This window comes from Ranitomeya imitator, chromosome 2 (assembly GCF_032444005.1).
Source record: "Ranitomeya imitator isolate aRanImi1 chromosome 2, aRanImi1.pri, whole genome shotgun sequence".
Classification (NCBI taxonomy): Eukaryota; Metazoa; Chordata; class Amphibia; order Anura; family Dendrobatidae; genus Ranitomeya; species Ranitomeya imitator.
The window spans coordinates 810,334,981-810,391,989 of record NC_091283.1 but is presented as its reverse complement, the minus strand read 5'-3'; the positions used below and the strand labels follow the sequence as shown (position 1 = coordinate 810,391,989).

At 40.4% G+C, this 57,009-nt stretch overlaps 1 protein-coding gene across 2 annotated transcripts; it reads left to right on the top strand.

Annotated features, from left to right (window-relative positions):
• Positions 1-9,511: 9,511 nt before the first annotated feature.
• On the top strand, positions 9,512-56,638 carry LOC138665901 (alpha-2-macroglobulin-like protein 1). 2 transcript variants are annotated; one of them, XM_069753854.1, is made up of 36 exons: positions 9,512-9,679; positions 12,371-12,554; positions 15,749-15,911; positions 16,149-16,201; positions 16,530-16,550; positions 17,866-18,031; positions 21,400-21,484; positions 21,618-21,717; positions 24,556-24,670; positions 24,966-25,075; positions 25,403-25,564; positions 25,948-26,172; positions 27,617-27,680; positions 28,398-28,543; positions 34,744-34,893; positions 35,014-35,148; positions 35,952-36,042; positions 37,879-38,035; positions 40,135-40,360; positions 40,451-40,577; positions 42,013-42,134; positions 42,714-42,765; positions 43,580-43,654; positions 45,138-45,314; positions 46,641-46,722; positions 47,209-47,365; positions 47,492-47,566; positions 49,359-49,521; positions 49,606-49,820; positions 50,454-50,669; positions 50,954-51,078; positions 51,623-51,710; positions 52,692-52,760; positions 52,949-53,051; positions 55,289-55,330; positions 56,135-56,638. In XM_069753854.1, exons 1-35 carry the CDS (start codon positions 9,600-9,602, stop codon positions 55,327-55,329), a joined length of 4,320 nt encoding a protein of 1,439 aa, XP_069609955.1. In that variant the 5' UTR covers positions 9,512-9,599; the 3' UTR covers position 55,330; positions 56,135-56,638. The 2 variants fall into 2 exon arrangements, with proteins under 2 accessions (XP_069609955.1, XP_069609954.1); XM_069753853.1 differs by lacking the exon at positions 55,289-55,330.
• The last annotated feature ends 371 nt before the right edge of the window (positions 56,639-57,009 follow it).

Genomic DNA, 57,009 nt, shown 5'->3' with positions numbered 1-57,009 from the left:
GACGTGAGACTTCCTCATACAATGTAGATAACATACAATGTCAAATACAACAATGGAAACACGTGTACTGGATTAGAGCAGCACGTGACTGGATACCGGTGGCAAAAAGTAGCTGAAATCTTTCTTGACCTCTTTTTCGAAGGCATACTGGATCCATCAGCACCCAGTATGCCATCCCCTCAGGGGGATGAAGAGACATAGGGCTTGTTCCACTTAAACATCCAGTTTTTTTGCAACAGAAATTGACTTGCTGCAGATGACATGTAATCTTCAGGGCTCTCCATGGTTTGACCCCACCAACATGGAATTGCCACCTCTCAAGCAGATAAGCAGATGGATGATAAATGCTTCTGGCCAGAATGCCCCTTTAACGTGAAGCTTTCATCAGAAAATGAAGCTTTCTTCCATATCACAACTTGTACTAACTCCTTTCCGACTGGGTCATTTTCCTTTTTTTTGTTCTATCATTTTTTCCTCCCCTTCTTGCAAGATATAAAACTTTTTTATTTTTCCATCAACGTCATATAAAGGTTTGTTGTTTTTTTTCTGGGACATTTTTGTAGTTTTGAATGACACCATTCATTTTACCAATGTTTTGGAAAATAGGAAAAAAATTCAAAGTGCGGTGTAATTTTGAAAAAAAGCAATTTCGCAATAGTTTTTTTGGGGTTTTCTTTTTACAGCATTCCTTGTGCTGCAGTACGATTTTCCAAGTCATTACTATTACATTTAAAGCAAACTACTAAAGTTGTTTTTAATATTTTAAGTGCTGTAAAAAAATAAAATGTGTAAAAAAAATAAAATTTGGATTGTGTCTCCTTTTTCCAAGACCTGTAACATTTTTATTTTAATGTTGACGAAGCAGTATGATGGCTAGCTTTTCCAAGGAGAGCTGACATTTTTTTATTGAGACTCTTTAGTGTTATGAAATCAGAAGTTTACACTATATAAAAAGATATATGCATGTTTTTCTCAATATGTGACATGAAATCAGAATAAACCTTTACTGTTTTAGGTCTATTTGGATTGCCCTAATTATTAATATTTGCCAAATACCAGAATAATGAGAGAGAGAGAATGTTTTAAGGCATTTTTATTGCTTACTACAAAGTCAAAAGATTACATACACTAAGGTTACTATGCCCTTAAATAATTCCGGACTGCCCATATGATGATGTCTTGTGTTTGGAAGCTTCTTTTTGGCAACATCTGAGTTAGAGACACACCTGTGGATGTTTTTTTAATGCCCACCTGAAACACACTGCTTCTTTGTGTGGCAACATGGAAAAGTCTAAAGAAATCAGCCAAGATATCAGGAAGAGAATTGCGGACCTGCACAAGTCTGGCTCATCCTTGGGTACAATTTCAAGATTAATGTAAATTGAAAAAGTATGCGGCACCCACCAGAAGCGTTTTTGAGAAAAAGTCCTTTATTCCATCAGACAATCACAGGACATTAGAAGTGGATGGCTAGGTGTGGAGGCATGTGGGGAGAGAGTGTAGTGGACGATGGCCGTTTCGCATGTATACGCTTCAACAGGTCCAATGTTACACAGCGCATTGGTCTTTATTTTGGTAAAATGCAGAGAGCAAGGATAATCAGATTTCTTGATTTGTCTAATTTTCGTTTGTCTAATTTTCCTTTTTTTTGCCTTGTAATGCCAGCAATAATGGACATGAATGACTTTCCTACAGCTTTGGTTTTTCTCAAAGCTGTGATTTACTCTAAAACTCATTGCCAAACCTTCTGTTTATTGAATGTAAGTGAGAACAATACTGGAAACCTCTTAGACAGGAACTTAATGCCAATGTAAATCTCAAGACTGCAAAGAATAGAAAATGAATGGAACTTGACCTGAGATCAACACCCTGGAGGCATCTTTAACCTAGTTTTTAGCAGTCATTCCGCAATCGGTATATTTACAGCTTCCAAAGGTGCCAAATAATTAGTTTTTTTGCAAGTTTATATGATATGTTTAAAGGTATATTCCAGTTAGGGCATTTGATATAATTATGTTGACGCACAGTAGGTCTTCTCACTGGTCATTGGGTGTGATCAAAGGGACACCCACTGATCACAAGAATGAAAGGACCAAGATTGCCACTTTTTCGGAAAGGTGTCATCTCTGTCTGGCCATTGTGCAGAAAACAGTATCTCATAGCTATACATAGTATTCATAGCCACAATCTGGCCGTGGCAGAAAAAAGTCCCTTAAGGCTGGGTATACCTGGCAACATTGGCAGTGATACCAATTGCATGACCATAATTCACTTAGTGTCCTTTCAGTATCAGAACGCAATCCCTAGGGTACTGCAACCGTAACAAGCAAGTTGCAAGAGATCCAACCACGTTGTATGTTTTGCAACTTGCTTGATGAAATCATGGTACTCTCTGGGTCACAATGCTATCCTATTCACTTGTATTGCCCTGTAATGTAGACGTGACATCTAGAGAACTTTTGTAGAGTGACAGATGTCACACCAACAGTCACCATGTGCCACGAGCCTTATTCTAGTTTTCATTATTACATTAGTCTTGGTGCCCATGCTGAAGGCTAAAGAAAGTAGTGTGCCACAAGGCTACTCAATAACAGTCAGCCATTTTTGCACAAATGGTCTTTATGTGCTTTACCTGTATTTGGGTAGCACACTACTACCCTGCCTATACTACTATTTAACCCAGTTTCACACATCTGCCACTAGGTCTCCCAACCTGAGTTAACTGCTTGATAGCAAATAGATTAATGGCTGCACTCAAAATTAATCTGTGCTAGAACAAGGAAATGTGCGATACATGAAATGGGAATAGCATAATGGCTTGTGAAATATATGAAAAAACACATGTGATTCTTAGCACAAGATTTGGCCAAAAATTGTGAGCCCATCCACTAATCGTCAAGGTAATCTCAGAACGGATGGGTATCTGAGCTGACTGCCTAGTGTGAACACTTACCTATGGCTAATAACGTGGTTAAGCCTGCTTATATAGGAAGCTCAGAACCAACTGTGTTAGGATGTAATTAAAATTAACTGCTTGATAGGCACATGTGAAGCAGTTAGCTAATGTCAGAAGAGCTAGCAGTCTAGCCCAGTCTTTCGATGATAGAACGATCCATGGTTCAAGGATATGTGAAACCAGCTTAAACGATATTCCACCATATGCTCTGACTTTGGCTTTCAAAAGGAATCTTGCAGCAACATCATACTTTTTAACAACACTGACCGGTCCCACAATCCTAATGAATTATGTTATTGCCAAGACAGATTTGCCGGGTAGCCTTCCCACAGCTTTTTCTCCTCTCCCTCACTATTAAGCCTCATTCAGATGTCCATTTTTCTCATGTGCAAGAAAAGCACACCAATTATTCTGATCAGACTTGGTCATTAGTTTTTCTCAAACATGGAGATAAAAAAAAAGTTTCTCTTCCTTCTCCGCTCTGAAAGTCCATGAAAATCATAGGTTATCCTAGTGTAAAGTGCAGAAGAGCGGTAGTCGTGACCGAGCTGCTGTCCGGTTTCGCTCTGGCAGTTTACAGACAAGGGATGTCCCCAAGCCCACTCATTCTCTCAGTCTCAGAGATTTCTCATCCACCACTGCAGGGGATCGGCAATAACCTTACATCTTTGTGCGTTCCTTAGGCTCTGGACAAGACAGGAGCGACAGCTTTGGATCTCAGTATTGCATCCTATTGACTGGAACAAGCGACACATGCTGCACCCAGGAACCCCCAGAACCTGAACTTGGCCTCCACTATGCACTTCACTAACTCTCTCTGAAGTCACTCTATCAGGAAGTGCCCCTTTTTATTAACACTAGTTCCCACCCACTGGGCTAGTTCTAGCATTACCTATTTCCTTATCTCATATGCTGTTACAAAACCACTTATTGTAATAGCCGTACTTATGCTGTCCTATACTATACATTACTCACATTATGCATTAACAGTTCACATGCTGTTAATTACCTTAATATATTACATAAGATGCATATCACTTTTACATATAAAAGTGCACCACAGTATTCACATGATGCATCTGTTGTCTTCAGGGGCAGGAACAGGTAAGACAGTCCACATCCCAACATTCCTCCCCTCTTTAAACATGGTCACCCGTGACCATTCTGGAACCTGGAAGACAACAGGCAGCATATAACATTCACATAAAACACCTAAAACCATTAGTCTCCTGTCTTATGGGGTATAAAGTGTCCATTGTCGGTCCTTAGGTCCACACATTAAAAGTAGCTTGAGAGTCCATGGCATAGTTCAGCTCCATCATGGGTCCGCATGGCCCATGTATTACCAGGTTGGAGACCCCGACACAGCATATCCAAGTTCCTTGTACTCACAGGCCTGACTGCCAACATAGCAAAAGCTCCAGCAGTCCAGGAGCACAGTCCATACTGTCATGACCTGGCTTGAATCTTTGGATCCTCCATTTCCCTCCTTCCTTTTTGTGAACATCAATCCCTTCAAGTTACACAGTTCACATTGGCAATAAGGGTTTGAACAGTCCCAGTCCTTTAATCGAGCAGGGAGGTATACAACTGAGAGGGAGGGGACATAAACTTTTGCACATCCTGGCCAGCATCCAGGGATTCCCGGTTAATTCTGGGCCTCCTGCCATCTGAAGCGCTGAACAGTTCCTTTTAGCAGTTCCTTTCCAGTGTAACAGGTATAACTGAATCTGTATGGTCACCTTTTCCTCACAGCCGCCATTTTGGATTCCGCGGTTGTCTTACACCAAAGTCTCACTCTCTCCAGCCTGCCCTACAGGTGGTTGAGTGAGGGCCCTAAAAAACAATTAGAATGACCAAGGCGATGGCCACCTGGTACTAGCGGTGGAGGACATGCTGCAGGTTGTAGATTCCCTGTTGTTCTTATGAGTCCGCTTGATGGTGCTGGAAAGTGTGGGACTGGGAGGCATTGTAGTCTGGGTTGTGGACTCTACCGGTCTCAGCTGAGCGGCCAACTGGGGGTTCACTCTTTCTGACCGCATTGCTCGAGGATCTCCCTCTTCTGGAGGGATCATGGTCACCGCGACTGAGTACCACCCTCACGGTCCGTCACAACATGTGGGGCCCATGTGGCAAGGACTCAGTGTTCACATACACCTTGTTCCCAGTGACCGCCTCCTAAATAAATCCATAGCCTTTCGCAGAATCGTAGTGCCGCACGGCCCCCTGTGTCATCTGGTGGCTAACTTTGTCACCTCCGATGCACCCCATTTCGTCTTCCCTTAGATGACCTGAGACACTTATTGGCCCTTCTCGAGGTCTGAGGTTTCCTCCACGTACATCCGTGGAAGAGAAGTGAGAGTTGCCTTCAGTACCAGTTCCTCATTAGGGGGGTTGAGGTGTATTTATGGCCGTTGCCACCACCAGGACCTTCAGCTGTGCTGTTTGGCCACAGAGCTTTGGCCATACTGACACAACCGCTTCTTCCTGGAGGTCAGGCTTGGTCAGGCTTGGGCTCAAGGACTGGCCAGGAAGCTTCAGCATTGAGGTCAGGTTCCAGATGGTGAAGTTTCACAGAAACCTCGACCAGATACAGCAGAGTCCACAGTCGTCCTGGCCGTATCTTCTGCTTCAGCTCAAGCATATTCTGCTGCAATTCAGGTTGTCTAGACACACTGCAAAGTGCTGCATTATAAAACCTCTCCATAATGACTCATCTGTCTCCACTACCTCTCATCAATAAAATCATGCATCTACAGAGACAGAAACTAAATCTCCAAGCACATCCAAATACTCGGAAACCACCCGAGCATGCTCGGGGAAACCTGATTAACAGTTGACATACTGTACATTACTATAATATAGTAAGACTCACATCACTTTTACATATAAAACCACACAACAGTATTCACATGACTCGTCTCATCTGTTGTCTTCAGGGGCTGGAACAAGGTAAGACAATCCACATCCCTACACGAGTGCGGTCCACTTTTCTCATAGATTCATGCACTGACCTGCATGGTCGATTTTGAACAGACCTTTCCAACAAAATCAGACATGTCTCCGATATTTGACTTTGAACAAGTAAATGGCCCCATAAACAATCACAGGTATGAGTGATATCTGTGAAAAATGGAAAACTGAATGAGCCCTTAAATTGATATTAAAACAAGCAGCATCTATTTCATGTATCTACATGAAATTTTCTTGCTTTTATTTATTTTTCAGTTTATATGATGTTGGGAAAAAAATCTATTTTATTTTCTATAATAGATCTTATAATACCATATTTAACATGATTTAAGAAAAATACAAATATCCAATAACCTCTTAACACTCTATGCTGCAAATTCACATCATGGAAATTGTAAAATGCAATTTACGGCATTTTAGCTTCTAAGTGCCAGTTATATTATACAGCCGTTGACTTGTATGAACCCAGTCATTTTAAAGAAGTTCTCCCATCAAAATTTTTATCCTCTTAATATATTATGGTCATCATACTATACAGCACTGTGTATTTACAATTGCTCATGTTGCCTTTCTACCCAGCTAATTATTCTCTTTTCCATTAGGTCTATGACATCACGTGATTAAAAATGACTAGCTTAATCCTTCTAAGCTCTATGTAGAAACAGGAGGTCAATTTTCCCTGCATGAGTCATCGCTGCAAAAGTCCCTGACAGGGGGAAGGAAGGAAGGAGCAGCTAGGTCAGAAGGTGAAGAGGGGAATAATAAATGCAGGGACAAGAGACTTCCTGTTTCTACATAGAGCAAAGAAAAGAGAAGAATTACAGTAACTGTGTAGAAAGGCAAAGTGAGATATTGTAAGTACATAGTGCTATATAATATGATGACTGCAATATATTAAGAGGATACAAATTTTAATGGAAGTGCTTCATTAATCCCTTAGATCCACAAGCAACAACAGCATCTAGGTGATTTGACAAAGGTGGATGGCTCTCTGTAACCAAAAAGGCAATACTTAACACCAATGTTACTATATAATGAGGTAATGTTTCACTGTCAACACAAGCAGGTATTTAACAGCCTGACAGCAAATATTATAATATATACTGCATTTTCAGACTATAAGATGCACTGGACTATCAGATGCACCTAGGATTTAAAGGTGGAAATTAGAAAAAAAATTGAAGCAAAAAATGTGGTGAATTCTGTACCTAATATTTCCTACCCTGGTATATATGCCCCTCTCATCCCTATCCTGGTATACATGGTCTCCTCATCCCTATCCTGGTGTGCATGGCCCCTCTCATCCTCATCCTGGTGTGCGTAGCCCCCTCTTTCCTTTCCTGGCAAGCATGGCCCCCTATCCTGGTAAGTATGACCCTGTCATCCCCATCCTGGTGTGCATTGCCCCCTCATCCCTATCTTGTTACGCATGGTCTCCTCATCTCCATCCTGGTATGGATGCCCCACTCATCCCTAGCCTGGTAGACATGGATTCCTCATCCCTATCCTGGTAGAACTGGTCCTCCTCATCTCTATCCTGGTATGCAGGGCCCATGTCTCCATCCTGTATGCATGGCCCCAACCTTATCCTGGTATGATTGGCCCCATCTCCATCCTGGTATGCAGGGCCCCTTTCTCTATCCTGCTATGATTGGCCACATCCCCGTCCTGGTATACATGGCCTGATCCTTATTCTGGTATGACTGGCCCCTTTCTCAGTCCCGGTATGCATGGCTCTATCCTTATCCTGGTATGATTGGCCCCATCCCATTCTGGTATACATGGCCGGATACTTATTATGGTATGATTGGCCCCCATCCTGGCATGAATGCCCCCTCATCTCTAGCCTGGTAGGCATGACTCGCTTATCCCTAGCCTGGTAGACATGGCCCACTCATCCCTATCCTGGTAGAAATGATCTGGTATCCTGGTATGCAGGGCCCATATCTCTGTCCTGGCATGCATGATCCCATCCTTATACTGGTATGATTGGCCCCCATCCCCATCCTGGTATGCAGGGCCCCCATCTCTATCCTGGTGTGCAGGGCCTCATCCTTATCCTGGTATGCAGGGCCCCGTCCTTATCCTGGTATGATTGGCCCCATCCCCATCCTGGTATGCATAGCCCCATCCTTATCTTGGTATGATTGGCCCTATTCCCGTTTTGGCATGCATGGCTCCATCCTTATTCTGGTATGATTGGCCGCCATCCCCATCCTGGTATGCAGGGCCCACATCTCTATCCTGGCGTGCAGGGCCTCATCCTTATCCTGGTATGCATGGCCCCATCCTTATCTTGGTATGATTGGCCCCATCCTCGTTCTGGCATGCATGGCTCCATCCTTATCCTGGTATGATTGGCCCCACCCCATCCTGGTTTGCATGGCTCAATCCTTATTCTGGTATGATTGGCCGCCATCCCCATCCTGGTATGCAGGGTCCCCATCTCTATCCTGGTGTGTAGGGCCTCATCCTTATCCTGGTTTTGCAGGGCCCCATCCTTATCCTGGTATGATTGGCCCCATCCCCGTCCTGGCATGCATGGCTCCATCCTTATCCTGGTATGATTGGCCTCATCCTGGTTTGCATGGCCCCATCCTTATCATGGTATGATAGGCCCCCATCCCGGTCCTGGCATGCATGGCCTCATCCTTATCCTGGTATGCAGGGCCAATCATACAAGGATAAGGATGGGGCCGTGCATACCAGGACGGGGATGGGACCAATGATAACAGGATAGGGATGTGGCCATGTATACCAGGAAGCTATTAAAGAGAAATTAATATTCACAGCCCTCCGCGCCCATGGCCGTGGAAAGCAGTCAATATTAATTTCTCTTTAGGAGTGGGCACAGGAGTTAGCCGCAGCCGCCGACTCCTGCCTCCTGTGACCCGCTGCTCAACCACCTCCCCACCACAGCCAGAACAGGTACATCCGGACTATAAGACACACTCCTTTTCTTCCACATTTTTGGAGGAAAAACGTGCATCTTATAGTCCGAAAAATATGGTAATATATGTAATTAGCATTTTTAGATGCTCCACTTTTTGGCTGCACGGTGTTCACATGATATTGTTTTGGGGGACAAAGGGCTCCGAGCGGAGGCGTGGTACCATTGAGGAGGTAATTATACGCTTTTTTCTTATTTTATGCACCTCTTTGGTGGGCAAACCTTTAAAGCTAAATGCAAAGGGTCTCAATAATCGTCAACATACCTGTATAACAAAAAGGGATTGTCTAAAGAAAACTATTCCTTTAGAAGAAATTCATAACAGTATGTATAAAATAAATAATCTATGATTACTTTGTTATTGCCATTGTATCCATTAATGGTGAAGAGCCAGATATTGATTCTGGTCCACCATTGTTACTAAATGTGGGTTAATTGGTTATAGTTCCATTGTGCTATGGCATCATACAATGTGTCGCTGTCCTGGCTGCCATGTAAAAGTATCCTCAGGGGATTTTGGAATGGCTTGAGGAAAGAGGGAAGTATGTTTGTGAATAATTCTAGTTTCCTCCTAACAGAGTATAAAGATCAGGTTGAGCAGACAGCGAGCAGATTCCTGCGGCTAAGAGGCGACTACTAGCACTACCAGCACTACTATCACACCGCACAAGAAGGACCTGAGCACATAGCGGTCAGAGCGGAGGATCTACTGGGATAGGAATGGAGGATCCCATCATCATGAGTAGACTAATGATGATTATCCTGGCTCTTCCTCTGGTATCGGGACAGAGCAGTAATCTGTAAGATATTTCTGTATTTGTTCCATATATTATTGGGTTATGTGACATTTTTAGAATGTGATATTGTTGTCTCTTTCTTGTGCGGTATTACATTAATTTGCTCATCCGTCATAATGTTTTGCATATTTTTTTTCCAAATGCTAATCTAAATTAATGTACTTATGTAAAGGGAATCTCTAATCAAGTGTTTGCTGCCCCATCTGAGAACCGCATCATGTAGAGGAAGAAACCCTAATTCCAGGGATGTATCACTTATTGAGCTGCTTGCTGCAGTTTTGATTAAATCCCTGTTTTATTTGCTAGCAGTTCTCTGAATGCTGAGGCCTGTATAAACCCGCCCACACCACAGATTGGCAGCTTTCTGTGTACACTGTGCATAGGCAGAAAGCTGCCAAACAGTGATGGGGAGTAAGGTGATACAGAGCTCAATAATATGGAGGACTACATGGCAGCAGGTTTACTAATCCTGTAGTGATTTTATCTGAAGAAACCAGAACACATATACAATATATTAATGGAAGCTGAAATGCTGGAACATGCATCCATATTTTTGTATCAAGCATCTTATTTGTGGCAAAAAAAATGCTCTAGAATACAAAAAAAACACTAATTAATAAGTTCTCTAAAATACCTAGCGATGTAAGTGCTATAGGTAGCCATGTGACATATGGAGACATTCTAAATATTACATAGCATATGAAATTATACCTGAATATTCCACATAAAAGAACGGGAAAAATAAAAGATGAGGCTAAAAAGTTAAAATGAAATGTTGTTAATGCTTGCTGATTTTTTTTCATTATATTATTATTACTGTTGTTATTTTTATTCAATATTTAATATTCTTATTACATTGGTCTATTACTACTATTAAATATATATATATATATATATATATATATATACAGTGGGGCAAAAAAGTATTTAGTCAGTCAGCAATAGTGCAAGTTCCACCACTTAAAAAGATGAGAGGCGTCTGTAATTTACATCATAGGTAGACCTCAACTATGGGAGACAAACTGAGAAAAAAAAATCCAGAAAATCACATTGTCTGTTTTTTTATCATTTTTTTTTGCATATTATGGTGGAAAATAAGTATTTGGTCAGAAACAAACAATCAAGATTTCTGGCTCTCACAGACCTGTAACTTCTTCTTTAAGAGTCTCCTCTTTCCTCCACTCATTACCTGTAGTAATGGCACCTGTTTAAACTTGTTATCAGTATAAAAAGACACCTGTGCACACCCTCAAACAGTCTGACTCCAAACTCCACTATGGTGAAGACCAAAGAGCTGTCAAAGGACACCAGAAACAAAATTGTAGCCCTGCACCAGGCTGGGAAGACTGAATCTGCAATAGCCAACCAGCTTGGAGTGAAGAAATCAACAGTGGGAGCAATAATTAGAAAATGGAAGACATACAAGACCACTGATAATCTCCCTCGATCTGGGGCTCCACGCAAAATCCCACCCCGTGGGGTCAGAATGATCACAAGAACGGTGAGCAAAAATCCCAGAACCACGCGGGGGGACCTAGTGAATGAACTGCAGAGAGCTGGGACCAATGTAACAAGGCCTACCATAAGTAACACACTATGCCACCATGGACTCAGATCCTGCAGTGCCAGACGTGTCCCACTGCTTAAGCCAGTACATGTCCGGGCCCGTCTGAAGTTTGCTAGAGAGCATTTGGATGATCCAGAGGAGTTTTGGGAGAATGTCCTATGGTCTGATGAAACCAAACTGGAACTGTTTGGTAGAAACACAACTTGTCGTGTTTGGAGGAAAAAGAATACTGAGTTGCATCCATCAAACACCATACCTACTGTAAAGCATGGTGGTGGAAACATCATGCTTTGGGGCTGTTTCTCTGCAAAGGGGCCAGGACGACTGATCCGGGTACATGAAAGAATGAATGGGGCCATGTATCGTGAGATTTTGAGTGCAAACCTCCTTCCATCAGCAAGGGCATTGAAGATGAAACGTGGATGGGTCTTTCAACATGACAATGATCCAAAGCACACCGCCAGGGCAACGAAGGAGTGGCTTCGTAAGAAGCATTTCAAGGTCCTGGACTGGCCTAGCCAGTCTCCAGATCTCAACCCTATAGAAAACCTTTGGAGGGAGTTGAAAGTCCGTGTTGCCAAGCGAAAAGCCAAAAACATCACTGCTCTAGAGGAGATCTGCATGGAGGAATGGGCCAACATACCAACAACAGTGTGTGGCAACCTTGTGAAGACTTACAGAAAACGTTTGACCTCTGTCATTGCCAACAAAGGATATATTACAAAGTATTGAGATGAAATTTTATTTCTGACCAAATACTTATTTTCCACCATAATATGCAAATAAATTGTTAAAAAAACAGACAATGTGATTTTCTGGATTTTTTTTTCTCAGTTTGTCTCCCATAGTTGAGGTCTACCTATGATGTAAATTACAGACACCTCTCATCTTTTTAAGTGGTGGAACTTGCACTATTGCTGACTGACTAAATACTTTTTTGCCCCACTGTATATATATATATATATATATATATATATATATATATATGTACATGTATATATTTCCTTCTGAAAATTCTGAATGCGTGATGTGAACTATAATAATAGCAAAAAAAAATCAGAAACTGTTGTAAATGTTGTTAAAAGTTTGTGGTACAGTCCATAATTCTATATCACATCTTCTACCAGGAAATACTTGGTGGCAGCACCAGCCGTTCTGCCCTATCCCTCCAATCAGACCGTATGCGTCTACGTCTTGTCGCCTGATTCTGATGTCACACTCGACATATCCTTAGGTGCATCGTCCGCTTCTCCTGTTTTCGATGCCCTGATTAGTAAAGGAGATGGGCAGCTGCACTGTAACACCTTCCAGGTAACACATAATATACTATATACATAATATACTAATATAATATACATAAATACTAGGGTTCGCTCATACTAGCATGTCAAAAATCAGTCCCGTTCTCATCCAGAAAAGTGGTGCGGTATTTTTCTCACTTGTCATCTGTATACAATCCATTTTTTTTTTTTACTCGGCATCAATTAATCATTTACAGTTTCCTATGGTACAGAATTGTAATGTATCAGTAAAATTGGATGCTACTCTGATGGTCAGTGTGGCATCCAATTATTTTGTCACCTCCATCAGATTTCGGAGTGAAATGGCAAGATGCTGCGATTTTTTTTTTTATACAGCTATATGCAGATCTGCGCTACCTCATTGAATAAGATTAGTCCGATTTTTTTCTTGCATTGTACACATTCAATTTATTCCTTAGTGTGAGCGAATCCTTAGGCTTTATCACTAATGAGTATATAGAATCTAAAATGTCTATACCCCAGTCCTTATGACTTATAACACAATATCGAATTTCTGGTACTAAGCTTTATATAGCTTGTATATATACCTATTAGAGATGAGCGAATGTTTTAAATTTATCAGTTTAGTCAAATATAGCCAGGAAATTAATATCACCATGAATTGAAACTACCCAAAATCTTCCAATTGCCCTGGAAAGACGTTTCTAACACTCTGAGGTCTCCTAGACTTTAGGTCTCCTAGTCTTTGAGGTCTCCTAGGACTCTATCCAACCTCTTTGAAGCTCTGTAATACAAGCTCAACCTTATTAATTCCCAAGTGACCTCATCATACTGAATATGGCTACGTGTAAACAGATGATAGCCGTTCTTAACTGCTGATTTGTCACAAACACTATCTGCAATGTTTATTCAGTATTTTAAGGCTTTTTCTCTCAATCTCCATGGCCAAACTGCGAGCTGTGATTTCCCCCAAACCATCCAGATTCTCAGTAAAATGGTTGCTGCATTCCCTGTCTCAGCTTTTATATTGGCTATGATGGTCCATCCCGGTTGGCTGTGCAATACCATTTTAGCCTATGCACTTCAAGCGAATCACATGTTTAAATTCCCCAACCTTGGCAAATTCCTAAAAAGATCTGACACCAATTTGATTGGTTCATCTCTAATACCTTATTAGCATAAATATAGCTATAGGAATATATCAGAAATCAGCTCTATAATCTATATATTTATAGCCCATACACCTCAATCCCAAATTATGGTAAAATTGAAATCCAAACCCTGTTTGCATAGGCTAGGCACACCCACAAAAAAAAACACATTATAATTCCGCCCTTTACACAAATCTTCATAAATTAGGGTTAGCCAACTTGTATGCAATTTTTCCATCCCCCTGTTTTTAGATCTATTCTCACCAATAGTAAGTTCTCTTTCTAGCAAAGCATGAGACAAATATACTTTAGCAAGTTATATGTGTCTTGTCATCGGGAAAAGTAGATTTTTTTTTTTAAACAGTAAATTACAAATTGTCAAAAGTATTATGTAAAATATGTTTATGTTAAAAATATTCTTGATGATATAAAACGTTTGCAAGCTGCTCTTCAGTACTTTTTTGGACACTATACCACTAGACTTCCCCTCCAAGATCTGGGAGAGACAAAAATATTTTTTTTCCACGGAAATAGGACCTGTTACTAGGTGATAAGTGGATAATTAATGCTCTTATTTTAGTCCTCCTGTCTCCCGAGTATGCTATATATATTTTTTATTTGATATATGGTACCAGAATCATGGGCCTTTTTATTTAGCGATCATTTTTATGGTATTTCCCAGGGGGCGTGGCTCAGAGGATCCTCTGGGGCGTGTCTTTAGGCTGCTCTGCATAATTAACCTGTGATTACCACCCATCGGATAAAGACCATGATATTCAGTACTAAATAAAAAGCTTCATATCTCTGGAACCGTATGGTGAATCTAAAAAAAAAAACTGCAGCATACTCAGAAGAGCAGCTGGAAAAAAATAAGAGAAAAAACTGTCCACTTTTGACTTGGTGACAGGTCCGCTTTAAAGGGGTTGTCCATTACTTGGACAACCCCTTCTAATTTCCCATGTTTGACCCTCTTCAAATAAAAAAGTCTATGCTCACCTCCCATGTCGGGGCCATTCCAGCGGTGTCAGCACTTGTGTTCCCGGGGCTCTCGTGAGGTTGTTATGACATGTGCACCCTGCGCCCATCACTACTGGCATCACTGTTCCCGCCTTCAGACGTAAAAGTTTTAAAGAGCACGTGAGAGATGCGGTTGGTCGTTTACTTCCTGTTAATTACTTCTACGCCTGAAGGTGATGCCAGCGCTGATTGGGCGAAGAGCTCATGTGTCATAACAACCTTATGTGAGCCCCGAGAAGATGAGTGCCGATACCGCTGGACTATGCCGCCACGGGACGTAAATATAAGCTTTTTTTATTTGAACTGGGCCAAACATGAGGAATTAGAAGAGATTGTCCAAGTAGTGGACAACTCCTTTAAAATGGAGTATCTTAGGCTACTTTTACACTTCCGTCGGCCCGACGTACCGACGGACGTAGTTCTAAATTTAGCACAACGTGGGCACCGGATGCCCATTGTGATGAGCGAGGAGGAGGGGGTGGAGTTTTGGTCGCGCATGCGCGGTTGAAAATGGCGGACGCGTCGCACAAAAAAACGTTACATTGAACGTTTTTCTGTGACGACGGTCCGCCAATTACAGACGCATCCAGTGCCACGACGTATGGAACGTGTGTCCGTACGTTGTGATGCGTTGGTAATACAAGTCTATGTGCAAAAAATGCATCTTGCGGGCAACTTTGCAGGATGCGTTTTTTGCACAGTACGACGCATTGCAACGTCTTTATAAAGACGGAAGTGTGAAAGTAGCCTAAGTCACTACATCGATGGTGTAGACATTGGCACCAATTGAGCCAATATTGCAGCCTTCGTTATCATGTTAAGAAAATTGTACACGGAGACATTATTAAAAAGTTAGATATATTTCAAAAAAGGTGTAATTATAATTTTTTGCTTAGTAAAAAAAGTGATATATTTTCTTCGAAGTTCCAAATATCTGTCAATATTTTGAACTATTCCTCCTCATAATGTTCCAGAAGCCATTTATCAGCATCACACATCTCAATAAAAATAGTCTTCACCTAGGTAAAAAGATATATTTTTATACATATAAAATGAAGATTCCTTTCCTTCTTAGGTTCCAGTACCCACGAATGGTGCAGAGGAGGTAGCCACTATTTCTATCAGCATAACAAGCGATGTCCTAAATCAGGTGGAGGAAAAGTCTGTTCTAATCAGATCCATGAGAAACGGAATGTTCCTCCAGACAGACAGAGCCATTTACCAACCTGGAGAGACAGGTAAGAGCCATTCATAAGATGAAAATCAAGATGAAAAAAAAAAACAGCGCCTCCATTGTCCATGGGCTGTGCCTGGTATTGCAGTGTATTCAAATGAACTCGACTTAGCTGCAATACTACACACAACCTGCTAACAAAAATGGAGCTGTTCCTTTTAGAAAATATCCATGTTTATCTTAACTCATACAACCCCTTTAAGTCTCTATAACACTTTAAATCGTTTGTTTTCCTCTACAGTGATCATAAAAGGGGTGGATTTTACAGAAAACCTTATTGCCAAAAATGAACCAGTAAGGACTGATCTCTTATTAACAAGCCAATAAAATAAATGAAATGTCCAAAAATGTTGACTTTACACCTGTTAAAAAAAAATACAACTCCATAAATGTTGGTAGCCATAGGCTGCAAAATAAAATAGCATGCCTGCAGAATTTTATCTATCACTATGGAGAAACATAGATCTGCATAGGAGCTGTATACACAAACCAGTAGAAGCTTATTAATGGAGACTATTTGCAGACTTGTTTTATGTTCTCATCGTATATTGGCTGTAAATGTGAACAGAGGCTTTAATCATAATTACTGACCAATAACTATGGCTTGTTTTCTGTTTTACAGTTTACATTGGTTAACATTGCGGTAAGTGATTATATACTAATACAGACCATTTCTAATCCATACTCAGGGATCAATTACTTGCTCATTTACATTTATGTACCAGAACCCCACCAAGAGCTATGGCTTAGTCAGGGGGTAGCATGAATTAGATGACCAGTTCCCTTAATCAAGATTTGTATCCTACTTTAAGACAAAGTGAAGGAAGGAGGGTTCTGCTGCAGCCAGTTGTCTAACAGCCAGACACAGTATTGGTGGTTCTGCACCTATCGCCGAGCAAGATACTTAATCCCTACCTGACCCTGGCGATAAGCCCTGCATCGGGAAGGACAGGATGAGGGCTAGTCAATCCCCACTACCACTGAAGACAGATGGGATACACAAACAAGGGGGAACACTTAGCTAGAGTAGACTCTGAGAGAAATACAGATGTCCTCCAGCAACACCAAGGAAGAAGACAGCCGACTGCAATAAATCCAAGCCGCAACAGAAAACTAGAAATAGAAATAATCACCCGCAACTCCCAACAGCAAGTTGGGAATTATAAACACCCAGATCCAGGTGTGACCATTAGAGAGGGGGAGGTGACTGCTGGGTTTTAGCTTCAGAAGTACCAGGCGGAAGTCTGCAAAGCAAACTGCTGAGACCTTCTGCAGACAGATGCAGTGCAACGATCTGCAGCCTCTGACACATCCGTGACAGAAATGTGCCGAGATTAGTACTGGTAGCATGGAGCTTTAGGGTTGTGTTTGAGTGTTTGTGTGGGAAAAGGGCAGCATCTGCGTGAAATGTATGTGTTATGCCAGTATTTGCGTGGGTTGGTGGCCTCCCTCAAAACCTGCAAAACATACAGAGAGATGAATTAGGAATTTAGATTGTGAAATGCATTGATTAATGTGAGTGATGACAACCTAGATGGTTGGGGCAAGGGTATAGCTATGAAGGATATAAGAAACAGTCATACCTTGGACACAGAGGTGGACATATCTTTGGTGAAACCTGTTAAGCCACACTGGGACCCAAGAGGTAAGGAGGCCCATTTCCACCTCCAAAGCCGGTGGAATTTTTCATTTTGAGGAGCTGATGGACTACAGAGGGCCCATATACTATTTGTTCACAGGGGCCCTTTCTGTCTCTGTCCGCCAGTGCTGGGACACCAGTATTAGAAATAGTATGATATTCTCAAAAATGTGGGAGTGCAACAGCGTAGCTTCAAGCCATGACTAATATCTTCAAAAATATAAATATATATACTGTATATAAGATGCTCAGGAACCAAAAGTGTAATACAAAAAGATATGATGTCTATTAACATTTATTATTTCATTCTTGCCTCTAGGATGACCAGGGTAGCAATATAAAACAATGGCGTAATGTTCAACTGAATAGCGGCATATTGGAATTGTCCCATTATCTGTCTCCTGATATACGTACGGGCGATTATATCATCACAGCTACTAAAGATGGCTCTAGTGCGGAAGTAACCGTCACTGTAGACAAGATTGGTAAGGTCAACATGATTTCAAGTAATGAGCACCAAAATGTAAATGTTTAAATATAAGCAATAAAAAGGGTTGTTCATTTTGGCCGGGGTTTATTTTTTTTTTTGTTAGCAAGGTCTGAAACATAGCCTTATCAATGATATCTGACCCCTGGAACCTCCCATGATCAATCGTAGCATATAGAAAAACCCAGCGTCAAGTAATGAATTACCCCACAGTGCCCCCACAGGAGAAATTAAGCATTGCAAGATCCCTACTGAGATAAACTAAAATGTATAGACTAATGGACAGAAACCAAGTTTAAATGATAACATTTAATATGTTGTGTGACTGCAATATGATATAATAATAACCATGAACTATCCAAGCAATTATAGAAGTCAATAAATATACAGATATTTTTCATGTTGAACTGAAGTGTGAATACATTTCTTTTGGCCCACCCTGCACATACAGTATATATATATATACTAGCTGAAGAGCCCGGCGTTGCCTGGGCATAGAAAATATCTGTGGTTAGTTATAGCACCTCACTTCTCTTATTTTCCCATCACGCCTCTCATTTTCCCAATCACATCTTTCATTTTCCCCCTCACATCTCTCATTTTCTCCCTCACACCTCTCATTTTCTCCCTCACTCCTCTCATTCCCCCCTAACACTTGTCATTTCAACCTCACATCTGTCATTTTCTGATCACTCCACTATTTTTCCTCACTCCTCTCATTTTGCACTCACACGTTTTCATTTTCACCTCACAACTCTCATTTTCACCTCATCACCTCAGTATATACATGTTTGTCATCTCCCTTATATATAGTATACATCTGTATGTCATCTCCTGTATATAGTATATACCTGTATGTCATCTCCCCTGTATATAGTATATACCTGCTGTGTGTCATCTCCCCTATATATAGTATATACCTGGATGTCATCTCCTTCTATATATAGTATATACCTGTATGTCATCTCCTCCTGTATATAGTATATACCTGTGTGTCATCTCCCCTGTATATAGTATATATCTGTGTGTCATCTCCTCCTGTATATAGTATATACCTGCATGTCATCTTCTATATATAGCATATACCTGTATGTCATCTCCTCCTGTATATAGTATATACCTGTAGGTCATCTGCTCCTGTATATAGTATATACCTGTGTGTCATCTCCTCCTGTATATAGTATATACCTGTGTGTCATCTCCTCCTGTATATAGTATATACCTGTAGGTCATCTGCTCCTGTATATAGTATATACCTGTGTGTCATCTCCTCCTGTATATAGTATATACCTGTATGTCATCTCCTCCTGTATATATATGTACCTGTAAGTCATCTCCTCCTCTATATAGTATATACCTGTGTGTCATCTCTCCTGTATATAGTATATATCTGTGTGTCATCTCCCCTGTATATAGTATATACCTGTGTGTCATCTCCTCCTGTATTAGACCTCGTTCACACGTTATTTGCTCAGTATTTTTACCTCAGTATTTGTAAGCTAAATTGGCAGCCTGATAAATCCCCAGCCAACAGGAAGCCCTCCCCCTGGCAGTTTATATTAGCTCACACATACACATAATAGACAGGTCATGTGACTGACAGCTGCCATATTTCCTATATGGTACATTTGTTGTAGTTTGTCTGCTTATTAATCAGATTTTTATTTTTGAAGGATAATACCAGACTTGTGTGTGTTTTAGGGCGAGTTTCGTTTGTCAAGTTGTGTGTGTTGAGTTGCGTGTGGCGACATGCATATAGCGACTTTTGTGAGATGAGTTTTGTGTGGCAACATGCATGTAGCAACTTTTTGTGTGTCGAGTTGCATGTGACAGGTTAGTGTAGCAAGTTGTGTGCAGCAAGTTTTGCGCATGGCGAGTTTTGCGCGTGGCGAGTTTTATCTGTGGTGCCTTTTGAGTATGTGCAAGTTTTGTGTGAGGCAACTTTTGCATGTGTTGCAACTTTTGTGCATGTGGCAATTTTTCCGCGTGTGCAAGTTTTGCGTGTGGCGAGTTTTCCATGAGGTGAGTTTTGCACTTGTGGGGAGTTTTGCAAGAGCCTGGTTTTTGCATGTGGCGAGTTCTGCGCGGGTCGAGTTTTGAGCGGCGACTTTTGTGTTTCGACTTTTATGTGGCGAGGTTGGTGTATTTGTGGTGAAATGTGTGCTGAGGGTAATATGTGTTCAAGCACGTGGTAGTGTGTGGCGCATTTTGTGTGTGTGTTCATATCCCCGTGTGTGGTGAGTATCCCATGTCGGGGCCCCGCCTTAGCAACTGTATGGTATATACTCTTTGGTGCCATCGTTCTCATTCTTTAAGTCCCCCTTGTTCACATCTGGCAGCTGTCATTTTGCCTCCAACACTTTTCCTTTCATTTTTTCCCATTATGTAGATAGGGGCAAAATTGTTTGGTGAATTGGAAAGCGCGGGGTTAAAATTTCACCTCACAACATAGCCTATGATGCTCTCGGGGTCCAGACGTGTGACTGTGCAAAATTTTGTGGCTGTAGCTGCAACACCTCCAACACTTTTCCTTTCATTTTTCCCCATTATGTAGATACGGGCAAAATTGTTTGGTGAATTAGAAAGCACGGGGTTAAAATTTCACCTCACAACATAGCCTATGACGCTCTCGGGGTCCAGACGTGTGACTGTGCAAAATTTTGTGGCTGTAGCTGCGACGGTGCAGATGCCAATCCCGGACATACACACATACACACACACACACATTCAGCTTTATATATTAGAGATATATATATATATATATATATATATATATATATATATATATATATATATATATATATGTATATTATATATATATATGGTGGTCCCAAAAAATGTATACACACGTCATCTTGTAAAATGTCTGTAAAAAAGCTTTATTACTAGATTTATATAGATAACAGCTGTTAATCATGTTAATCACATTAGATGCTCAAAGATGTCACCATTAACATCCAGATCTTTCTGATTTCGGCACACTTCTGCACAAACAATATTAGTTGCAGTGTCCACAGTGATTGCTCTGCATGACATTTCATTATCTTTTCGTAGTTCAGCAGCATTGCTGTTTTTTTTACTGTATACAACAACATACTTTAGGGTTCCCAGGTAGAAATTGAGGGGGTAAGTCAGAGGAACGAGGTGGAAATTTCACAGCAATCTTTGTCCTATCCAATGTTCTGGCAGAATAGCATTGAAAAAGTCTTTGTCATCTTAGTCGTAATATGGTGGAGCATCGTCTTGCTGGAAGTAAAATTGCTCTTCTTTTATTTCACTCTTCTGACGGCCATGGGGGATCTAGCAATCATGCGACAACATGCATCGTTAGAGACATATAATTTTTTCTTCTGTTTTTTTATACAGTTTTACCAAAGTTTGAAGTCACCTTAGACGCACCAGATACTGTAACCATTCTTCAGGGCAACTTCCCTATTAACATATGCGGCAAGTAAGTATAGTCTGATGGTAGCGCTATGTTCTCCTGACTTTGGGGATTAGATGTGCCCTTTACATATTCCAAATAGTTTACTTGTATAACGTTAATATCATACAAAAAATGTCAGAACTGTATGTCTTTCCAGATATACATATGGTAAACCAGTGAGAGGTCGCACAACTGGAAAGATTTGTCGCATTGCCACATGGACTTCAGATGACATCTGTCAGCCAATTGACGGAGAGGTAAGAGTCATGTCACTAAATTCATGCTGCCCAACCAATCTGAATGACTCCTGCCAGTTATGTTTTACTCTGAAATGCTCCAACGTTTCAGAGAAAAAATATGAAGAGCCCATCGAGAAAGAGGAGACGGTCTGGTGCCCCTCCTTGGCCGGCTTCTAACCACACCTCCCCTAGGTGATTTACAAGTCCTCCCTTGTGCACATGTAGGTAGAGACCTGTCAATCAACTAGTGCTGTGTGGAGCCTCCTAAATAATATGGTGCATCTTACTATACCACACCCCCTCATCCAGACTCGTCAAAGATGGGGCCTTAGTGTGATATGGAATATGTGAACATTAAATATATTAATTTTTAATTTCATTACAGCTATATAGGCAATTAGCAGAAATTCAGTTCAGTATTCATATATTCAGTGTTCACATATCTCTGCTGCATTTGTTTGGAAACACCAGTGGTCTCCAACCTTCATTACCTTGAGAGCCATGTTCTGGTCAGGAAGAGGGCCGTGAGCCACATCCAGTCACCTACCCTACCCTAATAAAGGGATATTCCAGCTCCTGCGTCCACCACAGTAGTGGCAAAGAGAGCCTGCATTATTGGCATAATGACAGCCAAAGCTTCCCCACAGAAATAACACATTACCACCACTGGGCATCCTTGCATCAAGCATTCCGACCACATCAAGCTTCAATCGCCTCCTCTATCCTCTAACTGACATTATCATCCCATCTCCAAGGCCAGTACATATGCACATCCAGATCTGCTCTTCTTTACTCTCAAAAGTCACCATCTGCAGACCTGCTCTTCATAGTTGTTTGCTAGCCCTGGTGCTAATGCATCAACCTGGCCAGGATCTACACATCATGAGCTCGTGAGCTATTTGTTGCTCCCGAGCTACAGGTTGGGGAATGCCAGTGTGATGCTAAGTCACTAATCATGGACACGCCATGAGACAGGGTAGTCAGGAGGTCTGGGTCAGATACCGAGAAGCTAATAGAACAGAGGGGTGATACAAAAGTGTGGTCAGGTAACAGTTCGGGGTCAAATATCAGGAAGGCTCATAGTAGAGATGGTGATTCCGATTTGCGTGATCAGATAACAGTCCAGGGTCAAAAACCATGAGGGCTCGTAGCAGAGAGGCATTGTCAGGTAACAGTCCGGGGTCAAATACCATGAGGGCTCGTAGCAGAGAGGCATTGTCAGGTAACAGTCCGGGGTCAAATACCATGAGGGCTCGTAGCAGAGAGGCATTGTCAGGTAACAGTCCGGGGTCAAATACCAGGAGAGCTTGTAGTACAGAGGGGTGATATAAAAGCGTGGTCAGTAGTGTTGAGCGAATATACTCGTTACTCGAGATTTCTCAAGCACGCTCGGGTGTCCTCCGAGTGCTTTAGTTTTTCTTGCCGCAGCTGAATGATTTACATCTGTTAACCAGCATAAGTACATGTGGGGGTTGCCTGGTTGCTAGGGTATCCCCACATGTACTTATGCTGCCTAACAGATGTAAATCATTCAGCTGCGGCAAGAAAAACTAAACCGTCCGAGCACTAAAAAGTACTCGGAGGACCCCAGAGCATACTCGAGAAATCTCGAGTAATGAGTATATTTGCTCATCACTAGTGGTCAGGTAACAGTTTAGGGTCAAATGTCAGGAGTGCTCATAGTAGAGAGGCATGGTCAGGTAACAGTCCGGGGTCAAATACCAGGAGGGTGCATCAAAAGCAGAAGGGGAAATCCAAAACAGAACTCACAACAAATTCCAGAGTCATCAGCAAGATCACAGTAAGACACAGAGTGAACAAAAACACCTACCTGAAGCAAATGTACAAGTGACACAGACAAGCTGGCTAGCTGCTAGCAAATACCTTGTAACTGATTAGGGATGTTAGGCACCTCAGGAAACGCCAGCAGACTAAACCAAATTGAGCATCATGACTGTCAATCAAACTGTTGACAACCCAGGAATAGATTGGATAACTGGACTGTCACTCACAAAACTCACAGTGCAGCACACTCCAGATCTCATGGGGCAGCTGAGCTGTCACTCACAGCGTTCCTTGACCACAGTCAATGAAGAAACCATGACCACTGGGATAGATAGATAGATAGATAGATAGATAGATAGATAGATAGATAGATAGATAGATAGATAGATAGATCGATAGATAGATAGATAGTGTTACAGAACCCCCAGCACCAAGAATATGTTATGCTATATATATATTATGTATAATAGGTTCCATGTGAAATGCATCAGTCCACAGGCTGCGCCCCTGGGCAGAGGGGACAAGATATTCTCCTTCTGACCTCCCCCACCTTTGTAATTCCCACAGTAAATACCAGCAGGCTCCGGCCCCCTGCGGCTATTGTAATGTATGTCTGGCCTGTTTTTTCTATTGGCCTGCCCTGTGTATCTGTGTTATATATTCTGTGTGTTGTAAATAAAGTGTGTTCTTTTAGACTGGAAATACCTGGAGTAGCAGTCAGCTTTTATATGCTCCCATGTAATCAAGGAATTCTAGCCAGCGTCCTTCATTCAGAATCCAGCAAAAGCAGAGTGGACCTCCTGAAACATGGGGTGGTACTGAAAGAGGTACCCCAGCTTGGTAGACCCCGTTACAGATAGATAGATAGATAGATAGATGATAGATAGATAGATAGATAGATAGATAGATAGATAGATAGATAATAGATACATAGATAATAGATAGATAAGATAGTTGATAGATGATAGATAGATAGATAGATAGATAGATAGATAGATAGATAGATAGATAGATAGATAGATAGATAGATAATAGGTAGATAGGCCTTAAACTTCTTTCTTGCCTTTCTAGACTGATGTGAACGGATGCTACACCACAGAAGTGGACACTGAAAACTTCCATTTTAAGTACGATGGGTACAACAACTATCTTGACTTGGAGGCTTTTCTTGAGGAGGATGGAACTGGTAACTATGACTTTGAATTATTATATATTATTATTACTTGCATACCAAAAGCCTAGAAACTTCTTTTTACAGCCAGATGGCACCTTGGTTTACACTAGATTACACGATAGAGATTTGTTATCCTTTTCCTGACTCACAAGTTCTGTGTAGTGAAGTGGTATAGCCCCATCATGGGCATACTTAACGCTGTCAGAGGATATCTTAATAAAGTCAAAAATGACAAAGTACATAAAACTGTTTTAAACTCCATTTTCCACATTTTGAAACTACTTAATGTTGTACTGCTTTCCCGCAGGAGTGGAGAGAAAAGCCATAAAACATATTTTTATCAGCGAAGTTCTTGCCAAGGTGGAATTTCAAGAGTCCAGAGGGTTCTCTAAACCAGGACTTGGTTACAGAGGACAGGTAAATGATTAGTATTTTATAGCAATGGGGTGCTGCACACCTTGTAGACGAATTCTCCAGGAGAGAAAATATAATGTCCTACTGAGGCCCGATATTGTGAAACGTAGGCCAAATTACGTTGCACTTGTTTACGCCCAATAGTGGCGTATGTGGGTTAGTGGACCTACTGTGGCACAGGGCCGGGTCTGCCAAGAAAGGGGCGTGGCTAAGTGGGTACCTGATGTCCAAATATTTTTTTTAAAACAATTTAGAAAAAAGATATGGACCTTAGCTTTCATCACAATCCTAAAATAATTGATGTTTCTAATCTTTTCTTTTTTTTTACAGATGATACTTACAAGATCCGATGGACGTCCAATGCCGGATGAGGATATTGAGCTGTATGTTAATGAGGAAAGAAGAGAAGAAATTTACACAAGTGATAGTAATGGGATAGCGAAATTCACATTAGAGTCCACCATCTTAACTGATGATGTGACCAATCTCAGGGTAGGTAACCACTACATGGCCTGATTTCCAAAGTAGTTCAAAAGGTTGAGATGACAATCGCTTTTAATTAAACCTTGTAATTAATCTCAGGTTTATATTTTATTACATCTGTTTCAAGGCTTACGTAAGAGTTCAATCTGATGAAGACCCATGTTTATGCCCTTAACGAAGTCTACTGTATAATCATCCATTCATTACATAGACAGTCCAATAATATGAAAAAGAATTGTGTAATGCTCTATTTGGTGGTGCTATATTGCTCTTAGATGACAGATTATTATTGTTCGGGTCTCAACAATGGACAGCCATTGATATTTTAAAACCCTGCATTGTACATTTCATCCATATTGATAAAAATAGTATATTTTTTTCAACCTCTCTAGGCACACTACATACCCAGACAGCCATTGACAGATGTGAGTGAAAAGCAACCAGTGTACGAAGACGGCTATGCATCGGTGATCCCTTCTTATACTAGAGCAGTAAGCCAAGTGAAAATCAGAAACGAACCTTTTGTCTTGCCCTGTAACGAGAGAGTAAACCTGTGGGCAGACTACGTCCTGGATGCTTCCGAGTACACACGAGAAACTATAGACTTTCATTTCCTGGTAAGTGACAGAATCTTTCTATCGATCTGAAGGGTATTATTGTTATATTTTTGTTAAATTATATTTTTTACTATTATTATTTTGGTGTTAACATTTTACTAGTTCTATTTTTGCTATTACCAACATTATGAACCCTTCCAAAACTCTCAGACCCTAAGGCCTTAGACTATGTTGAAGCTTATATCCTGGCTTCTGCCATTATAGGAGCCATAATGTAGACGAATGAATCCATTCTGACTCATTTTATAACTGGCTCTAATGAATCCTGACGGATCCTACTGTCAGACCATAACAGAAAAATGGAAGTGTAATGGAGAAGTTTTAATGCAAGTATATTAAGAGCCCATGCCCTGGTTCATCAACATATTTTTGCCAAAAATCTGGCATAAAACACTGCGATAAGTCACAATTTTTATGTGACTTTTGGCATTTTCACCCTAGTTTCGCCCAAGTCTGACAAAATGGATGGGGCTAGGTCTGGACAGGGGTATCTGACTCGAAGACGCCCTCCTCACCCTCATCAAGACTGCCATGACTATCACTAAGTGCCAGGGAAACATCTACAATCCACTGTGACATGCCCAGGGTACCTAGATACACATCTTGGACAACAATGTGAGCTTTTGCCCTACATGAGGAAAAGCCTGACTTTAATTATGATACAGAGTATTATAGAAAGCGTTGCATGGCTATATTAACCTGAAAATAAGAACGACAGGATATACCTGGGTTATGGCCACAGTCGAAAAAATATACAGCAAACCGGGTACATATAAGTGAATAACACTAAGCTGCAACACCACACACAACCTGGGGCCTCCTGGTCTGCTCTGGTAGAGAAAAGCTTTAATTATTTGGATACCCTTAGGTTCTAAAACATGTGATCGAACACAACCTCCCAGAGTTAATGCCCCCATAAACATTAGACTAGCATCAGCCGGACTCTTTAATGTGTATGGGGCCTCTGACTCTTCCTTCAAGAGATCATTTTTGGGGGAGATAAGGATCCAGCATTTCCGATTTTGGAGTGCTGATCCTTTTGTTCTTGAAGATATAAGGCACCATATGAGATCCCTTCGGAATCTGCTTCCAAAGCTTATTTTAAACGAAACAGAGCATTACCAGTGTGAGACATGTGGATTAGACTGTAGGTCATCACATGTCTCACACTAGTAACACCCACTTTCAGTTACAATAAGCTCTGGAGGCAGATTCTCGGAGAGATCTTTGTCCCACCCATAGATCTTACCATCTTATTTACATATTAAGAAACTTGGATTTCTCTGGAATGAGACATCAGATCACAGAAATCAAGGTATCATTTTATTCAACTTTCTATGACTTGCATGCCCATATAGATGGCATAGGAAAGGGTTGATCTTTCTGACAGATTCCCTCTAAAGATGCAGCTTTCTTACCTCCGTTTTTATTGTGTTTCTCACAGATCATTACATTTGGAAGCATTGTCTCAAGCTCAAGTATAAGACACACAATTTCTCCAAATGGAGGTATTTTTATGCATTAAAATACTGTATGTACGGTAGATGTATGTATGTAAATATGATTTAAATGAATAGTTTATTCTTAGTGTATTACTCTGGGATTTTTTTAAACTAGAAAAAAAAGTTGAAAGTTGAGGGGTTTTTTTCTTTCTAGATACAATGGCAATTTTATCTGCAGGTTGTACATGTGATTGAATGTCTTGTAATACCAGACACAGGCCAATTTTCTGTTGAAAAAGTACCCGTGCTTACATTATTATTATTATTATTATTTTGTCATTATCATTTTTAATATTATTAGCACCAACATTTTTTTCTAATTCCTCAAAATCAGGCAGTTTTGTCTACAGTCTAGCAAAATGCTTCAATGCCTATTTCCCCTGTCCTTATATTGTGTATAACACAGTATTATCGCTCTATAGTTTTAATTTCAATTATTTCAGCAGTGGACACTTTGGAAACAATTATAAACTATTTCCTTCCTTCTTTCCTTTCCTTTTCTTTTTTTCATTTATTTCTTCTAAATTTTGGGTCTTAATGTGAAATCTCCAGCTTTCTTGGTTACTCAATGGTACTGTTTTTTTCATACGGGCCATAGGGACTTTTCGGGGCTTCCTACGCTCTCAGGCACAGGTGTGACTGCAACCTCTGCACCTTGGGTTATAGATAGACTGAAACTGATGCCTCATTCTCTAAAGTGTTCACGTTTCTTCTATCAATCAGGACTAAAGAGCTTCTTCCCCTTTCCTGTTATGGTCACGCCGGACATGTCGCCTGCCGCCACCATCATAATTTACGCTGGCCTTGACAATGGAGATCTAATTGCTGACAGTATTAAAATCCCAGTCACTAGCTGCTTTCCCAACACAGTAAGTGCTATCGTTTTCTCTTCTGCCATGTTACGGCATTGAAAAATAATAATTTTGTAAGTTTCACAAAGAGATATTTATTACCCATCTACGAGATAGGCAAAAAATGTCTCATTGCTGGGGGTCCTACCAATCACTAGAGCTGTGGTCCAAGAGACCCTTACGGCGCGCGAATTTTTGCCTGTAGGACATTATTGCAAGAGAGCTTGGCTGAGTAGATTACACAAGAAGGAAAACACACAGCAAGTCAGCAGGATCTAGGAGCAACATGGCAGATGTGACAACCTACATGGTGAGCTGCAGCATGTGCTACATGTTCACAGATCGACCAGAAGAAGAATCCAATTTCACCTGTCAGAAGTGTAGACTAGTGGCCCTTTTAGAAGAAAAGGTGCGGGGTCTGGAAGAAAGAATAGCAACTTTGAAACTCATCAAAGAGAATGAAGACTTTCTAGACAGAACAGAAGCATCTCTACTGGTCACAGAAGGTGAAAAAAGTGTCAGAGAACCTCCAAAAGCAGATGAGTGGAAGCATGTGACCAAAAGAAGCAAGAAGACCATGGAGAAATCACCAACCACACAACTGAAGAACCGATATCAAATCTTTGTAGAGGATGAAGATGGCACACCTAAGAATGAAGCAATACCAGCAAGCAAAAAAGAAAAGGGCACACAGCAACAAGTGACAGCAAAAAGTACAGCCAAGAAGCAACGAAGAGTGGTGGTGGTGGGAGACTCACTACTGAGAGGCACAGAAGCAGCCATCTGCAGACTGGACATAACTGCAAGAGAAGTATGCTGCCTTCCAGGTGCGATGATCAAGGATGTGACCGATAGGATACCAAAGCTCTTCAGCTCCAAGGACGTCCACCCATTTCTTCTGATACATGTTGGCACCAATGACACGGCAAGGAAGGACCTACCGACAATCTGCAAGAACTTTGAAGAGTTGGGGAAGAAAGTAAAGGAACTGGATGCACAGGTAGTTTTTTCTTCTATCCTTCCAGTAGACGGGCATGGCACCAGGAGATGGAACAGGATCCTTGATGCAAACAACTGGCTAAGACGATGGTGCAGACAACAAGGATTCGGATTCCTGGACCACGGTGTGAATTACTGGTATGATGGACTCCTCGCCAGAGACGGACTACACCTCAACAAACCTGGGAAACACACATTCGCCAGAAGACTCGCTACACTCATCAGGAGGGCGTTAAACTAGAAGAAGAGGGGACGGGAAGAAAAACATTAGACTCGAACAAAGACGACCCAGGAAAACATACTCTGAAGGGAGGTAAGAACATTTCTAAAACAATCCACAGTGAGGAGATTGGAACAAAACAAAATCCTCTAAACTGCATGCTCGCAAACGCCAGAAGCCTGACAAACAAGATGGAAGAACTAGAAGCAGAAATATCTACAGGTAACTTTGACATAGTGGGAATAACCGAGACATGGTTAGATGAAAGCTATGACTGGGCAGTCAACTTACAGGGTTACAGTCTGTTTAGAAAGGATCGTAAAAATCGGAGAGGAGGAGGGGTTTGTCTCTATGTAAAGTCTTGTCTAAAGTCCACTTTAAGGGAGGATATTAGCGAAGGGAATGAGGATGTCGAGTCCATATGGGTTGAAATTCATGGAGGGAAAAATGGTAACAAAATTCTCATTGGGGTCTGTTATAAACCCCCAAATATAACAGAAAGCATGGAAAGTCTACTTCTAAAGCAGATAGATGAAGCTGCAACCCATAATGAGGTCCTGGTTATGGGGGACTTTAACTACCCGGATATTAACTGGGAAACAGAAACCTGTGAAACCCATAAAGGCAACAGGTTTCTGCTAATAACCAAGAAAAATTATCTTTCACAATTGGTGCAGAATCCAACCAGAGGAGCAGCACTTTTAGACCTAATACTATCTAATAGACCTGACAGAATAACAAATCTGCAGGTGGTCGGGCATTTAGGAAATAGCGACCACAATATTGTGCAGTTTCACCTGTCTTTCACTAGGGGGACTTGTCAGGGAGTCACAAAAACATTGAACTTTAGGAAGGCAAAGTTTGAACAGCTTAGAGATGCCCTTAATCTGGTAGACTGGGACAATATCCTCAGAAATAAGAATACAGATAATAAATGGGAAATGTTTAAGAACATCCTAAATAGGCAGTGTAAGCGGTTTATACCTTGTGGGAATAAAAGGACTAGAAATAGGAAAAACCCAATGTGGCTAAACAAAGAAGTAAGACAGGCAATTAACAGTAAAAAGAAAGCATTTGCACTACTAAAGCAGGATGGCACCATTGAAGCTCTAAAAAACTATAGGGAGAAAAATACTTTATCTAAAAAACTAATTAAAGCTGCCAAAAAGGAAACAGAGAAGCACATTGCTAAGGAGAGTAAAACTAATCCAAAACTGTTCTTCAACTATATCAATAGTAAAAGAATAAAAACTGAAAATGTAGGCCCCTTAAAAAATAGTGAGGAAAGAATGGTTGTAGATGACGAGGAAAAAGCTAACATATTAAACACCTTCTTCTCCACGGTATTCACGGTGGAAAATGAAATGCTAGGTGAAATCCCAAGAAACAATGAAAACCCTATATTAAGGGTCACCAATCTAACCCAAGAAGAGGTGCGAAACCGGCTAAATAAGATTAAAATAGACAAATCTCCGGGTCCGGATGGCATACACCCACGAGTACTAAGAGAACTAAGTAATGTAATAGATAAACCATTATTTCTTATTTTTAGTGACTCTATAGCGACAGGGTCTGTTCCGCAGGACTGGCGCATAGCAAATGTGGTGCCAATATTCAAAAAGGGCTCTAAAAGTGAACCTGGAAATTATAGGCCAGTAAGTCTAACCTCTATTGTTGGTAAAATATTTGAAGGGTTTCTGAGGGATGTTATTCTGGATTATCTCAATGAGAATAACTGTTTAACTCCATATCAGCATGGGTTTATGAGAAATCGCTCCTGTCAAACCAATCTAATCAGTTTTTATGAAGAGGTAAGCTATAGGCTGGACCACGGTGAGTCATTGGACGTGGTATATCTCGATTTTTCCAAAGCGTTTGATACCGTGCCGCACAAGAGGTTGGTACACAAAATGAGAATGCTTGGTCTGCGGGAACATGTGTGTAAATGGGTTAGTAACTGGCTTAGTGATAGAAAGCAGAGGGTGGTTATAAATGGTATAGTCTCTAACTGGGTCGCTGTGACCAGTGGGGTACCGCAGGGTCAGTATTGGGACCTGTTCTCTTCAACATATTCATTAATGATCTGGTAAAAGGTTTACACAGTAAAATATCGATATTTGCAGATGATACAAAACTATGTAAAGCAGTTAATACAAGAGAAGATAGTATTCTGCTACAGATGGATCTGGATAAGTTGGAAACTTGGGCTGAAAGGTGGCAGATGAGGTTTAACAATGATAAATGTAAGGTTATACACATGGGAAGAGGGAATCAATATCACCATTACACACTGAACGGGAAACCACTGGGTAAATCTGACAGGGAGAAGGACTTGGGGATCCTAGTTAATGATAAACTTACCTGGAGCAGCCAGTGCCAGGCAGCAGCTGCCAAGGCAAACAGGATCATGGGGTGCATTAAAAGAGGTCTGGATACACATGATGAGAGCATTATACTGCCTCTGTACAAATCCCTAGTTAGACCGCACATGGAGTACTGTGTCCAGTTTTGGGCACCGGTGCTCAGGAAGGATATAATGGAACTAGAGAGAGTACAAAGGAGGGCAACAAAATTAATAAAGGGGATGGGAGAACTACAATACCCAGATAGATTAGCGAAATTAGGATTATTTAGTCTAGAAAAAAGACGACTGAGGGGCGATCTAATAACCATGTATAAGTATATAAGGGGACAATACAAATATCTCGCTGAGGATCTGTTTATACCAAGGAAGGTGACGGGCACAAGGGGGCATTCTTTGCGTCTGGAGGAGAGAAGGTTTTTCCACCAACATAGAAGAGGATTCTTTACTGTTAGGGCAGTGAGAATCTGGAATTGCTTGCCTGAGGAGGTGGTGATGGCGAACTCAGTCGAGGGGTTCAAGAGAGGCCTGGATGTCTTCCTGGAGCAGAACAATATTGTATCATACAATTATTAGGTTCTGTAGAAGGACGTAGATCTGGGGATTTATTATGATGGAATATAGGCTGAACTGGATGGACAAATGTCTTTTTTCGGCCTTACTAACTATGTTACTATGTTATTCTCCTCACTACATGACCATAATGAGCCCTACTGGTCAGTGTCTACAAAGTGGCAAAAACTACCGAGCGCTGGTCTTGGGGTTTTTTTTGCTCCATTAGTCTTTGACTTCCCGTGAACAACATTTATCACTTATCATGTGGATAGTTGATGAATGTCTTTAACACTAGAAGTCCCAGAGAGGGGTCATTTAACATTTCTACCTTTGGAACCTAATGGCACCACCATTGGAACTCAGGTTTTACTACAATTAAGCCTAAGGTCTCATATTTATTAGTGCTCCATACGTTATCCAAGTTGTACCGAGCTGAAATTCATTGTACGTATACCTCTACGAAGCCATTGCTTGCATAAGACCTCAATATGCCTCCATTTTCACACAGCACCACACTGGGTTCAGTGACATAACAGTTCAGTTGCTTTTGTAAAGAGTTGATGTTCACAGTTCTGCCATTTGCATTGGCTTCACATACCACTCCTGACTATTTCCCGCATTTCCATAAATTAGTTTTTCCATTCATGGCTGAAACCGGAATATTTGTGAAAACCAGCGCTCGAGCGGCACTATATTGTTTTGGAAATTCCAATTCACTTCTGTGAGAGTCCCTCCATAGATATAATAGCTCTCACTCTTTTGGGAAGACTTTCTACAAGATTTTGGAGGTGTCTGTGAGAATTTTTGCCCCTTCATCCAGACGAGCATTTGTGAGGTCAGACACTGATCCTGAAGGAAAGGGGAAGGCTCAGAAATTTCCATTCTAGTTCATCTCAAAGGTGTTGGATGAGGTTGAGGGTCGGGCTCTATGAGGCTGTTTTTTCCATCAAACTCCCGCAACCATGTCTTTATGGATTGCTTTGTGCACTCTGGCACAGTCATGGGGAACAGAAAAAAGGCCTTCTCTAAACTGTTCATACAAAACTGGGAGCTACAGTCATCCACAATATATTGTATGCTGAAGCATTAACATTTCCATTCATTAAAACTAAGGGGCAGAGACCGACCCCTGAAAAAGAAGCCCATAGTATTATACCTCCTCCACCAAACTTTACAGCTGCCACAACGCAGTCAGTTGGGTAACGATCTCTTGGCATTCACCAAACCCAGATTTGTCCATCAGACAGCAGATAGAAAAGTTTGATCTGTCACTCCACAGAACACATTTCCTCCACAGTTCACAGTCCAGAGATGGCAACTTACACCACTCCATCCATTGCCTGGCATTGTGATTGTTGATGTAAGGTTTGAACGCATTTGCTCAGCCATGGAACCCCATGTAATAAAGTTCCCAGAATTGGCACAGGTTTTATGTTAATACCAAAGGAGGTTTGGACTCTGCATTTATGAAGTCAGCAGAGTCCTCTGCTCCTTAACACTCGGTGACCTTGCTCTGGAACTTCACGTGGTCTCCACTTCATGGCTGAGTTTCTACGGTTCCTTCCACTTCTCAGTAATATCACTCACAGGTGATAGAGAAATACTTAGGAGGGAAGACATGTCATGAACTGACTTGGTACACTGGTGGCTACTACCACAGGACCTCGCTGATATCAGTGAGCTCTTTACCACCAGCCATTCTGTCACACATGTTAGTAAAGGCAGACAGCATGGCGAGGGGCCAGATATTATACACCAAGGGGGAATGGGACTGAATGAAAAACTGAAATTCAATATTTGAGAACTGTTTCCCAACTCTTTTTTCCTTATCGTGTATGTGGACTGCGTGGCACAATTTTCTAGGTTGTTTCCCTAGGTTTGGCTTTGTATTGTTGGTGCATGGAGGACAGATATTCCCATCTCTGCAATGAATGGTTAAGATGGACTTTAGGTTGTACAGTATATTTCTCCTATCTTTATGATAGCGTTGGTAGTATCGTCTAATACATTTCTATAACAGGTGTGGTGTACCTCTACACTATCTGTTTATTGTAACTGAGGTGATAACTTTTTTCCTTTAAGGTTTCTCTTCAGTTTTCGGAGGAGCAGAGTCTTCCTGGGTCTACAGTGAATCTTCATATCAGTGCTTATCCAAATTCCATGTGCAACATCCGAGCCGTGGATAAGAGTGCGGAGCTCCTGAAATCTCAAGAGGAAAGTTCAGAGGACGCCGTAAGTATCTACCATATAGTTTACAAAGAACTTTACTAGGTTATTTGCTCAGTGTGTCTCTCCACGATGATTAGTCATGAATTGAACTTTGTACTGATTTTATCTCTTCTTCTGGTTTAGGTAAATGAATTCTTAAATGAGTGGGATACATATGGGTACCCCATACAGATTGAGGAGCTTCAGACATGTCCAGTTGGCTCTTTTCCTATTAATGTAGAAGCTTTTGACCGACCTGATACATACAGTTTTTTTGAGGTATTAAATCTACTACTTACTATACTTTTTAGTATTCATCAGTATTACCAGTATATGCAATATATATTATTTATATATAGGGCTGACAACTTACAATAATTTAGGAGCTCCAGAAATAGGCAAACAAGAGTCCCTGTGAATAGGTATTAAATGCTGCTACCCTGTCCTTTAAAGGAGACTTGTCACCAGGTCAAAAGTGGTGACATTTTTGCTCTTATTTTATTCCTGAGTATTCCATTTTTATTTATTTTTTAAATCCACCATACAGATCAGGAGATATGAGTCTTTTTATTTAGTGCAAATTTTTATGTTGTTCATGAAAAGGGTGTGGCTTACAGGATACTTATACAGAGCAACCTGAAGACACGCCCCCATGGGATCTGTCAGCCATGCCCCTATTGTAAAAACATAAAAAATAGCAGTAAATCATAAGGCTCATATCTCGAGAACCGTAAGGCTGACTTTCAAAAAACAAAAAACTGAATACACAGGGGAGCACTGAGAATAAAATTAGAGCAAAACTGGACACTTTTGATCTGGTGAAAGGTACTCTTTTAACAACTTAATTCTAGGAGCCTCGCACTAGGAGGAGCTCTCTGTATAGTGATGTTTAAAGCTTTCACCAGGCAGAATTAATCTGCATACATTAGCTCTGAACATTGTATTGGTATACATTTAGGGGTTTATCATTCTTTCTTAATCATTCTATCAGCTGTAATCTGATCAGAACAAATTTAATAAAATTCTGCATACATCCACAGCTCACAATGTTGTATCATTCATACCGCTGTGATATATTACAGGAACCTGGTATAAAAGTTCTAACCAACTTCTTGATTCGGAAGACCATGGATTGTTCAATGCCGGCAACAACTACAGCAGCAACATTTGCACGTAAGATAACTTTATTTGTGTGGAAATTATTAATTTATTGATTAGCAATTAGCATGCTGATTAATTTTATCTTTAAGGATTGCTAACTAAAAATAATTAAGGAAAACAGAAGTCCTTTTTAGCTTAAAACAAAAGTTTCTACAGATGGTCAACGGCCTTATGTCTTTTGCTAACAAGCAACTGATAATACTAAGAGGCTTATGATTAATAACGTTGACGCTGCCGGCTTTGACCTTGGGTTTTTCCATTTTTGAGTTTCTATGTTTTGCTCCCCTTCTTCCGTCAATACGGCCGTGTGAGGGCTTGTTTTTTTGCAGGGCGCGTTGTATTTTTCAATGACACCATTGGTTTTGCCATATAGTGTACTGGAAAACAGGAAAAAAAATTCGAAGTGCGGTGAAATTGCAAAAAAAAATTTGCAATTCCACAATTGTTTTTTGTTTTTGTTTCTTACCATGTTCACTAAATGCTAAAACTGACCTACCATTATGATTCTACAGCTCATTATGGGTTTGCAGATACCAAACCTGTCTAGGTTCTTTTTTATTTAAGTGGTAAAAAAAAAATCAAAAGTTTTTTTTTAAAAAAGTCGTCATTTTCCAAGACCTGTAGTGTTTCCATTTTTCGGGATCTGGGATTGGGCTGACATTTTTATTAATTCCACTTTGATGTAGATAAGATCTTTTGATCACCTGTTTCGGCAACCAACCAAACGTAATTATGGATGTTTTTGCACGTGGTTTTACCAAATTTTTTTTAATTATTTTATTTTTAAATGGGGAGAATTTAAACTTTTATATTTTTTATCTTTCTAATAATTTAATGACCTTTTTTTGTACTTTTCACTTGCTTCAATAGTTTCCATGGGAGATTCGAAGCTGGAATCATCTGATCACTTGTATTACACACAGTGGGGCTCCAGCCTTGCTCTGTGTGGCAGAAATACTCACTTGCTTTGAGCGCCGACCACTGGGTGCCACTCATAGCTATCCGGCAATGTCACACCAAAACATTGGCGACCTGCGGTCATGTGACACGGGCACCAATGGGCAGGATTAGTGACATGCTTCCTTCGCGAGCATATTACATGCCGCTGTCAGGGATTGACAGCAGCACTTAACATGTTAACCACCGTGGGAGGATCGCGATTCCACCAGCAGCTGGTAGGGGCACCAGTCAGCTAATGAAATCAGCTGACATGTGTGGAAACGTTGTGGGCTGCGAGCCCGCAGCAATTAGACGGAGGTAACCCCGGATGTACCTTTACGTCTAAGGTTGAAAAAAAGATTAAGTAATAATAAAAAAAAATATTCCTAAAGGTGGACGACCCAGTTCACTTATCGACAGGACTGGTGATAACTTGTTGATCAGTGGTGGTCCAACCGCTGGGACCTGCACTGATCGGCAGAACGAGACGCATTTATCCCCCTGTAGCAGCGATGCGCATGCTCTACCATTTCACCATTCATTCTCTCCATTTATTCTCAGCTTCTCCAGCAGACCAGAGATAAACAATGGAGCATTGATGGGGCATCTGACCAAATGCTCCATTATAGAATGGGGATAAAAGTTCCCCTTTTAATTATAAGATCCCTGTTCTATCGATCGGTGTGCGCCCCATCGGTCTGACACCCACTAATCAATAATTTATCATCTAATCCTATGGGTAGGTGATTCATTGTTTTAACCGGAAAACCTCTTTCAATCTATGGGCATCTTAAAATACAGCAGTATTGTAAAGTTGTCCTTATCAGTAATATGTGCCAGTGCTTGCTGTAAAGTCCTAAAGCTTCACAGAGAATGTTAGAGTCATTGCTGTTTTATTTCTCTCTTTAGAAATGCAATTTAGGACCTTCCCATGGTCTGTACAATTTAACATCCAGGCTGCACCTGAAGAAGATTCAGTGATTGTAGAAGCATTGGAAATTCCACCCGAAAAACCTGTGCGCAGCAAGTTCCCTAGTACTTGGCTAATGAACACTGTGCCAATTGGGTAAATATTCTACAAATATATATATATATATATATATATATAGATATATATATATATATATATATGTATATTCATGGTGTATAGTTATACACGACTGTTTATTCAATCATTAGAAGTGATACAAAAAGAAAATTAAGAACACGTTAAGCGCCTTGTTTAAAGGGAAAAATGTATCTCCATGCATTCCACTAAGATCAGCATTAATAAAGGGGGTCCTCTATTTAGGACCCTTACTTTTTGACGAGAGTGAAAAATGGTACAAAGGGCATCGCTCGCTCGGGGGAACCTGCCCTCGCCTGCGTTACACAGACACAACCCATTGAGATCCGTGTAACCTGTGATGGCGCTGAACAAACTGAACACATAAGCCTCTATTCATCAAAGATTTCTCTTGTAAAACACTTTGAAATGTCAGAAAACTTTTGGGCATCTCAAAGTTGAGCAAAAACTTTACAACTTTGGTGTTTTCATGGCCAGATCCGCCAAAGTGGGTGAAGCACAGGTGCGACGGGACGCGGGAAAATCTGCCTGACAAATTTTTAAAAAGTTACGTAACTTATGCCAAAAATGTACTCCCATCCTAGACTGGAGAAACATTTTTGTCATGGCGCACCGAGGCGCACACCAGTGACAAGATGCACCTGATTCATTAAGTGGCGTGTGCCTTCTAATGAATTTGGCGCATCTTACTCCTGTATTAGTGAATCGGGCCATTAGTGCTTCACAGATCGGTCACAGGTGACTGCTGTTTGCTGCGAGTCCCAGAAGGGAGCCATTTTATGATCAGCTTATTACCAAGAGACCTTCTAAGGGCAGGTGCAGGTGGCCATATTTTCGGTCCGAGGGCAATCCAACAGAACATCGGATCGCATTTGGACCAATGTTAGTCTATGGGGCCTTGCACGTGTCCGAATTTTTCCTGATGACAACTGACCAAACACTGATGAAAATCGGATGAAGAACACTGATGACACTAGAACCATTTTTTGAGTACGCGAACATTTGAGTGAAGCCTAACATGGCTACTAGTGAATCAAAAAAGGAAAACTAAACAGCCATAAAGTTCCATAAAGCATAAATATTTATTTAAACAACATTAAAACCACCAGACAAGATATATCGGTACAGCACAGGGAAATAGATGCGTCATCCCAATGGCCATGGCAAACGGGCCAAGACACCAACACCCAACCCGCCTAGATACAACACTGAGCCATATAGAGGTAAATGCCCATAGCTAATAAGGAAAATAATAATGAAACAGTGCCATAGCATGGGAGGCTATACATAAGCGTACATACCCAGTGTGTATAGATGATCAGGATAAATCGGCGACCGGACCCGACCCCGACGCGCGTTTCGGAGCAGACAGCTCCTTCATCAGGGGATAAGTGTGGCAACAGCGGTGTTAGTGGCAGAATTATTAGCACTCCATTAAGACATTAGATTTACTTTTCTTACTAGAGGATTCTTGTATTCCATCTCATTGCTACATTTATTTTAGCCTAAACAATCCATTATAATAACATAATACAAGTCCCCAGAAAAATTACAATGTTGTGTCTCTAAGTGTTATCTGCTTAAATACATCCTGATGTCTGACAATTCTGTAGAGAGTAGCACCGTTCAGACACCACAACTCTTCCAGCAGAAGCAGTCTATAAGTTTACTTCCGCAAGCAGTCTATTCTCCAATGTCAATCTTTGTATGGCTGTTCTCCAAAATGTGAGAATGACGCAGAATGTTAGTTTTTGCTTATAATTAGGGATGAGTGGACCCATGGATATTCGGGTTCTGGTACTCCACCCGAACTTTATTCTAACGTTTGGTTCGGGTACCAGAACTGTGCCCATACTTGAACCAGAACCTAAACCCTATTGAAAACAATGGGGACCCAAACATTTGAGCCAGAAAATTCTCTCTCTCTCTCTGCAAGAAATTTCCCCTGGAACTCCAACCATTGCAACTGACTTGCACGAGAAGTCCATGTTCGACATTTAGCACCAGACACTAACTGTCTGGTACAAAAAAATAAACTTTTAAGTTCGGGTTTTCTCATCGCTATTTATTTTGCCTCTGGTTTTGTCGTTCTTCTACAGACCCACTGGTGAACTGGACTATCCACTCACTACTCCAGACACCATCACCCTGTGGAGCGGCGATGCCTTCTGCACATCAAGTGTCGGTCTTGGATTCTCACCCCGAATTGCTCTCCGGACGTTTAAACCCTACTTTCTGGAAATGATTGTCCCATACTCAGTTAAACAAGGGGAGACTTTGGTGCTGAAGGCAATTGTCCTCAATTTTATGAGGCAGTGTATTAAGGTGAGACTGCAAAGTAGTGACATATTACATGTTACCGGCACACGTGTATCCAAATCTGATGGTATCTGATTTCTGATTCTTTCATTGTAGGTACAGACAACTTTGTACCCGTCTGATGACTTCCAGCTGGAACCATGTGAAGGCTGCTTGTACGATGCCTGTCTGTGCAGTGATCCAACCTTCACCTTTACCTGGAATATCAAACCATTAACTCTGGGTAAAATACTTGTTACTCCAGAGGAAATGCATTATTACATGTGTCCATTGATATAGACGTAAAATACATGGTCACCTAGTATCACTAGACTCTGGTCAAAGAAAAGGATTACAAGTAGTGTGCCCCACTACGACTTCCACAGCAACTAAATCTCCCTAGATCTGGAAATATGAGGCCTATTCATTAAGATTGGTGTTGCAAATATATGTCCTAACTTCTATACTAATTTATTTCACACTATGTCTTTAAAGGGATAGAGAATCAGTTAAATCTATATTACTGGCATTTTGCTGTAACCACTAGGGGGAGCTTAGGAGCTGTTTGCAGACACATTACTATTAATTTTACCCCATTAATGACCAGGGAACTTTTAGTTTATGAGCTATAACTTTTCAATTTTTCTGTTGACATAGACACCATTCATTTTGTCATACAATGTGCTGAAAAATGGAGGAAACAATTCTATGTGGGGGTGAAACAGTGAAAAGCAAGTGCAATGTAGATATTTTTTATTATGGTTTGCTTTTATAGTAAAAATGACCTGGAAACAAGATTGTCCATGTCAGGGTGATGACGGCAATACCAAACTTGCATCGTTTTTTCTTTATCTATTTTAAAAGAGGAAAAAAAATAACTGAATTTTGTTAAAAAAAAAAAAGACCCAAAATACTTTTATTTTATCATTGATCGAGCAGAATGAGTGCTTGTTTATTGTGCAATGAGACCAGGTTTTTATTTATACCAATTTGGGATACATTCAACACTTTAACATGGTTTATTGCATTTTTTAGGGAGGAGAGGTTACCAAGTAAAACAAGCAATTCAATTAATTCTGTATTTTGATAGATAAGGATTTTGTGGACACGGCAATATCGCATGTGTTTATTTATTTAACATTTTTGGGGGGGATGATTTGAAGTCTTTTATATATTTTTTATTTATTTAATATTTTTAAACCTTTTTTAATTTTTTTTTAGTCCCTACGCCTCTGGTTGTTTGATTACTTATACAATGTACTGTAAAACCACAGGGCGGTATTGCAGTACAAATAACTTATCGTGGCCTACTTCAGAGTTCAGCCTCCAGCATCTATCTCTAACAGCAGCAGTCAGAGCTAAGCTCCCGATCGCAGCTGTTAACCATTTACATGCTGCTGACCATGGCATGTAAATAGAGCGGTTGCCGGTTCAGCATAGCTGACATCTATCGTGTGTGTAGCGTCTGAGCCCCCTCCGCACTTGCAGACCCCTGTCCAGCATGTTTATTCTCATCCTAATGTGGCAAGGTGTGAATGAGAGCTGTCTAACTGTGTATGCAGTGAGCTCCCTCTAGTGGTCACTGCCTGCATTCCTTATTTTTTCACTTTATTTATGACACGCAACATTCTGTGTAATTCGATTATTTGCAACTAATTTATCATATTTTTCCACATCAGGAGCTATTAATATCATTATAGGCACAGAGGCGGTAGACACTGGAGATCTGTGTGATGGACAGACGCCTATTGTTCCTACAAAAGGACAGTTTGATATTGTGCAGAGGCGCCTCATAGTTGAGGTAAGTACATGGCGCTTAGATGAGATTATTATAGTTGAATTTTGCTGTAATGTTATATTTCTACTAATTTTATAGATCATTATATAGAGAGGTGTATGAGATTATAAATAAGGATCAGAATTGATGGGGGGGTTTTGTTTGGTTTTTTGTTTTTTAGAAACAGCACCACACTTGTCCATGGGTCATGTCTGGTATTGTAGCTGAGCCTCCCTTTAATGGAGCTGAGCTGCTTATTGAAAAATGCGGTGCTGTTTTTGTTATAAAAAAAACAGACCCTTATTTTGGTGTCCTAAAATTTCTTGATGGTGCCAACATACTGTATATATACTTGGATTCAAAATGGCCAACTTCAAAATGGCCGCCATGGTCACCACCCATCTTGAAAAGTGGTCCGGCTCCCATATACTAATGTGCCACAAACAGGAAGTTGATATCACCAACCATTCCCATTTTATTTAGGTGTATCCATATAAATGGCCCACCCTGTAGTGGAAGTGAGTTTTTCCTAAGTTATACGTCACTTGTAGTTCATCTGGAGTTCATTTGCGTGTTATTATGGTGCCTCTTTTCTCTCCCCAGTCACATGGAATACCAGTGGAAAAAACACGCAGTTTGCTGCTGTGCGCTTTTGGTAAGTCATCTTGGATGTTATAATATCTGATATTTTAGACTTTTGCACATCATTAAGCTATGTACACTCAAAGTTTATTTTTGGAGTTTTTGGAGCAGAAACTGAAATGAAACTCTCCTAATCCTACTGCAAATCTCAAAACTCCTTATAAACTTTTCGCTCAGTTTCTGCTCCAAAAACTTAGCGAAAAAGACTACATACTGTATGCACAAATCCCTATATGCGTAATTCCCTTCCCTCCTCTTATTTTTGTTTTTTCCCCTTCATCCACTCCCCGGTGCATTCTTCTGTTATATGTGAGTGAATATTTGTATACCTGGTATTTTCACTTACCCTTGTTCATGTTGCCTTGTTCGTCGAGTTAGTGTATTGCAATGCACTGATTTAGGAGATAAGGCAAGGGTGGAGACCCCGGCATCTTCACCTTCAGAAGCATCCCGGGAAATAGGGAAATGTAGAGCGCCCCTAATGTTAGGGATAGAGAAGGAGCCCCTGGTCCCGGGTCACCCGACAGCTGAGTCGAGACAATAAGTATGACCTTGTGATTCCCACATGGTCTTTCATAGGCTGATTTGTGGCCACTTCCACAATGGAAATTTTTTCGCAATGTATGAACATGGATTTAGATTCGATCCAAACCTGAACCGCCTCCAAAAGGAAGACATTCATCTGTAGTCAGCTATTATATAACACACTCTGATCAATGTATATATGACTTGTTTGACTCACATGAGAAGTATATCCTCTGCCAATATACATGCTTTGCTTTTTATCAAATGGTCCAGTCTAACGTTCCTGTAATGTTTTACTCCAGAGTCACAGACAATCCCATTGGACCTTCCTGAGAACGTTGTTCTTGGGTCACAGTCAGCAGAAGTCACTGTAACAGGTAAGAAGACAATGGCCCCGATTCATTAAAGCTTTTATCCCAAATTCCTTAAAAAAGTTTAGAAAAGTTTCCAAAACTTTGACACACTGTGAGTCTGCATCAAAATTTTGCTACTTTTTTGCCAAGTTCTAAAAAAGTGGGGAGAGATGGCGCAACACGAGGGCATGATGGAATGTAGTGACACATGCTCATCAAAATCAAGATGAGCTGCATACTGAACGGCCTGAATCTCTGTGCACCTTCATGTGTACATCACCACAAATCTTCCTCCAGTTCCTGACTAGAGTACGATTTGTGACAGGTACACCCCCAGGTGTACACCACTTCACACCTCCCCTTATTCATTAAGAGGCGTGCACCTCTTAATGGATCAGGCACCTTGCTCTCCAGCCGACCTCCTCATCAAGACCGGCGTGAACAATGCTAGTGTTGATCACTCATGGCCAAAGAGGCAGATTTATCAATATTGTCTAATTCTTAGACTGTGCAAACTTGGGTCCCCATTTATCAACATTGGCATTTTGCACACCAGTCTTGCATGTGCCATGTGTCACCGCAAAAATCTGCATTTTTGGCACAAATTATGATGAATTTGTCATCAGTGCTCGATCATCCTTGCTCTAGGAAAATCTCCACTAACTTTTACAACAGTGTGACGAGCTGACCGGGAGTGGTGTAAAAACTCATCAATGTTTCAAAATTTTTGCCGAACCACAAGATGCACCAAAATTTTGCTACATTTTCATCAGTTTTATGCCAGAAAAAAAGGCAAAAACTGCTTGCATCAGGGCCTGAGATTAGACAGTCTTAAGATACTACAGATTTATCATAGTGGTTCATGCTGTTTGATACATCGAGAGTATTTTTACATTGTCTAGCCTGAGTTTACATAAGCCATTAGTTGGTTTACTTTGTGCTAGAAAATGGTGGCAAAATTTTGGCATGTTTTTGGTGGCGTTTGGTGTCACACTTTAGATCCTGCCACTTTTCTGTTAAGCCAAACCCTTGGCAGAGAATCCTGTCCATGCTTTGGGCAAAATGCAGAAAATTTCTAAAATGCATAACTGTAGTATAAGTTATGATAGTCAGTCTTTTAAAGAATTTAGGCCAGGTTCACACAAGCGTATTTTACGATCTGTATATTGACCATAGTGCCAAGACTGACCGCAGGTCTCCCAACCACCGCAGGTCTCCCAACCCAAAGCCTCATAGACAAATACGAGGCTGTATGTTCAGATCAGGAGACCCTCCACCAGACTGAGTATTGTAGTCCTTATGCGGATCATAAAATACCTTTGCGCAAACCTGGCCTTAGCTTGATAAATATTCTCGAATGTTAAATCAAATTTCATTTATTACGTTGTGAAGAATGAAATTATCCACACTATACACATCAATCCACAAGAATATCCGCTGCATATCACAGTACCAGCAAAGTGAATGAGATTCTTAGAAGTTTCATAAGTCTGTGTCTCTCTTCCAGGTGATATCATGGGAAAACCACTAAGCAACCTAAATAATCTCGTGAATCTGCCACACGGCTGCGGAGAGCAAAATATGATATTACTTGCCCCGGTCATATATGCTATGACGTTTTTGAGTATCACAGGGCAACTGACCGATGAGATTGTGGAACAGGCAAATGGGTATATGGAAGTCGGTGAGTGGTATGATCCATATAATTTATTACAGATGCATCTTAATCTCCAGCTGTTAGCATTTAAAGAGGTATTCTCAAGTGTGAAAGTTGTCCCCTATACACTTTCTGATAACTGGGGGTCCCTGACTGGAGTAAGATTTGTGGTGAGGCGCACGTCACATGTCAAACTCCCCTGATTCATTAAGAGGCAAGTGCAGCATGCCCCCTTATTAAGATTCCATGTTAATTGGTGGTCTTGATGCATCAGCGCCAAATTTTGTAAGGAAAAAAACTCCAGAACCGTTAATTTTTGTTTTCATTAAAGTAAATATTTCAGGAGAGCTGAATCTCAATGTTGCATTCCCCTTTCAGAAAAGCGCTAGAAACATACGTAATGCAAACATAACTGTATCAATAAAGTTTTGTTAAAGCAAAATACCAGGAAGTATTAGAAGAAAAACAACTTAGAGAGGTTGTCCACTACTTGGACAACCTCTTCTAAATCCCTATGCTCCCTCTCGGTAAAATAGTAACACTTATACTCACCTCCAGGACCGTTGCTGTTCCAGCGGTGCCAGCACTGCCCCCTCCCAGGGCTTGCGTGACATAACAATGTGATCCCTGCGGCCAATCAACATTGGCTTCACTCTCCTCTCCGACAGACGTATCGTAATTGATGTCCGGTGGAAGTGAGAGAGTAGCCGCAGCTCTCACTTCCTCCGGGAGTATCAGTTATGTCCAAAGGAAGAGAGAGTGAAGCCAGCACTGATTGGCCGCATGGATCACGTGACATAACAACCGCTGGAACAGTATCGGCACTTAAAGTAAGTATAAGTATTATTTTACTGGGGGGAAACATAGGGATTGAGAAGCTGTTGTCTGAATAGCAGAGTACCCCTTTTCTTTAAAACATGTCATACCCAAAAGAAACAAAAATGGCAGCATAAAAAAACAAGATAAAAATGCACGAGAAAAAACTTACCCCAAAAGGCAATGAAAAACCGCATGTAAGTGCTGAAAATCTGCATCAAAAACTCATCAAATATTCATCATGGTAATGTAGCCTTACCATCAGGGAATACCGCACCCGTTCATTTTCCCTACAAGGGAAATTTTTTATTGCATGCCAGTTGCTTAAGTGAATGATGTGCCATGGCATATCGAAGGAGGCCCTTTCTCGGGAAGGTAGCCCTCCTCAATGACATCCATGTGCTAGGTCTAACAACAGGGTTTATGAATAAGAGCTGTCCGGATGGAACATGCAGATGTTCTGTATAGATGGAGTGATTTCTTTGGATTCCAGAAACAGCAATTAAACACTAAGTAAAATTATTCGCTCTTTTCCAGGTTACCAGAATCAACTGAATTATAAGCTTCAGGATGGATCCTACAGCGCGTTTGGGAACAGTGATCCATCTGGAAGCACATGGTGAGATCCGTGCTCATGACCATTTAAATTGTGGTTTTGCTGAATAGCACTCGTATTCATGTTATTCTATGGGGTTGTTCAGATGTCCGATTTTTTACGCAGATCGAGGAAAACATCCATGACATATCCGATTTTGATCTCAGTGTCGGATTAAAATCGGTAATACATGCCTATGGGTCTGTGGAGAAAATCGGACCGCACCCGGATGGCATCCAATTTTCACTGACTGTGGAGAAACTTATTTTTTCCTCTCTACCTCTGAGAAAAACAGATCCCACTCCGATCAGAGTGTGATCAGTATAATTGGACAATTTTTCTTGGATGAAGAGAAAACAGTTGTGTGACCCTGCCCTTAGAACAATTTCTACTCAAGAAAAAAGGCGCAAAGACAATGATGAATGGGGGCCCAAGAGTGCTAGGGGATACCTGTTGGGTTATTGTTGTTTGCTCAATGTTCCTCATCCTTTCGTATGCTTCTTATTTCAGGCTGACAGCATTTGTAGCACTCAATTTTATTTCGGCTCAGAAATTTATCTATATAGATGACATACACATTACAGAAGCTCTTATCTGGCTGAAAGGTCTGCAGCAAGAAGACGGCTGCTTCCAAAATGTAGGCCGAATAATTCACAAGGAGCTTCAGGTAAGAGCGGCTTATGGCTCCATAGTACCATAGATTATGGCGTAATATTAATTAACTAGCGGGATGATGATTTTTATTTCTTTCTAAATATGACTATTTCACCCTTGTTATGACCCTTGTCTTCAGGGAGGAGTGGACAGTCATATCTCACTCACCGCATTTGTTACTTCAACCTTCCTGGAAACAAAAGATCCACAATACGTAAGTGTTAGAGACTAGATGATCTGACGAGATTCCAATTAGGCAAATCAGGCAGATTTTACCAGGAAATTTGATTCTCAATTCATTATTTTTTCCATAAATAAAATATCCCTTATTATGCTTTGGGATATTGAATAAATGTAAGATATACAAAACAAAACAACTAATACTCACCTCATTGCTCACCTCTCTGACCATCTCTGCAGCTCACCGTCCCCCTGTACTGTCCTCACTGCCTCTTCTCACCACTATCGTGCATTGGAACCATTCTTGACATTAAGACAAGAATTCCAGGCATGACCAAGCCACGTCGTGACCTTCTGACATGTATGCACAGAGACGTCCTGGGACTCTTCATGCTAGACCAGGACAACGACCATGACCAGGCCCAAGTTGTCCCTTTGCATGTGCGTTGCAAGGTTGCACCTTCAGTGTGCGGCGGCAGTAGGAAGAGATGACAAAGACCCACAGAGGACTGCAAGCAGTTGAGTTGGCCAGAGAGGTGAGCGAAATGGTGAGTAATTTGTTTGGTTGCTTAGCCTTTTACCAGTCCACTAGTTTTCAGCAAAATTTCGTCAGTGAATAACGAAGAATCCATGTTATCGAGAATACGGATTTTTGTAGAATTCAATTTCGCTTGAATAAATTTGGTCACCTCTAGTTAGTGTCCATCATCTCTCATACAGTATATGTCATGTTCTGGTCTGCTTTTTTAGACAAATTCTATTGTGTTAGATGCTCCCTCAATGATAAGCAGATCACGGAGTGTATGAGCCCGCTTCAATGAGTTGTAATCTGTGCATGAGCTCCGCAGCAAGGGCCGAATCCCCATACAGCAACACCACAGGAAAAATGAAGTATCGCATGGTGGCCTTTAAAATCAGTGGGTTTTAATGCATTGAGATGTCAGGTTCTCCAAAGTAAAGATGCTCTTTATAGCGACAATCCACTCCACTTAATAGAATAGGATTTTAAAAATGATCAGAATTCCTTAAAGAAGCTCTCCTCCTCCTATCAAAGTTTGTATCCTCTTAAAATATTGCAGTCATCATAATATATAGCACTGTGTACTTACAATTGCTCATTTTCCCTTTCTACCCGTATAGTTCTTCTCTTTTCTCTGCTCTATGTAGAAACATGAAGTCTCTTCTCCCTACATTTATCATTCCCCTCTTCAACTCTTGACCCATCTTTTCTCTCCTCTCCCGGCCAGTGACTATTGCAGTGACATATGACTCATACAGGGATTCTACATAGGGCTTATAAGAATTCAGCTAGTCAATTGTTAATCACTTAATGTCATTGACCTAATAGAAAAGAGAAGAATTAGCTGGGTAAAAAGGTAAAATGAGCAATTGTAAGTACAAAGTGCTATATAATTTTATGACTGCAATATATTAAGAGGATAAAAATTTCAATGGAGGAGGAGTTGATTCATTAATGGAGTGTTTGAAAATGGGTTTTAATCCCAATTTAACCCTGTCACTTCAGATGTTTGGTTACAACAGTATGTATTTATTAGCACGTCTATACCGCCATCAACTTACCGTATACACTTCAACCATATATCCAGAATTGAATTCTAGATTTGGGCAATTTCCTATTATAATGGGATTCTTATTTTAAGAAAAGAGGAAAAAGCAGTAAACTGAAAAGATCCTATATGGAGCAAAAGTATAAATACAGACACATTAAAGAGACATTAAAGGGGATGGACAATAGTCTCATGCTTTTCCAACCAGCATCGTTCTCACTCAACATGTTGCCTAATATCTGATGTGAACTTCCACAGGATGAAATAATAGAGAAAGCGAAGCAATGTTTGGAGAGCTGCACTCAACCGGAAAGCTCCACCTACACTAAGGCACAATGTGCGTACACTTACACCCTAATGGGCGATGTAGAGAAAAGGACACAACTTTTAGAGCAGCTGGATCAAGTGGCCATAAAGAAAGGTAATTACACTGAAACCATGGAAAACTGTTTTAGTCTAACGGGAAAGAAACACAGCATATACGTTGTTTTGTTCAATGTTTCAGATGACAAGACACACTGGTCCACAAATCCTGAGATCCCTCAAGATGATCCTTTGTGGTCTAATCCAAACTCTGCAGATGTGGAGATTACAGCATACGTTGTGTTGGCAATGGTGTCTGGTGAAGACCCAACCGAAAGTGACCTGGGTGCAGCAGTGCCGGCTGTCCGCTGGTTACATTCCCAACAAAATGCTAACGGAGGATACGCCACCACCCAGGTTCTTGATTTATTCATTGATAACTATGGTGGAAAACTGCAAAATAAAAGAAAAAATGATGCCTACAAACACTTCTGTGAACATATAGACCAAGTCCACATGCACAAGCTACGTTTAATCTCTTTTATATCATTTTTGCTGATTTCAGAGAAAGCCAAGTCCACGGTCATGTTCCTGAATTAGAATATTATGGGGCTGGGCATGATTTCCTCTGTGTGTTTTTTTTATTCAGGTCATGCTCTTCCCACTCAGGTCATGTAATAGGCATGACATGGTGTATTCGCTATTTTTTACAGTGTTCCGTTAAGATTTGTTTGCTTATTACTAGGACCCGTGGATGGTCGAGTTCGACCAAACTTTAGTCTGAAGTTTGGTTCGGGTACCAGAACTCTACCCAAACTTGAACTTGAACCCAAATTAATGAGGACCCGAACTTTGGTGCTGTAAAAGGGCTGTAAAATGGTCATAGGGAGGGCTAGGGGTCTCTCTCTCTCTATTCGGGGTCGCTCATCTCTACCTATTACTTTACTTTTTTGGTATACCTATGTCTCACTGTCTGATGTTGCCAATGTGACTTTTTTTTTTTTGCTTCTGTTGGTAAATATTAACCCTTGCTTTTTTCTTACCCTATAGGATACTGTAGTCTCTTTATGGGCAATCTCTATTTACAGTTACTTAACTTTTGTGGATGAAAACATGCCTACAATTGAAGTTACTAATGACAATGGATTTACAGAAAATGTGACAGTGAATCCACAGAATCCAACAGAAGTGCTGGTTGTAGGCTTGCCTGACATCCCGGCAGAATACACGCTGGAAGCCTCAGGAAGCGGCTGTGCATATGTGCAGGTACACAACAGAACTGCAACAATGGTCACTGCCTTCTCTTATAATGTTTGTACTAACAGAAACCAAGTAGCGCAACTAAAAAGCAGAAAGTGCATAGAAAAGTATAGCTTCTATAGCTTTCTTGTGCTGATATACGAAAAACCAATCATTATGTAAATGTAAAAGAAATGATTCAATGTTTCATCAAACTACAAAATAATCAAAATTGTGCAGGATATGTTTACCATTAAAATTTTCTCAAATTTTTCCCAATTTTTTATTTATTTATTTATTTATTTATTTAGATTACCGAAAGATACAATATCCTGAATCCAGAACCCGAAGCATCATTTACACTTATTGTAAATGCTTCTCCAATTCAGTGCCCACCTCACCCAGCGCCATCATTCAACCTAGAAATCAGTGCCAGGTAAGTCGTCCATGAGATAAATTCATAGGAAATATCAATTTTTGTGGAATTATTGCCACACATGGTGCATATAATGTTATAGATGAAACCTGTCTAGAAGGTTTTACAGCATTTCAATCGCAAAACTGCTGCAATTCACATCTACATCCACTAGGCGGCCATAGAAACTCCTATGACATAAACATCTCCTTACAGAGTATCGCAAAATTGCGTTTTGATTTTTTTTTTTTCAAAATTGGTGATGAATATATTAACCCAAGGAAAAAGTCAAGGACAACTCTGTAGTTTAGACCACCAAAAAAGTCCCTGTGGGTGTATGATATAATGGAAGGAGCTGGATCTTACCAAGGGTCCATACCGCTAGTTTGGTCTTTGGTGTTTCTGGTTTAAATCCAACCAAAGGCAACATCTGCATGGAGTTTGTCACTGTCGACATAGACTGGAGTAAGTCAGTGCTATTTCTTTACTGAGACAGCCTTGATATAATCTTTGTTAATGAGAAAAATTCTATGTGCAAATTTTCCCATTTTTCTCCATATTTCAGTTTAAGTGACCCTAATAATGAAGAATCTAACATGGCCATTTTAATTGTACAACTGCTGTCTGGATATGCCCCCATAGACCACAATAGGGTGAGTTCCATATGTCCTGATATATTCTGACAAACCTTTTGAATTCTACATTTCTATCTCGTCCTGCTCTTTGTCGTCACCTTGTGTGCGCTCATAAAATTGTATACCTTATAATAATAATAAAGATTTATATATTTTATTTTTAATTATAGCCTTTATCGTTTGTGGTTATACTCTTTCTGTGAATTGGTGCTATATTGTCTATTATTATGGCCACGCCAGTTATTGCCAATATGGGGAGCTTAAAAATTGTGATTATTTATTACCTAATTATTACCTAATTGATATAACATGAAATAATATAATTATTACTTAACTGAATATATCATATATTTTCTTCTTTTTTTTTTTTTCTTTTTTTTATTATTTTTTTACCATTTTATGGTATTTTTCTTCAGACTACCTCTCACCTCCTCTTTTTTTTTTTTTTTTTTTTTTTATTATTTATATCATATATTTTCTGATGAATTTATGTGAACCCATTGTGGCTGATCTTTGGTGTTATGAGGCATGCACGATTTGCCTCCGAGAATCTGATGGAACTCGCCCAATTCAAGTCTATGGGTCAGTGAAAAAAAATTGGACTGCACTCGGATGACTTCTGAGTGTGGTCTGATTTTCACGGAGAAACTTTTTTTTTCTTTTTTCTCTCCACCTACGAGAAAATTGGATCCCACGCTGATCAGAATAATCGGACCGATTTTCTCAGATGGAAAGAAAATAGTTGTCTGCATCTGCCCTTAAAGAAACTGATCCTAAACTGGGAGACTTCTCTTTAGGATGTTAATATTTCTTAATAAGAGACCACCCTTTTAATTATATTATTGCTCCTAATTTCTCCCAAAACGTTGGTCATGACAATGGATATTCAATCCTATGCTGGTGTCGTCTATCTGAACCATATTTGTCTTCAGATTGTTTTTTTTTTGCAATTTTTAGACTTATTATTTTATAACATTCTCTATGGGGGTTTTTTTCCAGCTCTTAGCTAACAGCCTGGTGAAGAGAGTAGAAAGTAGCCCGACTGATGTTGTAATCTATATGGACAAGGTAAATGCAGAATTGGCTGCTAATCCAATTCAATACCAAATACTAACTGGATTGAAAACTTTGATGAACTTTTTGACAAACTTTCTCCCGAGGGTCACAGAGGGGAATCCGGAAAGAACACTAGAAACGTCCATGACATTTACAGAGTGGATATCACTCCCTTGATATTTTCTATTCTCTTCGTGTAGATTAACGCCACACCAACTCAGCTCTCTATACCGATGGAACGGCAAAGTGAAGTGCAAAACCTACAGCCAGCTGTGGTGCATCTGAAGGACTATTACGAGACCTGTAAGTGGAGATTTCATGAATCTCAATAATTACATCTTTGCATCATTTACAACTGATATCATACACATAGACAAGCTGGCATGTTAATGATGAGTGATGGAGGCCATGAGTGATCTTTCATTAAAAGGAACCTGACCTCAGAAAATGACCTTTTAAACTAATCCCAGGTTCCTGCAGGAAATTAGATGACCATTGCAATGAGGTTTTTAGCTAAACTATGTGTGTAATGGTTGCGCTGTAGTTATCATGTAAAAACTTTCCTCCGTGCGTTGAAAACCGTTCCCCTGAGTCTTCAGTTTAGCTAAAAACATCATTGCAACGATCACGTAATTTCCTGCGGGAGCCTCGGATTAGTTTAGTAGGCAATTATCTGATGTCAGGTTCACTTTAAAGCGGTCCCATCAAAATTGTTATCCTCTTATTATACTGCAATCGTCATGTTATATAGCTCTGTGCACTTACAATTGCTCATTTTGCCTTTCTACCCAGCAAAATTTTCTCTTGTGATACCCCATGGTTAAAACTGGCTAGCTGAATCCTTCTAAGGCTGGTTTCACATTTGCGTTTTTTTGTTGATGCGTTTTAGCGCAAAAAAACGCATGCTTTTTTTTTCTATACTTAACATTAAAAACGCATGCGTTTTTTTGCATGCATTTTGACGACGCATGCGTCGTTTCTATGCTTGCGTTTTGTTGCGGAAATACAACATGTAGTAATTTCTAGAGGCGGTTTTTTTGCAGCAAAAAAACGTATTGCTGTCTATGTAAACGCATGCATTTTTAAGCACATGCGTTTGCTTGCGTTTTTAAACACATGCGTTTCAATACAAAAACACAAGAATACACACTAATAAGCCACCCCCCAATCCTAACCCTAACCCTAAAGGGATCCTAACCCTAACCCTAAAGGGATCCTAATCCTAACCCTAACTCTAACCCTAGGGATCCTAACCCTAACCCTAAAGGGATCCTAACCCTAACCCTAACCCTAACTCTAACTCTAGGGATCCTAACCCTAACCCTAACCCTAGGGATCCTAACCCTAACCCTAGGGATCCTAACCCTAACACTAACCCTAACCCTAGCTATTTCTGTTTATAGTGGGTTTTCTAGTTGATTTTGATGATTGGCAGCTGTCACACACTTCTCATCATGCGTTTCAAAAACGCAAACGCAGGAAAAAACGCATGTTAATGCGTCAAAACGCCACGTTTTTTTATCACATGCAAAAACGCATGCGTCTAAAAAACGCAGCGTTTGAATGCGTTTATATGCTTTTTTTCACCGCCTGCATTTGCATTTAAAACGCTGCCTTTTTAAACGCAAATGTGAAACTAGCCTAAGCGCTATGTAGAAATGGGAGGTAAATTTTCCCTGCATGAGGCATAAATCACTGCAAAAGTCCCTGGCAGGAGGAGTAGGTCATAGCTGGGTCAGGAGTTGAAGAGAAGAATGATAAATGCAGGGACAAGAGACTTTCTGTTTCTACATAGACCTCATGAAAATAAGAAACCTGGGTAGAAAGGCAAAATGAGCAATTGTAAGTTCAAATAATATTAAGAGGATAAAGATTTTGATGGGAGGAGGAGTGCTTCTTTAAAGAGGTTCTCTACAACATAGATGAGACAAGGTGGGATGAAAGATTGAAAGATTGACAGACACCTAGGGTGGTATCAGAAGGGCTTTTAAAATTCTGTGTGTGTCAGATATAGAATCTATTGGGCTTATAATGCTAGATGCCACAACTAGGGATGAGTGGACCCGTGGCTCTTCGGGTTCATTGGGTTCAGTTCATCCAAAGTTTGGTTTAGGTAGCAGAACCGTACCCAAACTTGAACATGAACCCGAACCCCATGTAAATAAATGATGACCCAAACTTTGGAACTGGAAAATCTCTCTCTCTCTCAAATCTCTCTCTTCCCCGAACTATAAAAGGGTCTTTCCGGGAGAAGTCCATGTTCAGAGTTCATCACCGGACACTAGGTGTCCATTATGAACCCCAAACTTTACAGTTTTGGTTCGCTCATCTCTAACCACAACCATAAATATATGAGAATTTCATGGGCAAACATAACGTGCTCGTGAAGCCAATTCTTCATGTTGCTGGGTGAATATGGGTTATAAGCTTCAAAGAACACTAATCAGAGAATGTCTGTCAATCACACCTCCAAAAAAATCAACCTTTAGGTCTCAGTTTCTTCCTCATATTTCTTACGCCTCTTCTTTTGCTTTAAACAGCCAGACATATTGAGGTGACCTATGGAAACCCTTGCGCTTAAGGTAAAAAATATTGAATATTAAATGTAATATACTGTAAATGTTTTATGTTATTTGCATGCTCTATGTAATAAAAGGGAGTCCATGACTGTACAACTGCTTCTTAAAAACTAAAGTACCCCAAATAAAATAAAAAAACACACGCTCACCTCATAGACCTGTACTGCTGCCTCCTGTGATTTCAGCACTGTGTCTCCCAGCGGTCACAAAACTTTGTTATGTCAAATAACTGGTGAAGTCAGTCAGCTGTAGCCTTTCAGAACTCCATCAGAGTGGGACAGAGAAGGCTGCAACCGATCAGTGGCCATTGATTGGCAGCAGTAGTCATGTGTCATTGTCATAACATAGGAGACACGGCGCCGACAGTGCAAGGAGCGACGCCTTCCCAGGTGGTAACTAAGTGTTTTGGTTTTTTTTTACTTTATGTGTGGCACTGACACAGTTAAGAAGAGGGTTATCCAGTAGTGAGCAACTCCTTTAAAGAAAAGTTTAGGAAGCCATCTTGAAACTCATGACTGATGAAGCATGCCTTAAACCAGTGTCTTGTCTATTAATCAGTTAACACTGCATGTTACATAGAGTTTAGAATACTTAGAGGGTTGTACTGACTCTAAAATAATAAAGACAACATTTTCCTCTTTCTATAAGACAAACATTAAGTTTTTGCCTTATATGAATTGAATAAAATTCCCTCATAGTAGTCTTAAGTACCAGGGCTGATGTTTGCCCCCATAGCAGTCCTGATCACATTTTTACAATATTATTTGTACTATAGCCAAATCTCATTTATTCTTTTTGTGTTTGTAGGTCTTGCTACAAGAGAATATTTGGAGATCATGCCTCATGCAGAATCATCTGAAAATTGAATTATTGAATATATATTAAAATATGTAATATTATTTTAAATATTTATTTATTTAATTATATAAATGATATATTTATTAATGATGTTTGACTCATATGTAAAACTTCTAATTAATTTTATTGGAAAGTGAAAATTAGGAATTAGCTTTTATCTTATGCATAAGAGAGAGAGAAATTGACTGTTTTCTCCTTAATGTATTTTAAATACAGCATGTGTTACTGCTAAACTCGTTCCCATATGTTTTTCTATATAAGGGCATATTTTGCAGATATTTTCTTCTAAAACTAATGCTTCTTGAGGTTAATAGTTTTGCATTTCATAGGCACTTGATAGGATGTGCAATTATTACTTTACTGTAAGACTCATAAAGAATTTGACTGTGTGCTAGTGATGAGTGAGCATGCTTTGATAAGGTGTTATCTGAGCATGCTTGAGTGCCAATAGAGCATCTTCAGCGTGCTCTGATACTATGTTCGAGTCGCTGTGGCTGCATGCCTCATGGGTGTTTGACAGCCACAACACATACAGGGAAGACCTAACAAACAGGTAATCCCTGCATGTGTTGTGGCTATCGAACAGCAGTAGGACATGCAGCCACGGGGACTCGAACATAGTATTAGAGGATGCCGAAGATGCTCCATTAGCACTTGAGCATGCTCGTATAATAGCTTATCCAAGCATGGTTTCTCATCATCACTACTGTGTGCCTCTAAATGAAATTGAAAAGATAATATGGTGCCTTATGGACTTCTGTGGCTGCCACATTACAGCTTCAAACAACATGATATGTCATTCAGATAAGTCTTAAAAAAGACCT

What these genes read in the sequence shown, in the direction of transcription:
- LOC138665901 (XM_069753853.1), top strand. Translation starts at nt 9,600, where the DNA reads ATGGAGGATCCCATCATCATGAGTAGACTAATGATGATTATCCTGGCT. An exon ending in TTACCAACCTGGAGAGACAG is followed by an intron (nt 15,912 to 16,148) that starts GTAAGAGCCATT and finishes TTTCCTCTACAG; the next exon opens with TGATCATAAAAGGGGTGGAT. An exon ending in TTTGCTGCTGTGCGCTTTTG is followed by an intron (nt 42,766 to 43,579) that starts GTAAGTCATCTT and finishes GTTTTACTCCAG; the next exon opens with AGTCACAGACAATCCCATTG.